The sequence below is a fragment of the Amborella trichopoda genome, chromosome 10 (genome assembly GCF_054954075.1).
Source record: "Amborella trichopoda isolate Santa Cruz 75 chromosome 10, AtrichopodaSantaCruz75HAP2 v2.0, whole genome shotgun sequence".
Classification (NCBI taxonomy): domain Eukaryota; kingdom Viridiplantae; phylum Streptophyta; class Magnoliopsida; order Amborellales; family Amborellaceae; genus Amborella; species Amborella trichopoda.
In genome coordinates this window covers 31,315,016-31,387,104 of record NC_142345.1, presented here as the reverse complement: position 1 = coordinate 31,387,104, position 72,089 = coordinate 31,315,016, and the positions used below count along the sequence as shown (strand labels likewise).

At 34.8% G+C, this 72,089-nt stretch overlaps 1 protein-coding gene across 1 annotated transcript; it reads right to left on the bottom strand.

Annotated features, from left to right (window-relative positions):
* Positions 1-36,229: 36,229 nt before the first annotated feature.
* LOC18429782 (putative multidrug resistance protein) lies at positions 36,230-41,891 on the bottom strand. The gene is made up of 5 exons (XM_006839065.4): positions 41,624-41,891; positions 41,460-41,514; positions 41,185-41,363; positions 40,378-40,835; positions 36,230-39,376 (listed from the first exon to the last, which is right to left on the bottom strand). The coding sequence occupies exons 1-5, from the start codon at positions 41,870-41,872 to the stop codon at positions 36,580-36,582; spliced, it is 3,738 nt and encodes a 1,245-aa protein (XP_006839128.3). The 5' UTR covers positions 41,873-41,891; the 3' UTR covers positions 36,230-36,579.
* Positions 41,892-72,089: the final 30,198 nt, after the last annotated feature.

Here is a 72,089-nt window from a genome sequence, read left to right as displayed (position 1 = left end):
AAAATTGACATAATGTATGTGGCCCTTGTCCTTCCAACCGTCTATCGTGATGGTTACTCCAGTGATTGGCCAGCAGATATTGAACTGCGCAATATGCTTACCTACTCATCAACAACATCTTTTAAATATGGCCCTTCAAGGTCTTTCGTTGTTAGAGCTTTGAAACCTGGTCATACATCATCGTTGTTGGGAGGCTTTGAAACTTGGCCCTCCATCATCTATAGCAGATACCATCTACGCTAAGTATTCCGAGTTTGCAAGATTTAATAGCATGAAATTAGTAAACTAAAACATGTCAATCATCTTTCGAGCTTTTCCCATGAATTTCCATGTTGATGGAAATTTTAATTTTTTTTCTTATGGTAATGTGGCTTGTGGGGGTCAAGTCGGGTATTGGAGACATATCTTTTGAGTTTTCATTTGTCTATAGTCCAGGTCTTAGAGGCTGTCGTTCCTAGCCTGTTCCATTTGTGCCTAGAACTCTCATTTTTTGTCCTTAACCTCATCTATGAGACCTTCGTACCATCTCCCTATCTCCCCCGCATCCTTTTGTCTCGGCACCTTTTTTCCTTTTCTATCCACAAGGGATTTTAACATTTGTTCTTTTACTGCCGCTGGCACATCGTTACAAAATGTGACATTACCACATACCCTTCATGGTGTTCTTTTAGGTGAAAAAATATCGCTATCAATTTCTTTGTTATAAAAATTACATCCAACTATTCCCTTGTCATTCACTTTTACGCCATATTGCCCTGCCACATCTCCCCTCCTTATCTTTTAGGTTTCATAAAAATTTTCCTTAAAATAAAATTTCATTAAAACTTAGTGAAAAATTGAATATCTTGAATTTTTTTTAGTATGATAAAATTATTACAATTACATAAAACATTAATTAATATTTTAACCATGATAAATGTTTATAAAAAATTTGAAGCTCATTGGGTGTTTCAAAAAAATAAAATTTAAAAAAATAAAAACAAGAAATTGGGATATGTTTTGTAATTTGGGATATATTTTTTTGAGAACTTTTCAGTGATTGTCTTTACAATTGTTGGGAAGTGTTTTGGCTATAAATATTAAGTATCACACTTTTTGGTTTTTGTGAAAATACCCCAATCACAAGTAGATTTTTTGAAAAGTAGATTTTGTTTACTAGTTTTTTAATTTTTCTGTCATCTATAACAAAGGAAGCATCTACAAAACGCTTATAGGTGAAGTTCTACAGTACTTCACCTACACCTCATCACCGTTCAAAGTTCATCACACGGTCATAGTTGTTTGATAGTATTTGAATTTTTATAATTATTTCACTAATCAGATTTATTTAAAATTTGGAGTGTGTGTACATATTAACAAGTTGCACCAAAATAAAATATTAAAAAAATAATAGTCATAAAATAAAATGATGAAATTTCTACTGAAACTTTATAGGGGTAGTTTGTGTAATTTTTATCATTCAAATTATTTGTTTTATATTTTATTCATATGCATCTCACTAAAGCGTACACATCTACAAAATTTCTGATCATTATGATTTATGAAAAAAAAAATTAAAATTCAAACATTTTCTTAACTATTTTAGACATTGAGATGCGTTTGCAAAAATGACCCCAAATGATGACTTTTTATCCCCACTTTATTGGCGCATTTGAAAATGTTACAATAAGATTTTAGTTCAAATGCTCTAGAAGTTAGAGTTGATTTGAAGGGTGTTCCAAAAGTTCATTGTGAGCTATGGTTTGAAGAGCTAGCCTACTCATATGAGGCTAAAATTTTGACGGGGGAAATATGAACATTTGGTGAACATGTGATTAGGGAAATACGAACATTTGGTGAACAAGTGATTATTATTATTATTGTTATTATTGTTATTATAATAATAATAATTATTATTATTATTATTATTGTTATTATAATAATAACAATAATAATAATAATAATAATTATTATTATTATTATTAGGGATGGCAATGGACTCGGACCCGATCCTGGACGTGCCAGATATACCTGACATATGGGTCCAGCATTTGGACCCGGCGGGTTGGGTCTGGGTCAAAAACCTTGACCCAAATATTATTCGGGTCTGGAATATTTGGGTCTGGGTCCAACTGGACCTGACCCATACCCGTAAAGCGTTGAAGATAAAATATTTTACTTTAAGCCCTATTCGTTTGGGTGTATTAAGGATCGTATACAATAAGAACTCGTAGTCATCATTTGCTATTAAACGACAAATCAAACAGCCTTGAAATTTCCTGGCTGGTGACTGTGACCTTGTTGCCAATAATATGGGTATATGATGGTAAAAAAAGGGCAAAAAAAGAAAGAAAAAGAAGCTCACAGTGAGTGGCTATGGACCCGACCCGAGACCAGATGGGTACGGGTATGGGTCCAATTTTGGGACCTGATGGGTTGGGTCTGGGTCCAAAAACTGAACTAGAATACTATTTTAGTCTGGGTCCTGGTCCAATCCAACCCGACCTATACTAGACCGGTTGCCACCCCTACATTAACTGCTGAAATGGAATGGACTGCGGGATAATAGGTTACCTTAATAGACTCCAATCGAAACAATTTTTTTTTGTGAAGATAGGGAAATGCCTTGGGAATCTATAGTGAAACTTTGATTTAATTTGCATATAAGGTACGAGGCTAAATAAATTCAAGAAAAAATATCTCCTTATCCCTTATTTTTAACTTTCATATCTCATGAGGCCCAAGAATTGAACATATTACTTGTAAGCAAAATGTCTCCATCTTTTCTATCTTACAATCCCCTGGACGCCTTTGTACATAAATTTTTTACCAAAACAAACACTAAAATGACACCCTATTCAAACTCCATCTCTCTCTCTAAAACTTCATCTCTTTCTTTTCGCTTCTCGGTGAGTTTACCAGCCAAGGGGTTTAGCTTGAACTTGAACACAAGCACACCTTCTTATGTGTGTGAGAGAGATGGAGTTTTAGAGAGAGAGAGATGGAATTTGGATTTTAGAGAGAGAGAGATGGTGTTTAATTTTAGGGAGAGAGATGAAGTTTTGAGAGAGAGACGATGATGTGAGAGAGAGAGATGGAGTTTGGGTTTTAAAGAGATATGGAGTTTTGAGAGAGAGAGACGATGACGTGAGAGAGAGATGGAGTTTTAGAGAGAAAGAGATAAAGTTATTTCATAAGTTGTTGAGGTCAATAATATATGGTCAAAAGTGTTTAGGGGGTTGGAAGATAGAAAAGATGGAGTCCTTTTACTTACAAGTAATATTTTCAATTCATGGGTTTGATAAGAGTTTGTCGTTAACTAAGAAAAGTTAACCAATATGAGGCTTTTTACTTTGATAGGAAAATCTGTTGTAGTATTCGAGGATTTTCTATTCTCATCTAAACCACCTATCTAAGAAAGAGATGCTATTACAAAAATAGAAGAAAACTTTAACTACAACTAAACGGGGAAAAATACAGGAAGATCAAAGATTAACAAATTATAGCATTCATCATGAAACCAAAAAAAAGAACTTGTTGGATTATATATATATATATATATATATATATATATATATATATATATATATATATATATATGCATTTAAGTCTAAATGTTATAAAAAAAAAAGAAAAAGAAAGGAGATAAAAAGTACCACAATATAAAAAAAATAATATAACATTAAAATAAAATAAAAAAATTTTAAAAAATTTATTTAAGTTTTTTACAATAAAAAAAGGAGATAATTTTTTTTAAAAAAAATGCATTCCCATATTCATCAAAAGACATAATTTATTTCAGAAAAATATTTTTGTTTACGAAAAATCAATTCTTCAAAACCCCCTAAAATCGAGCAACATTTTGAGCAAAAAACAACCCTCAATTTTTTCATAATCGAACACATTAATACACATGCATTGTAAAGGCTTGAATCATCTTTCAAATGCACCAAATTTTATAAAAAATGATTCCATATTGAATATTTAATTGAAAAATGGCGAAAATTTCATACCTATAGAATTTTCATCATATTGAGCAAGAAAAAACTCAGTCATAATTAAACTTACCTATTTTATTGGAGAGATGAATACTTGATGATAAAAAAAGTCACAACTCAATTTGATCCAAACTGATCAATAAATTGATTAAAAATCTTCAATTTTGGATTGAACTTAGGTTTTTTCGGTAGCAATATTTCGAGCGATGACTCACAATCTTCTATAGATTGAATAAATTGAAACACAAATCTGGTAAAGAGTTAGATTATCTATCAAATGCCCCAAATTTCATAAAGAATATTTTAGTAATAAAGATTTAATTGAAGAAACAACGGAAATTTCAAAAGCCACGAAAACATACCATTTTAATTGAACAAAACCATGTTTTTATGGATGTTTGATTCCAAAAACATTGTTTTATAGACACAATACAAGGATTTACATCAATAATATACTAAAAATGTCAAAATATGGCAGAAAAACATATCAAAAAGCAAAAAACAGTAATTCACGGGTTTTTGTTGCAATTAATGATCAACTGTTTTAAATAACGGTCATATGCTGCAAAACGACCATTATTGACATTAAACACCCGATTTATCAAAAACCAATCCAGTTAGCTGAATACCATTCGGTTCGTGTACTAACAAGCCGGGTTTGGTTCAGACATTTGAAAGGGGCTACCACTAGCACCCCAAAACCGGGATTAACTAGAACCGAGAGGGTCCGATTCCATTCTAATAGGCCAATTCCAGTAAGAACCGACCATTTTTTTTTCACTTACCAAAACCTTATACAAAAATCTCCAATAACAAGAACTTTGGAAATTGTCCTTTAGAACTCAAGGAGCACAAGCCATCTACTTCATGTGCCACTTAGGTTTAGCCCTTAAAGATCTTAAAAATAAATTTTCAAGCTCTTCAGTTCATGGTGATCTCGGAATCAATTTTAAATAAGAAAATGAGATGCGTCCTTGGGATGGAAATATATGAGACTTCCTCATTACTTATGTGGGAAAATATCACAAAATAAGGAACTAATATTGGAAAAGGATTCCAATAAATGGAGTGGACTGAAGATTGTTCGTATGGGTCAAAAGGCAACTATACACTAAGTAGAGAGCATGAGGCCAAAAAATAACGTGAGGTTGTATGGAGAAAAGCAATAAACCCGAGGGGGTAATTTATCAAAGGAAATTGTTTCATGAGTCGGCCAGCGCAAGAGCCGCTAATTTATAAACGTCCATCCTAAAGTTGGACATTATCTAAAGTGCATTGTCCATAAATAAGATACATGCAGTGCATAAAAAATATTTCAAATTTAAAATTTAAATTTAAAAGTTTATTTATCTTTTTATATTTATAATCATCTTGGCCTAGATGATGAATCTACAAAAAAACATTACAAAAAACCATCATCTAAAATGAATTTTAGTGGGAGGCTGCATATGTACATATGAGTCGGCCGACTCATAGAAACCCCTTCCTTCATCGAAAGGCTGCCACCTACCGATAAAGTTGCGACGTACCGATAAAGTGCAAAAAGAGTCACGCAATATGTGCAGAAAAGTTTATATAGAGCCTAGGCTCTAAACAATCAAATTAGAGCCTACTTCAAAACATTCAGGTTATTTTGATGCCCGAATATCATCAAATTGATCATCTTGACATCAAAATGAATGGACTTGAGAAAAAATGAATTTCAAGTTTTGGAAATAGTACTTTTGTAACGATTTTTTGACCATTAATTTTTAAAATTTTCAATTTTCATAGATCTGATCGATCTACACTAGTTTTTAAGATTTAAATTTTATAACTAAAGTTAAAAATATAATTTAAAGCTATCATAAAACTTTCCCTTATTGAAACCATACTTTTCAACACTATTTAGAGGTGGGCCCAAATTTGATTGTTTATAGCCGTGGCTCTATACAAACTGCACCCATTATGTAATGCCGGGATTGAATATCATAAGCATGTTCTTTTGTGTATGAGATTTAGAAAGCAATTATTTAGCATTTTAACACCAAATCCATAGCCAGTTTAAACATCTAAAGACTCGCAATGATTTAACTCTTGGGGCCCGTTTGGATAGGAGGAAATTAGAAATATATGATATTTAAAAGATAAACTACAAAATTTATAGATTCCTTCCAATCTCTTCTAAGTCCATTGTTTGGTAACAAAAATTGATAAAGTTTCTCTCTCTAAAATTTTTATATACTTTCTCTCTTTAAAGCTCAAAATTTGGGATAGTGTATCTATAAATATTTTAAGATAGTTTCTCTCTCTCTCTCTCTCTAAAATTTGATATAGTTTGTCTCTCTAAATTTAATATACTTTCAATCCAAAATTTAATCTAAAATTTAATATACTTTCAATCCAAAATTTAAAATTTGAAATTGTCTATCTAAAACTTTTAAGATAATTTCTCTCTCTAAAATTTTTAGATGTTTTACTCTCTTTAAAATTTAATAGAGTTTCTCTTTCTAAAATTTTAATATACTCTTTCTCTCTATGTAAAACTTAAAACTTGAGATAGTTCCCCTCTTCAGTAATTTTGAGATAGTTTCTCTCTTTAAATCTTTTTAAGTAATTTCTCTCTCTAAAATATATTATAGTTTTTCTGAAAGAAAGACTAATGTGATCATGGTGGGAATATATTTCTTTTATTTTCTTCTTTTCACCTATTTTCTTTTCTTTTGGCAAAGATCAATTACAAGTAGTCTTATTTTAATAATTCTTGCTTCAAAGAAAATAAAGCTAACAAATCCAAGATCTTAAAAACCTTGATGTCATTAAACAAATTTTCTTTAAACAAAAAAATATCCATAATTCTTATGTTTGGAAATATAAAACCAATATAATTAAATATAACAAGAAACAAAAAGAGAGTGTCGGAGATTACCTCAACCGGGCTTATTACACCCTACACCAAGTCACCACCATCCGATGGCGCGAAATCAACCTTCAATCTCAACCTGGAAAACAAGTTTAGGTCAAGCCACACCAATAGAATATGAACCTCTTTGATCACAAACTCAAACCCTTAGTGAATTCCCTTAGCAACTTAGTTTAAGAAAGATGGATTCTCTTTTTGCAATACCCTAAAACCCTTAACCATAAATCCATAGTTGAGAAATATGAGAGAGAAGAACCCCATAACCTAAATTCTTAGGTTCTTTTATAATGTGGGAGAAAACGATCAAAGATGAGAGAGTGGGGCGTACCCCCTTTTGGCTTTCATGAGAGAGAAAAACTTTATTAAGAGAGGGATAGAAAGATAAGGTGTAGAGATATTGGGTAGAGACAATCCTTTTTTTTATATACTTTAGCAATATTAGGGTTTTCCTTAGCTTGCATCTTTTTGTGAGATTGAATATGAACCATTGATCCTGGGTGACTTGTGGGGTGAGAGATTTGAGTCATTCATTATATAGATAGGTCATCAACATTATGGAAGATGCATAAACTATTATCCCCCTTTATTAAACTATTTTCCCATCCATAGAAACTAAAAAAAATTAAATCTAATCAAAATATTGGATATACCATAAAATAGCACAAGTTTACTCAATTTTTTCATAAAATCTTTCAAAGTTATATCAAGTCAATTTCTTCTAACGATATGGCTACATGTCATATCACTAAAAAATAAAAAAGAGAATTAAGGTTAGGGCGTGCCACCCAAGGGAGGCATTCATGGGCCCCATCTTTTAGAAATATAGTGGGTCCATGTACACAATGGGCATCCATGATATTTTTATATATTTAAAATTTAAAAAAAGATCTTAGAATATTATTTGAATATTGAAACCATTGTAAAATCAATATCTTTAATTTTATAAATTCAAAAATAAAATATCCAGTGGTTCATAAAAATTCAAATAATAATTCTAAAATAATTTACATCATAAAACAAATACAATTAAATTAATTTGATGAGACAATGATCCATATGGTTTAGGAATTGAATTAACAATCATGGGGCACTCTACCTTCAACTGTAGACTACAGACCACACTTGCTTTATCAGACCGACCCAGTATTTTTCATGACCCACAGTCCAAACAATGACTCATTAGCAGGTCACCAAAGTCTGGCCGATGAGCTAAGGGATCGCAATCCCTGTCTGTGGATTTCAGGTCTTCCCTTAGAGACGTGTCAACGTCACCTAAACCTGATGCGACCATAGCTGGTGCATAGGGTAGCTCTCGCACATGTATACGCTTCACCCTGAAAGGTGGTTTGCTTTCCCGAAACGGTCTATCAATATGCATGTCATGTGATGGTACAAAGATGATGCTTTGGCCCCCTTCTCTGCAGGCCACTATCACACACAAGGGTCATGCAGTTCATTTGCTTACTAATCCGGGTATATTTCGGCCTCATCAAGGGATGACCCATTAGAACCCTTATCGATTGATATTTATATTCTATGCCCAGGTAATATGGGTTTTTCCCAACCGATTGGTACAAACCGTCAAATACAATCCAGTATCAACAAATATTGTTTGCTTAGTATGATCCACGAGGGACTACACTCTCACTGACTTAATGTTCCACTATGTCATTTCATTTTACAAGCACTCATAAGGCATTCAAAAGGCCACACAAATCCAACATTTTCCCTCAAATTTTAAGATACTTTCTCTTTTCTAAAGCTAAAATTTGAGATAATTTATCTCTAAACATTTTGCGATAGTTTCTTTTTCTACATTTTTTTATATACTTTCTCTCTCTAATATTTGATATAGTTACTCTCTTAAATTTTAATATTCTTTGTCTCTATAAAACTTCAAGTTTGAGATAGTTTCTCTCTCTAAAATTTTGAAATAGCTTTTCTATTTAAAATTTGATATAGTGTCTCTCTAAACTTTGATATACTCTCTCTCTCTAAAGTTTAAAATTTGAGATACTTTCTCTCTCTAAAACTTAAATTTTGAGATAGTTTCTCGCTATAAAAATTTCATATACATTCACTATTTAAAATTTGATATAGTTTATCTCTCGAAAATTTTAATATACTTTTTCTCTCCAAAACATAAACTTTGCGATAGTTTCTCTCTCCAAAATTTTTGAGATAGTTTCTCTCTCTAAATTTTTAATGTAGTTTCTCTCTCTAACATTTAATATAATTTCTATTTCTAAAATTTTAATATATTTTCTCTTTCTAAAATTAAAAAATCGAGATAGTTTTTGTCTAAAACTCAAAATTCGAGATAGTTTATCTCTCTAAAAAATGAGATATTTCTCTTTCTAAATTTTTTTTGGCTCTCTTTCTAAAACTTAAGATTTGATATAGTTTCTCTCTCTAATTTTATTTTAGATTGTTTCTATTTCTAAAACTTTTTAGGTACTATCTCTAAAAGTTGATATAGCTTCTCTCTCTAAAAATTAAAACATGAGATTGTTTCTTTCTCTAAAAATTTTGAAATAGTTTTTATCTAAAAAATTGAGATAGTTTCTCTCTAAAACTTAAAATTTAAGATAGTTTCTCTCTCTAAAATTTGAGATAGTTTATCTCTCTAAATTTTTTTGGTACTTTATCTCTCTAAAATTTTAACATACTTTCTCTCTCTAAAAGTTAAAATTTCATATAGTTTATTTCTCTTAAATTTTGATATAGTTCATCTCTATAAAAAATTGGTACTTTCTCTCTCTAAAAATTTAACATACTTTCCTTTTCTAAAATTTTAACATGCTTTCTGTCTCTAAAAGTTAAAATTTGATATATTTTTTCTATCTAAAAATTTTGAGATAATTTCTATATTTATAAATGTAAGTACTTTCTCTCTCTAAAGTTTTCATACCTACCAAATGCTCCCTATGTTTCGAGTCGAGGGAGCCAATGAGCGAAATCCATGGGCCTTAGAAATGCTAAAAAACAGGTTATGTTGTGGAAATGAAATCATGGAAAACTAGGTCTTATTTCCATGATTTTGATTTTTCTGATTTTAAAGTATCCTAGTCGATAAACAATCCAAAAGGTAGATTTTATCCATGTCTTAAAATCCATTTACCCAGGCCCTAAGATAAATGTAACAAGAAGTTCATGAACAATGGATAAAGGATGATTATTACCACACCATCCACGGGATACTATTGGAGATGCAATAAAAAAATTAAACATTGCATCCCCAAATCAGAGATAATCCCCCCAAGATGAATGAACACAATTCCAAGTTGACTAAGTAGACCTTAAGTGACAATTATAATATCTACTTATCAACCAATGGATACATGGAGCAATTGTCTGACCAATTTGTTTGATACTCAATTTGATGCTAATGCTTGATATGATTACCCTTTTAAATGACCCATGCTTATATAACCTGGGTCAAGAATACAAAATATCATATTTGAGATTCTGGCAACAGGCAATATATTGTTGCATATGCTCGGACTCCTTCTGCTTAGTATTGAGGAGCTCAAATAGGAAGACATCTCTTTCAGTGCTATGGAAGAGTGCCAAGAATGCCTTTGTCTCCAGATAAGTACTGACCCTAGTGGCAAGCGTGAGTACCAAGTGAAAGCGGGTCCTGATAATGAGTAGATGAACTGCCGCATTAGCCGATATTTGTTGTTGGCAGCATCCACACAGACCGATATAAAATGTGCAAGTGCTGATGGGGTGACCCATGCCCATAAAATTTGGCGAATTTTGGTCTTTAGTATCCCACTAGGAATGGTATCTCACCAATATAAGCTGGGTATGGTAGGCGTCTGTTGATCGTATGCTAGGAATATGCAGGATAGCAAACTTTCCATTACCAAATTGTGCATCGTTTCAGCCCTCGTAGTTGTGCTAGGCAGCTGTGGGGGTCCTTGATGGGTGTACGGTTATTGGTTGGCCGGGTTCCCTGTGCTTGAGTTAGAGAATTATTGCTAAGAAACATCACTTGAGGTGATTGACATCCGGACTATTCTGCAGGACTCTAGTTTAGCATTCTTCGTTCAAATCTCTGCTTCCTTTTGAACCAGCATGGCTCTCAAGATCTTTGGGCCTTGGTCACACTCCAGGTGATATACTTATGGTCTATCTGAACTGGTGATGATTGTTGCCCCCTTTCTTCTTTGAGGATTTGGCAGGCAGAGGTGCTTCATTGGATGACAGGGACGAAATTTAAGGCAACCTTGACATCTTGGGGATTCTTATTCTTCTTGGATCTTGGCCTCTATTAGTGCCTCCCACGTTGCATGAGTGCACCTCAAACAGGTCGCCCTCGTAGGGGGCAGGTGGAAAATCTGCAAACATTTTTCTTTTGGTTACAAGGCATTGAATCTGTCGTGCTTTCTGTCATGCATCAAGATCTAATTTAGAAAAGATGGCGCTTAGCTCACTTTCAAAACTTCAGATAAACAAATCCAGCCCACATTTCAGCTGCGAGATTATAGTTTTGTTCCATGGCTTGCCACCCCTTGGAAGCAGGATGATTATGAAGGACCCAATGTGCTTTCCTGAGGGCAACTCTCATTTGTGACTTTCATGAGCGTGTGAGGGTTGGCCCACCAAAGTGCTTGGTTGCCGGCACGTCAATGAAAGAGCTTGATGTGGGGAACTGAATGCGGGATACTAACTCAAACAAGTAACACTCAACAAAAGGTCTCATAGTTGGCCTTTGGGCATGGGGAATAGATCAACGCAGGTTAGGTTCGACAGTATGCCTGATCGCCGGCCTTTAGGCATGAGTAGGTTAGGCATGACGTGAATGCTTGACTATTGGCCTGTGAGCATGGGGAATAGGTCTATGATGATTGACTACCGGCCTATGAGCCAGGGAAATAGGTCCAGGCAGGTTAGGCTGGCTGGACATGATGCCTGACTGATGACCTATGAGTATGGGAAATAGGTTCACGCAAGTTAGGCTTGACGTGGTGCTTGACCACCAGCCTATGAGTATGGGGAATAGGTCCAGGCAGGTTAGACTTGACAGGATGCCTAACCATAGGCCGATGAATATGATGATTAGGTCCATTCAGGTTAGGCTCAATATCATGCCCGACCGCCAACCTTTGGATGTGGGGAATAAGTAGTTCAGGCATGTTAGGCTCACCATGATGCTTGATCGCTGGCTTTTGAGTATGGGGAATAAGTCAAAGAAGGCTAGACATGACAGGATGCCTGACTGCCAGCTATGAATAAGGGGATGAGGTCCAGGAAGGTTAGGCTCAATATGATGCCTAGCCACCGGCCTTTGTGTATGAGGAATTGGTCCGGGCAGGTTAGACTCAACACAATGCTTCACCGCTAGCCTCTGAATATGGGGATTAGGCACAGGCAGGTTAGGCTCTATCGGAAATTGTGGCATTTCAGACTTTTTTATTCAAGATATCCAATTATTATAGGTATAAACATATTTAGTTAATAATATTATTGTATTGATATGAAAAAGTCACACAAAAATAAATATTAGTAGGTCTTTAGTGGCGTAATTAATCTTTATGGGAGTTTTAACAACTATGTGACAGTGATCTCAACTCATATAGGCTATTAATTATTATAATTAATTCTATGAGGTAGGGACTCTATACAATTGAGGGTTTCTTAAGGAATGAAAACCATAAAGAAATGAAGGGAGATGAAGAGACCATGGGGTTTGGCCTATAGGATTTAGATTAGCACCCCATACTCCTTGTACAGTTTGGGGACAGATCCATGTATCGGTAATCCAATCAATAAATTCTTGTTTGTTTTTTATTGTATTTGTTTTTGCAGGGTTCATCAAATGGTATCAGAGTGAGGTTATGCTATAATTGTTTTATGAAATGTTTGGGACAAAACTTATCTCTTCCATCTATATGTTGCGGAAATTTTTTTTGCGTTTTACCATAACCTAGGACACAATCGTCCATAGATGTTTGTTTCTCCAATCTGAAACTTTAGAGAAAGAAAATATGGAATAATTAATGTTTTCTTTCTTCGAGTTTTGGCTATGAGCGCAGCTGTTCATGGCTGCAACATCAAAAATAAAAGAAACTCTCTTGAGTTTCTTAGTAGACTTTCTTCTAACAGTGGCTAAGTCTTCATTTGTCAAAGTTTGGTCTTCTAAGGACCATGGCTAATATTATGGCCAATATTAAGTAGTGTTACAAAATAATTGGTAAGCTCCAATTTAATTTTTTTTAGTTAGTTTGAATATGGAAAGTATCCGGGGTAAATTTCAATTACAAAGATTTTATGGTAGGTTGTTTATTGTCTTAAATTCAAAATTTGTTGACATTTTATTTTATCTTAGTGGCATGAAATCAATACACTTAGTAGTATGGAAATTAATGCAAATCAATTTGGTCTTATTTCAAAACATAAGTCTCTCTCTCCTCAAAATTTAAGTACGTTCTTTCTCTCTACCCAAGGATTCATACGTATCTCTCTCCAATGAACACGTCAAGGAAGAATGCATTTATTAGCTTGTCATTTACACCATGGGCCATGAACCACATGTACACCATCTTAAGCTCCATACCCATCGACATCATGGAAAAGTTACCGGCTTAAGCTCCATGGGTATGCCATAGAGGATATTAGCCTAATATTCATTCATCTTACCATTTGTATAAAAACATATGGAGAGTAAAAGAGAGTTGCACTCTATCATTTGCCCATGTACCAATAGAGAGATTTGGTGTTCACTATTTACTGGTGTTGTAATTTAAAGATAAACAACACCCTTGGCTCGCCCACAACTAGTATCATTTGGTGAGAGAGAAAGCATTCACATGCTGTCTTTTACTAAAATGACGAACAACTTCAATGACGGCACACCAAGACAACGGCTTGGTGGGATCTAAACTTTTAATATTATAAATTGTTTATATATATATATATATATATATATATATATATATATATTCACACGGAATTAACACAGAATTCATTGCTGGAACCTTTTCATTCTTTAAGAAACCCTTTATTTTAGTAGATTCCCAACCTCATACAATTAATTATAACAATTAATGGCTTATAAGAATTGAGATCTAAATTATAACTCCTATCTTTATTTATCTTAAAAGGCATTATGAGTTTTGACAAGCTCTCACCTAACAGTTAATACCCCCATTAGGATTAATTAGGTCACTAAAGACCTACTAATATTTATGTCTATGTGTGACTCTTTCCATATCAATACTATGATATTATTAACTAAAGAAAAAAGTTTATATAAGGTTGCAATCTTAAAATGTATCCATCGGAAAATATTGTTTTAACGTTGAAAAACCCTCTAATTGTTCTTCTCGATATCGAAATGTATGAATATGGGGAAAAAAAAAGATTTTGAGTCCCAAAAAATAGTGCATCTTGCAATGCATTATCTAGTCCGTCTATTTTTAAGATTTTCATATATTTATAGATCTACTTGATTTTAACTATTTTTGGAGTTTAAAATTTTATAACTAAATATAAAAATAGATTTTATGATAATCCTAAGACGGTTTTACACCAACATTACATATTATGATAAAATTTGGAGGTGTGCCTTAATTGGATTATTTAAGGTTGCAACCTTATAGAAACTTGACCTTTAATTAAACATGTTTATGCTCATAATAATTGGATATCTTGAATAGAAGGACCACAATTTACAATATCTCCCGCTTGGTCTGAAGACCCTTTTATTGTTTCTTTTGCATACGTTATTGTCTTATGTTCTTCACATGGGATGTTAATATAGAGTAGTACGAATTAACAAATCATATGTTTTTGTGGCATTGTCTCATGCCCCTCATATTGAGTTTCACATAAATAAATAAAAAACACGAATATGTCATACATTGCATTATTCAATTTCCTTAGCATTTGTCTCATGCCCCGAGGATATTTCAAGAAAAGTACCCCATCAATTTTCATCATATGCATCAATGGGATTTCGTGGTCTAAATGATACTATCTGCGTGGGATTTTACACATACGCCCCACCAAAATGGTCAACAGCATACTTGGAAGGCCTTGTATATGGCATCACCTCATGCTGCTTGCATGAGATTCACATATGCCCTACCAAAGTGGTCGTACATCACACTTAGATTTTATGGTTCAATCGGCATTGTACATGGCATTGCCTCGTACTTTTTACATGATAATTCACATATATCCTGTCAATGTGGTCATACACTACACTTAGATTTCCTGGCCTCAAGGGCCTTATATAATGCATTGCCTCATGCTATTTGCATGGGATTTCACATACACCCTACCAATGTGATCATACACCATACTTAGATTTCCTGGCCTCAATAGCCTTGTATATGACATTGTATCATGCTACTTCCATGAAATTTCACATATACCTTGTCAATATGGTTTTTATACCATACTTAGATTTTCTAACCTCAACAACCTTACATATGACATTGCCTCATGCTACATGCATAGGATTTCACATATATCCCATTAATGTGGTCAAACACCATACTTGGGTTTTTTGGCATAAATTGTTTTGCATATGGCACTGTCTCATACTACTTACATAAGATTTCTCATATATATTATCAATTATTCACTAACACATTGGATTGTATTTACATCTATCTTTCAACCAAGAGAAAAAACCCCGTTGCTTTTGCCCGTTTCTTAAACATGCCATCCACCATTGGACTTTAAGTCCAAAGCTCATATCGTCAAAATAACAATAATAATAATTTGACAAATTTGTTGGAATTATTATATACATAAAGAAAGCTTTAAGCATAGTTAGCAAATCGATGTTTAAAACCCGATGTTTTTTTTTTTTTAAAGGCGTTTTTATGGAAAACATTTAAAATGGTGCCTTTTTTAGGAAGTTCAAAAGAAAAAAAAAAAATGCGTTTTTTGTTTTTTTTTTTCAGAAAAACATTTGAATCGTGATTTTAAGAAAAGCGAATTAAACTGGACCAAAAACTTGTATCCTTTTTTTTTACCTGTAAATGTTTTTTATGAAAGATAAAAAACTTTTTTTTGACTTGTATATTGTTATTTTCATTCTTTCTAAAAAAAAATTATTTAAAAAAAACTAAAATAGATGCAAATTTCTATGATTACTATGGAAATATTGTTTATGGCATAAAACCATCCAGATTATCATAAATTAGGGCTCAAACCATCCAGATTATTACAAATTAGGGCTCAAACCATCCAGATTATCACAAATTAGAATCAAATTCGAATAAACAAGCATGAAAACCATTGAATAAAAAATTCTCAAATTTTGGCTTGACAAAATTCCTCCAAAAATTCAATACAAATTAGGTTTCAAAGAGCCTGTAGAATTCTAGATTACAAAATCAATCCAAAAGCTTAAAAAAAAGGCTTTTTTTTTTTTTTTAAAAAGCTTTTTTGTAAAAAAAAAGAAAAAGATTAGGCGTTTTGTCATCCCCAAACATGTACATGTTGCAGCTTTCTTTGTGCGTGCTGCTTCTCTCTCTCTCACTCAATCCTCGAATGGGTTTTTTCATATCCCCAAACCCATAGTTCCTTTGTGCGTACTGCTTCACTCTCTCACTCACTCAATCTCCAAATGGGTCTTTTCATATCCCCAAACCCATAGTTCCTCTGTGCATGCTTCTTCACTCTCTCTCTCATTCAATCCCCAAATAGGTTTTTTCATTTTCCCAAACCCATATTTCCTCTGTGTGTGCTACTCTCTTTGTGCATGATGTTTCTCTCTCTATATGTGTGGCTTCTCCGGTTCTCCCTCTCTGTGTGCTGCTCCAATTGTGCTTTTATTCTTCTTGTTGCTATTTGAACTTTGAAGTAATGGGTCACCAACTCACCATACCCTAGTTATCATACCATACCATAGTTAACCAAACCGTTGTTATAATATGGTCTATCATATGGTGTATTTATCATGGTGTATCCATATGGTGTATTTATCATGGTGTATTTATATGATGTAATTTTTTTGGTATCTACTAAATAGGTGTATTTCAAAAAGTTTAATATTTTAAACTTAACCGATTTTTTTACTCCGATTTGTTGAGCCTAGTCCAATATATTTGCGATATTTTTACATGAAGTATTTTTGCCGATCTGTATTTTTACCTGATTTTTTCATCCGACAAAGATTTATTTTCAATTTTATGATGAGTGAATTATTGATAGTCCCCAACTTGCTAACTAGCGCTTTAAGTGGTCTCAACCTTAACTATAAAAAAAATGTAATATCATTTCCGGTTGACATGTTTAATAAGTTTCAAATTGATGATGATATCAAGCGATTCAATAATAACTCCCACTATTCTTAATATGTGATTGTCATCAAACTAACAAAAATTAGTCCAATATAGTCTAGCATGCTAGATCGGTAATTGCTCCCACTTTCTTAATGTACATTGATCATCATTGAGATAACAAATTCAATTCTAATTTAGAAAATGGTGATTTACTCCCACTATCTAATGAATAACTATCAACAATATGATAATTTAATCTAACATGATATATCATTGAATATTTAATGTTATGTAGACATATACAAAGCATTGTAAGGTGCCAATGATTACTACATCTCAATGAAAAATAATAGCTTAGCATCACATCCTCATAGGTACAAATTTAGTTTTCTAAATAAAAGAAAAAATACTAAACAAAATAAATAAAAATAAGTCACAACTGGTTTAAAAGTAATGAACAACATTATCAAACCAAACAAAATATTCTTATACAAAATTACCAATAAGCTTGTACTTTCCAAAGATGTTGTAATGCATAATCTTGTAGAAAGAGGGGAGGGGGAAATTATTCTCGCAAATGTACATATATTGTTAAACTTGGAATATTCATAAGCATTGATCACCATGAAATATTTTCAGTTAAGTATTTCTTTGCATAATAGTTGTTATGTCATAATATGTATAGTTGCTAGAGGGCCATATTGGAAATAAAACGAAATGTCTTCCACCCTTTTTTTATATATATATAGCCTCAAGGAATGCTCTCTTGTGGATAAGATAGTCTCATTATTGAGCAACATTGGCTCAAGGAACACTCTCTTGCGTAACTTTGTTTTATGTCTTCCAACCCTTTTTTAGCGTTCATCAAATAACCTTAAGGAACGCTCTCTTGTGTAACATTGCTTCATCTTCCTGCACTACCCATTGTTTTGTTGTATCTGTGACAAATATCGTATCTAAGTTTATCGGGCTAAAGCCTTGAAGCTTCTTTCTTATTTATCGCTTTCAGATGTTCAAGTTGTAATGAATGTTAACTAGCTCATAAAATGTCTATGAAGCGAGTTGATTCCTCTTAGTGGTGTGTAACCACTTGATTGTAGTCCAATTCACTCACACCCAGTAGCAGAGTTGTCACACCCCAAGAATTTACAATACTGATATTCCTGAGATGTGACAGTCAAAACATATATATATTTCTTGATAAGACAAATTTACAGTGGCAAATTCTTACAAGGTAACAAAAGAAAGTTAGCACAACAACAATATCTTCCAAAGTTGATCTTGACTAGTACTCAAAATGAATCCGCATTTATCCTGAAAAAAATGTTTACCATAATTTGATGAGTTTGGCTACTCAGTAAGTGATCATCATAATCCTAAAAATAATCATGATTGAAAGATATCAATATTTTCAAAAAGGAGATCTATTAACAAGAATGCATTAACAGTTTCACTTTAAAAAATGCATAATTAAGTATAATCCGAATAGATGAAATACATATCACATTTTAACATCAATGTATAATTAAAAAGATTTCACAAAATACCCTACTGGCGTCCCAAGTAGGTCACCTATATACCCCATCAGCGTCTTGATGAGTCCACTTAATCCCTATCGGCATCCCAGATAGGTACACTTAATCCTTGCAGGTCCACTTATACCTCATCGGCGTACCGGATGAGTCCACTTAATCCCTACCGGTGTCCCGGATAGGTCCACTTATACCTCACCGACGAACCGGATGAGTCCACTTGCATAATTAAAGTATTTCTAAATCTCTTTAAACATTCGAAAGCAGCAATATCATGTACTCAACATATCATTGAAATCGTTAATATGAATCTCACTGAAACCATTAATAACATTCACTTTCAATAACATTTCAAAAATAACCAGTCAAATATTTTGCGCTCAAATTTAGAAAGGTAGCAGTTCGTAAAGACATTCTAGCATAATTGCCAATTTAGTATGTATAGAAAAGCTCTTATAGAAATTCAAGAATACGAAATTATCACAATTTATGGGATATCAATTGACAAATGAACATTTCACAGACAATGCTATAATCAAATGCAAAAATATCAGTTTTCAAATAATAAGGCAGTCATTTGCACATGAAATTTACAATGTCTAAATATTCAAAAACAGTAGAAAGAATTCTCACAATTTTACTAACAGCAGAAATATCACATTTATTTTTAATAATTTTACAGTATCTAAAATTTTCTAACAATAGACAACAAAAATAAATAAATTTATTTTTCTAAGAATTTGCAGCATTTAAAATTTCTAACATAGATAAAATATCACATTTTTTATTAAAAAGATTATTTTTCAAGATAACGAAATCGCGCGCGCATAAAATTTAGCGCGCCTAAAATTCATGATAATAAGTAGAAATAATTATTTCATTTTATTTTTAAAAAGAATGAATTATTTTTCGAGACAATGAGGTCACTTACACACAAAGCTTATCAAATAAAGATCCTGAACGAAAATATCACTATTTATTAAAAACAGACTATTTTTCAGGAAGATGATGTCACTTACACACAAATATTTGAGAGGGAGCTTCCGATAAAAATTCGGCTCGAGAGAGGAGTTCACTGTATTTCGACTAGAGAGAGATCTCAAAATTTTCTATGGTGGGAGTCATCACCTCCCATATTTAAATTCTTATAACATATTATTATATTATTTTATTAGGCTCCACCTCATACCTGAGGTGTCGCGTTAAAAGTCTGTTTTTAACATATGAAAACCACGTCTACTAAAGGACGTGGCAAAGCAGCAAGCAACAGCTTAAACCAGGTAACAAAGTTTGAAAATAGTGATGGTCCTTAAGGACCATCATGCTCATACGAACCATCATCTATTTAAAAGTATCTTTTCTCTTTTTTTTTTTTTTTTTGAAATTTTAGGATTGTTACATTCTTCCCTCCTTAAAGAAATTTCGTCCTCTAAATTTGTGTACCTGATTACTGAAAAAGATAAAGGTATTTTTCTCTGATATCGTCTTCTCGTTCCCAAGTCGATTCCTCTCTTGAATGGTATTGCCATAATACACGGACCAAAAGAATCTCCTTCTTACCCTTCTATCCAGTATCAAATTGGCTGCTCAATGAAGGATAAGTCCTTCCTGATTAGTAAAGGATACGTCCTTCCTGATCGGTAAAGGTTCATATTTCAAGATATGGGATGGGTCGGGCTGATATTTTCGTAGTGAAGATACATGAAAGACATTATGGACGTTTGCCAATTCGGGTGGTAAGGCAAGTCTATAAGCGACACCTCCGATTCTTTCCAAGATTTCAAATGGTCCGATGTAACGTGGGCTTAACTTTCCTTTCTTGCCGAATTTCATAATGCCCTTTATTGATGAGATTTTTAGGAAAACTCTATCACTTTCCTCAAATTCAAGATCTCTCCTTCGGTTATCGGCATAACTCTTTTGCCGACATTGAGCTGTCCTGAGCCTTTCACGAATTAAATGTTATTTTATCTGTGGTTATTTGGACAATTTCGGGCCCCAAAAGCTTTCTTTCACCAACTTCGTCCCAACATATAGGTGACCTGCATTTCCTTCCATACAAGGCTTCATATGGTGCCATCTGAATGTTGGCTTGGAAGCTATTATCATAAGCAAACTCAATCAGGGGTAAATGGTCATCCCAGTTTTCTGTAAAGTCAATAACACAGGCCCTCAACATATCTTCCAAGGTTTGGATGGTCCTCTCCGATTGTCTATCATTTTGGGGGTGAAAGGCAGTACTAAAGGTGAGTCTCGTCCCCATGGCTGACTGTAGTCTAGCCCAAAATTTAGAAGTAAACCGAGTATCCCTGTCCGATACAATACTGATAGGAACTCCATACAACTGCATTATTTCCTTAATGTACAACTGGGCTAGTCGATCCAAAGTGTACGTCGTGCGAATCGGTAGAAAGTGGGCAGCTTTGGTCAACCGATCCACAATGACCCAAATGCTATCATGTCCTGAATTTGTTCTAGGCAAGCCAGAGACAAAATCCATAGAGATGTGGTCCCACTTCTATTCTGGCACGGGTAAAGGCTGCAACAACCCAGCGGGCCTTTGATGTTCATTCAGGACACAAACCCGACCTTTGAATCTTAGTAAAGCCTCACTACATATGGAGAATTCATCTCTCTTTCCTTGCTTCACCTCTTCTATAATTGTTATAAGCTGAGGTCTTTCTTTTGTGCCACTTGAATCTGTTGGATTAATTGGGGTTCCGCCTTAATGTTGGCAATCATACTTACCACACCATTAATGGACGGAGTTGGATGCCAATCCACTATTTCCTCTAACAATCTCATTTCTTGGATCATTAGATGAGTTAAGACTCCTGTAGATTTTCTACTTAGAGCGTCGGCCACAACGTTAGCTTTTCCTGAATGATAATAGATTGTACAATCATAATCTTTTAAGAAATCCATCCATCTTATCTACCGCATATTTAAATCCTTATGAGAGAAGAGGTATTTCAAACTCTTATGATCCGTGTATATTTCGAATTGCTTACCATATAAATAATGCCTCCATATTTTCAAAGCGAATACTATTGCTGCTAGCTCCAAGTCATGAATTGGATATTTTTTCTCATATATTTTTCAACTGTCTGGATGCATATGCCACTACCTTCCCATATTGCATTAATACACAACCCAAACCTTTATGTGAAGCATCACTATAAATCACAAATCCCCCACTCCCCTCAGGAATAGTTAAAATAGGTGCTGAAATTAATCGAACTTTTAGTTCTTGAAAACTCTCCTCACATTCACTTGTCCACTTAAATTTGATATTTTTCTGTGTCAATCGAGTCAATAGGGTTGCGATTCGAGAAAATCCTTCTACAAATTTTCTGTAATATCCTGCCAATCCCAAAAAGCTTCAAACTTCAGTCACATTACTTGGTTGTTTCCAATTAACAACGGCTTCAACCTTTGAAGGATTAACTGATAGGCCTTCCTTTGATATAACATGTCCTAAAAAGGTCACTTGTTCAAGCCAAAATTCACATTTACTAAGTTTGGCATACCATTTCTTTTCTCTTAATATTTGCAATACCATTCTTATATGCTGCTCATGTTCCTTCTGATTCTTGGAATAAATTAAAATATCATTGATGAATACCACAATAAATTTATCCAAAAAGGGCCTAAAGATCCGATTCATCAAATCCATAAATGCAGTCGGTGCATTGGTTAATCCAAAAGGCATGACTAAAAATTCATAATGGCCATACCTTGTTCTGAAAGCTGTCTTGGGAACATCTTCACTTTGAATCTTAAGCTGATGGTATATAGATCTACGATAAATTTTTGAAAACACTTGTGATTATTGTAATTGATCAAAGAAATCATCAATTTTAGGTAATGGATACTAATTTTTTACTGTCACTTGGTTCAACTGTCTATAATCAATACACAATCTCATAGTCCCATCTTTCTTTTTGATAAACAGTATTGGAGCACCCCAAGGTGACACACTGGGCCTGATAAAACCTTTATCTAATAAGTCTTTCAATTGTTGTTTCAGTTCTTTAAGTTTTGCAGGTGCCATTCTGTAATGTGCCTTAGAAATTGGTGCTACCCCTGGCAATAATTCAATGGAGAATTCAATTTCCCTGTCAGGCGGTAATCCTGACAATTCTTTTGAAAAAACATCGGGAAATTCTTGGATAACCGGAGTGGTATCCAAATTTATTTCTTCCTTCCTATCTTCTTTGATATAGGCAAGAAAGCCTTGACACCCTTTTCGAAGGAGGCGATTAGCTCGAACACAAGAGATTAAATATGATGGGGAGTCTTCTTTGACACCATTGAAGTAAAATACTGATTGATTCAGAATACTAAAGGTAACAATTTTCTTATAACAATCAATACTTGCATGGTGTACAGAAAGCCAATCCATGCCTAAGAAAACATCAAAATCTTGAATTTTCAAGAGTATTAAATCAACCAACAGTTCCTTTTCTTCTATCTTTATTATACATGATTTGTACACTATATTAGTGTTAATTGAATTTCCCATCGGTGTGGCTACCTTTAGAATGTATTCTAATTGTTCTAGTTCTACCTTTAAGTGGCATGCAAAGTGTTGTGACACAAATGAATGAGTAGATCCAGGATCAATCAAAACATGAGCTACTTTTTGGAAGATAGTAAGAGTACCTTGGATCACTGATTTTGAGACCTGAGCATCTTGCTCGGTAATCGCAAATACTCTTCCCTTCATCTGAGGCTTTGGAGCTATCTCTCCCTACTTTGGAAGCTGTTGTGTCTTTAAGCTAGGACATTGTCTAATCTGGTGTCCCAATTTTTCACATTTAAAACAGGCTCCGGTATTCCAATAACAAGGGCTTGATCCATGATTTTTCCCACATTTTCTACATGGTTCTATTGGGCTTTGAAATGGCGAGGGCCTTGGCTTCTTGTTTGGCCTTTCAAACTGTTGTCGATTAGATGATGTAGGTCTAACATGACTTTTCTGATTTTTCGTCTTTTGGTAATTTTCAAATTCGTTTTCGACAATTTGGGCTCGATCCACTATTTCAGCATAAGTTCTCAATTTCAAGACTGATATTCTGCTTCTAATAGCTGGCCTGAGACCCTTTCAAATTTCTTCACCTTTCTTGCCTCATTGTTAATCATATGTGGTGCAAACCTAGCCAATTCAGTAAACTTGGCCTCGTACTGTGCCACTGTCCTATTTCCTCGGATTACTTCTAGAAATTCCATTTTTTTTTGGTCTCGAATAAAATCTGGGAAATACTTTTCATTAAATGCCTCTAGAAATACTTCCCAAGTCAAGGGTTTATTTTCTTTGACCAATACTCCTTTTGCCATTCGCCACCAGTGTTGTGCCTCACCTTTTAACATAAAAACTGCCAAGGCCACCTTCCTATCATCCGGACATTCCATAACCTCGAATATTTTTTCCAATTTCATAATCCATCCCTCGGCTTCCGGTGGGTTTACAGCACCCTTAAAAGAAGGTGGGTTCAATTTCTTAAATTGTTCGAAATTACTCTCACCATTTCCTGTAACTGACTGTCTGGGTGGCTTGTTGTTTTCCATCTGATGTTGCATTAGAGTAACCATATTTTCCAAGGCTTTGTGAATTCCTTCCATATTAGCCTCAGCTATTCTGAATCTTGACTTTGTCCCTGTCTATACACACAATACATGTGATTTTAAGTACATTCTTTTTAAATTTCCATTCCTAAGAATCTTAAACCTATTGCTCTGATACCATAATTGTTATACCTCAAGAATTTACAATACTGATATTCTTGAGATGTGACAGTCAAAACATATATATATATTTCTTGATAAGACAAATTTACAGTGGGGAATTCTTACAAGGTAACAAAAGAAAGTTAGCACAACAACAATATCTTCCCAGGTTGATCTTGACTAGCACTCAAAATGAATCCGCATTTATCCTGAAAAAAATGTTTACCATGATTTGATGAGTTTGGCTACTCAGTAAGTGATCATCATAATCCTAAAAATAATCATGTTTGAAAGATATCTATTTTCAAAAAGGAGATCTATTAACAAGAATGCATTAACAGTTTCACTTTAAAAAATGCATAATTAAGTATAATCCGAATAATTAAAATACATATCACATTTTAACATCAATGTATAATTAAAAAGATTTCATAAAATACCCTACTCGCGTCCCAAGTAGGTCACCTATATACCTCATCAGCGTCCTGATGGGTCCACTTAATCCCTATCGGCGTCTCAGATAGGTCCACTTAATCCCTGCAGGTCCACTTTTACCTCACCGGCGTACCGGATGAGTCCACTTAATCCCTACCGGCGTCCCGGATAGGTCCACTTATACCTCACCGACGAACCGGATGAGTCCACTTGCATACTTAAAGTATTTCTAAATCTCTTTAAACATTCGAAAGCAACAATATCATGTACTCAACATATCACTGAAATTATTAATATGAATCTCACTGAAACCATTAATAACATTCACTTTCAATAACATTTCAAAAATAACCAGTCAAATATTTTGGGCTCAAATTTAGAAAGGTAGCAGTTCGTATAGACATTCTAGCATAAGTGCCAATTTAATATGTATAGAAAAACTCTTATAGAAATTCAAGAATACAGAATTATCACAATTTATGGGATATCAATTGACAAATGAACATTTCACAGACAATGCTATAATCAAATGCAAAAATATTAGTTTTCAAATAATAAGGCAGTCATTTATACATGAAATTTACAATGTCTAAATATTCAAAACCAGTAGAAAGAATTCTCACAATTTTACTCGCAGTAGAAATATCACATTTATTTTTAATAATTTTACAGTATCTAAAATTTTCTAACAATAGATAAGAAAAATAAATAAATTTATTTTTATAAGAATTTACAGCATTTAAAATTTCTAACATAGATAAAATATCACAATTTTTATTAAAAAGATTATTTTTCAAGATAATGAGGTCGCGTGCGCATAAAATTTATCGCGCCTAAAATTTATGATAATAAGTAGAAATAATTATTTCATTTTATTTTTAAAAAGAATGAACTATTTTTCAAGACAATTAGGTCACTTACACCCAAAGCTTATAAAATAAAGATCCTGGATGGAAATATCACTATTTATTAAAAACAGACTATTTTTCAGGAAGATGATGTCACTTACACACAAATATTTGAGAGGGAGCTTCCGATAAAAATTCAGCTCGAGAGGAGTTCACTGTGTTTCGACCAGAGAGAGAGATCTCAAAATTTTCTATGGTGGGAGTCCTCACCTCCCTTATTTAAATTCTTATAACATATTATTATATTATTTTATTAGGCTCCACCTCATACCTGAGGTGTCGCGTTAAAAGTCCGTTTTTAACATATGAAAACCATGTCCACTAAAGGACGTGGCAAAGCAGCAAGCAACAGCTTAAACCAAGTAAAAACTTTTGAAAATAGTGATGGTCCCTATGGACCATCATGCTCATACGAACCATCACCTATTTAAAAGTATCTTTTCTCTTTTTTTTTTTTTTGTTTGTTTTTTTTTTAAATTTTAGGATTGTTGCAAGAGCATATTTGGGAGAGCACCTTGATTGATATTCTTATTAGGTGAGGTACATCACTTCCATACATCTCCCACCATTCAGCTAGTTTGCATTGTAAGGGCAAAAATGTTTCATAAGATTAAAGATACAAAAAAGCAACAAATTAGTTAGGGTTTAACCTGGATCCATCTTAGTTCAAGAATTCTTGGCAAGCTTACTTTCGAAGGATCTTATCACATCCTTATACATAGAAAGGCTAAGAAAAATATTTTGTTTTAGTGCATTAGTTATTCCTCACAAATGTAACAAGTCAATGAAGTTATCACCCAAACATTAACTCTTACCTCATGTACTGTTGCTTCATGGTTTCGATGGCTTCTCTCTAGCCTAGCAATAATGTGTATGGCCCCTTCCATAATCGTGTTGGGATGTTCAGGTGTCAAATAGAAATCTAACGGGTTGAAGTAGAAACCAAGAAAATATATAAATGAAGAAAGGTCATTTATCGAAAGTCTTTCTTTTAGATATTTATTACCGACTGAAGGAGGTTCATACTCAATATCAAATTCTTGTCAAAGAAAGATGTTGGTCTAGTTTCATAATTCCTTTTTCTTCAGTCGATCGAGTATCTTCTTTCTTCTTTCTTCGGTCGTAGGGCTTCATCTTCTTTTCAGAGTCATCCCTTAAATTCACATTAAAAAATATTTTACAATTAAACAGTCTAAATATATAAATGAATATTTACCTGCATAGTGAATTGGGGGGCCCAATTAGCTGTCCCACCTTCTTTTGATTATCTTGACCACTTTTGCCGCAAAACTACACTTCTCATGAATAATTGCTTTGGCCGTTTCAATCCCTTTGTAAAGGATGCCCATGGTGGCTTTCTTATTAGCATCTATAATTCTTAACATTGTTATCAAAGGGGCAGTGGCCTCTATGACATTGGAACACCGAAACCAGAACCTCATATATGTGACTATGCCCTTCCCTTTTTACTCATTTTAGATTTTGAAAGATGGCCTTTTGACCACTCTTTGCTGGTGAACAACCTCTTCAATACAAATTGGGATTTTCGAGTGGAGTCCACAGTCAAGTAATCTATCACAAAAAAAGTATGGCAGACCTGATTATCTTCTTTTTATCAGATCATTGTCTGAACAAAAGTAGGATTTTATAGTGGTTATATATAAATTTTATTATGGTCCTTATTGAAAGTCTCCTTCACAATTTGGATCTTGCCTATCTCCTCTAATATAATATCAATGCAATGGGCAGCACACGAGGTCTTCCTCTTATCTATATTTGTTGATTTATTTGAGGCAGCACATGGGAATGACATCCAAACCCCCATGGGGACTCCCTTGTCCTTTATGTATTTGTGTACTTATGTGAGGGGCATTTAATTGTACTAGTTTGGGATATTTTATAAAATTGGAAAATTAATTTTTAGCATATGTTAAATGTGAAAAGAAAGTGGTTTATACCCATGTGTGAGCCTTCTAGAAGGGTCATAAGCTTTGATCTTTCAACTTAAACCCTAAGGGGCCGTTTGGATATCTAGAAATATATTGTATGTGAAATATATTACTGGCGTAATACATTATCTGCAAATGGGTTGTCACTGTTTGGGTAGTATTTTGATGCAACCTAGGAAGTACATTGCTACTGTTTGGCTATGTCTGGAAGAAATATAGGAATGCATTACCAACATTTATCAACAATTGCCTATATGTGACTGAAATTATTTTCATTATATGCATTGAACAAATAATAACAGAAAATCTGAGTATCTTATAACATATTGATCAATCTCCATACAAATCAGAGAAAAGAAATGAAGGAAAGGCATCATGGTACATAGCTCATGAGATTAAATAATCAACAAAAACCAAGAGAAAAACATCAACGTAGATAATAAAGTGCATTCAACATCCCAATAGATCAATGAAAAATAGAAAAACAGAAAAAAGATACCAAACATATCGATTCCTAAAAATCAAAATGTCAAAGAAAATCTCACGAAATGGATACCAAACAACTCGATTCATTAAAAAGAAGCAATTTCATCACAAATCCATTCACAGTTTCTTCATGTGTTAGTAATTGCAAGCAATATCTAAAACCCTGATAAAGGACATGGAGAGTCCAGAATGTCCGTAGAATGATACCCTAAAGAAGGCTGGGTAGAGAGAGAAGTATGAAGATTAACGAGAGCATACATGTGCTTCAAGGGCTTAAAAGGGATAGAGAGTGAGTGCAGGATTGGGTGGGAAGAACTTTGGGTTGCTGAGGAAGAGAGAAGAGTCAGCTTGGGTAGAGTAGAAAGAGAGAGAGAGAGGGGGAATGTGTTTCGTGAGTGAACTTGGGATTGTAGAGGAAGAGAGAGAAGAGGTGGCTTGGGTAGAGTAGAGAGAGACAGGAATGGGTTTTGTGAGTTTTGAGAGAGAGAGAGAAAGAGATGCGTGAAACATTTCTCACAAATTAGACGCACGCGAAATATTTCACAGATTACCCGTCAAGGCAGGTAATAGATTTTTCACCTCTCCCCATGCGTAATCGATTTCATGGGTTTTGGGGAAATCTTGTGTAATATCGCGTAATATATTTCTATTTCCTTACCATTCAAATGTACCCAATCAGTGGAAATGTCATATTTTCTTATAATCTATTTTTATGTAATAGATTTATTGGTATCCAGACGACCCCTAAGGGTATGTGGTTATTGTGCACTTAAGCAACCAGCTTATGTGGTATCATTTGATTAGCCTCACGTGCTCTTACAAAATGGAAAGAAAGTTTCAAATTTGATTTTTGCTGGAATTTTACTTAATTGCCTCAAGGCTATGCCTCCAACTTGATTTTAGGTTCTAATTACTTGAAAAGAGCGAGGGTATTTTCGCACAAGGGAAAATAGAGTGAATTATAGTTTTTAAGTAGGATGGTAATAGTATTTAAATCCATACCACACATTGATGGCATGATGGCGGATAGTGGACAATGATCAAGCATTTCTTTGTAACAATAGATTGATGATATGAAAGGTCTAGATTCATCAATCTAGAAGCATCTATACATTTGATGGCTAGAAGCCTATAAATACTCTTCTCTCCTTTTCATACTCTTGAGTTCTTATTTTCTCTTTCTAAGTGCACGCCAGTCTCATTCTCTCTTGTCCTTAGTGTGTGGCACACCCTAACCACTCTATTTTCTCTCTCTTTCTCCATGAAAAAACTTAAATTAAGTGAGGAGATGAATTCTAGTGAGAGAAAGCTCCATTGATGGCTCTATTTATGATCAATTCAAGCTCCACCAAAGCCATGGATGATCTAGCAACTAAAATGTCCTTCAATTTAGTAAGATCTAATATTTCCTCCATTGATTTTGAAGTTCTTTCTTGCTGTAAAAACTAAATTACAGTAAGGTTTCTTGATCAAGTCTTTGATTCATAATTCCTTGATCTAAGATTGCTCTAAAATGTTGAAAGGATCATCCATGCTCAATTGTTTTAGTTTTTATGAGATTTCGTTTTGTGAATTATGTAGTTCAATTGACTGATATTTTTCTAAGATTTTGACATTAAGATTAGTCAATTAATCTACAAAAATCTTAAGGAAAAACTCATAGAAACTAGATCGATAAGCATGGGTTTCTGGGGAGACGAACATAACTTTCTCTTTCCTATACACTCTTCCTCATTCCTTGGTAACTCAAAAAAAGGAGCGGAAAGAAATGTCTCTGCCATTTGGATAAGAGAATTTATTGAGGAAATCAGCTTTTAAATTTTTAGAAACCGCACAATTATATAGCCAAAGGGAATACGCAGTGTCTCAATTCAATGGCATGGCCGCCATATGCCGATTGAGATAGGGGGGGGCATATGTCTGAGCTGCTATTCCTTGTCTTTGATCCCGAATCTTTGTGTGGAATCTCCATGAGATATTTGATGTGGACTGTAGAGGCGGGCGCTAAATGGTGATTTTATAAGGAGAGATTATGGCGAAATTTCCTTTTGCTATACTGGGAAAATTTGAAATCGGTTTGGTCATCTAGCCTTTTTCTTCTCTTCCACGTGCCCATTATTTATTTGATCATTTTGATCTTTGAAATCATTCCATTCTTTTCAAGTGTATATCAGTATGTGCTTGGTTTCCCACCTTTAATAGATTGAATTTAGTTGGAATTTGAGATATGGCATCACATATCAGACTATGGCACAAAGCTAAAACCTAAGGCCTTAAATTGGGCACCCAAGAGCTTCAATTGGCTTCCCATAGTAATGTTGTATTATTTGCTTGAGCATATGGTGTTGTAATAGTAGCGATCACATTTTATTGAGCTTTATAAAGCCATTTAATGCATAATTTTTCATTGTCAATTTGCAGTGCAAAATTTTTAAGGTATTATCTATAAAAATACTATTTATCTTTTTGTACATGGAGGTCACAATCATTTCTACTTATTAGATATCAAATTTGATGCCTTGGGGTGAGTCACAAAGTCCAAATTTTTTTTTCGAAACTATGTCTATACAATGACACTCTTACAACCACGCATTTTGAAATTTAAAAGACAAGAATGATTGTAACCTCTATGTACAAAAGATAAATGGTCTCTTTGTAGATAATCCTAATTTTTAAAGGGACGGCTTTCTATGTGACCCCACCCGCATATATAATATATATGACCCCTAGTCTCAGTCATCAGATCTAACTAGATGGCTAAGATGGCTTGAGTCACAATGTCACAAATTAGCTCTTAACCATCAGATCTTGATCGGATGGCTCAGAGTTTTTTATTTTTAATTTGTATTATATAAATCATTTTAAAGCAAAATTTGGGACATGCATAGATTTGATAGGGGTGCACATGATGATAATAATAATAAATATTTTTGTGATGAAAAATTACCAAAATACCCCTGAAAATTAAAAGGGTATTTTGGTCATTCATTTTGATAGAAAATATTTATTTATTTTTTCTAGGTTTTATGATGGGATGCCTAAAATTTCATCCAAAACTATTTATTAAGAAATGAAATAAAAAATAAAACAGTATTTTGCATGACATTGAGGTATGAATAATCGTAGCCGTTTGATTCAGATCGAGGTACTGAGGGGGTCCCATATAACTTATATGTTGTTGGGGTCACATAGAAACATTTTTCATTTTTAAATACAATACATACATGTATAGTTTGTTGATATCCATGTATACTTTCGATTTGTCTTGGACAAGAGACCCTAATGGAGTTGTATCCTCTTTATTATGAGTGTATAAGAATTGTTTGTTGACTGTAATCTTAGTAATGTTGCTATCATTGAGGGTTGTAATGCCAATTTGAGTTATAACATATAAGATTTTTGAGTTGTATTATCAAAATTGTATACAAAGTCAAGTGTAAGCTTTTGTATTTTCGTTTTTATACACTCTGAATCAGTGGTTTAAAAAATGGATCGGTGGTTCGGATCGGGCACCTAAAAAACCCATCAGGATCGGTGCATCGGCGATTCGGATAGGGAATCGGCCAAATCGGTCAGATTAAGCTTTAAAAAAAAATCTAAAAAAATTATTAAAATTCATTATAAATGTTATTTTTTAGGAATCCAATAAGAAATCGAGGTACTACATTATTAATTTTCATTTTTTTCATCAATATGTGAATATTGAGATATTTTTTCTCTGTATGAACTTATTTTAACAATTAAAGATGAAGTATATAATCATACATGGACTACAATAAAGAATGATTTTTTATAAGAACCTTTTAGTTTTTTTTGACAAAAACCTTTTATTTTTTTACAAGAAATGTTTGCCGTATTACATTTTTTTTTTGTTTTTTAGAAAAAACCTTTTTTTTGACAAAAAATACTTGTTGTATTATTATTTTTTTATAAGAATTTTTTTTTTTACAATAGCTTTTTATTACTTTTCATTTTTTTGACAAAACCCTTTTATTTTTTGACAAAAAAAAGAAATTTGGCAAGAAAAATAATTGATAAGAACCTTTCATTTTTTTTTATAAGAAACTTTTTATTTTATTGATAAGATTTTTTTTTGACGAAAAAGCGAAATTGATAAAAAAAACCTTTCATTTTTTTTATAAGAAAAAAATTTGACAAAAAAAAAGGAAAAGAAACATTTCCTCTAGAGAGGGGGGATTCGAACCGACGTCTTCCACAAGAGGAAGATATGTGATAGCTGGTATGCCACATGCAATTTAGTAATATTAGAAAGGCAAACAAAGTAATATAATATATCAATGTTTCAAGTTAGTACCTTTTCACATTATCCCACATTGAAGAGGTAAAAGGAAATGTTAGTGAATAAATACTTCTTATAATGCGTGCAAAGCAATGAGAGCCACGTGGCGAGGTATGCAGACCTTAGGTTCTTGTGATTTTTAACTTATTTTACCCTGAAATTTACAAAAATGCCCATGACAATGTACACTGTTGAAGAATCGGGCGGGCCATGATGTCATGAATCAACGGGCCATGATGTCATGAATTGAAGAAGAGGGAGATTCATGACGTCATATGGCGATTTACAGCACGGCATCACCGATTCTTCTCTAAAACCGAGTGATTCCCGGTATTTCTGGGCGAGTCCAATTCGACTTGCCGACTTTTGAATCCTCGCTCTCAATAGTGATTGTATCCGTAGAAATATAGAAAGAAATGAGTAGAAGAATGTCAAATAATTAAAGAATGAATAATATATATGGGAACATAGTGGATATCTATAAGAAAAGAATTTAGATGTGTACATATCACCATCATCAACATCCAAGCCTTTAAAACCAATTATTTGAGGTCGGCTTTATTAATCTTGTTCTTTCATTGTTCTCTATCAAGGATCATACCCTCAGTTATACCAAAAGTCACCATATCTTTTCTCACTATTTCTATCCCAGTCCTTTGGGGCCTTCCCCTGACTCTTTTAGAATGTTTCACTTTTAACCAAGTTGCATCTAAGTTCCCTCAAATGTATTTATTCTGAATTCCATTGTTTCTTGCCTTGCCACTCATCCATCTTAACATCATTTTCTCAAGTACGCTCAACCTATAGATATGATGTTTCTTAACTGCTCAACGTTACATCCCATAAAGCATGATTGGTCTTACAACGGTCCTCTTCAACTTCCCCTTCATTCTCAATGGTATGTCGTGATCACATAAAACTCCACATGCACATCTCCAATTCACTCACACAACTCTAATTCTATAGACGACATCTTCCTCAATCTATCCATTCTCCTAGATTGTGAACCCTATATATTAGAAACAATCTCTTTTAGGTATTTCTTGACCATCAATATTAACCACTTCCTTGTTTCTGCTCTTATTATTATTAAACTTGCATTCCATATATTCTGTTTTAGTCCGGCTAATTTTAAAACATTCATAAGTTCTAATTTAAAAACCTTTAGAGTCAGTAAACTAAATTTTGATGGAATTTCGAATGGCAAACCAAAGATCGCATGGATGGGTCGCTTGCTTAGAGATCACAATGGGGAGATAAATATCACATATTCAAGGGCAATACGGATAGCTATTGTCATTAGGGTTAGCAATAGGTTGGGCTTGGGCTGGTCCATCCCTGACCCTAGCCTAGCACTAGACCCTAAGAAACGGCCCAGGCCAACCCTAGGCCTTAGCCCTAGCCCTATCATGGTTAGGTTGGGCCAAATAAAATGAAAAATATAGAAAAAAAAAAGCAAAGAAAAAGAGGGTATGGCCAGCCATAACCCAAGCCTGGGCCAACCCATGCTCGATTTGGCTCTACTCACGAGCCATAGTTGCCCGGCCCCTGGCCTAGCTCTCAGGCCACATTTTGTGGCTCAAACCCTAGTTTTTTAGGGCCTGGCTGACTGGGCCAAACCGGCCACCACCCGACCCATTGCCACCCCAAATTGCCATGAGGCTAATGTTCCAGTAGTTTTACATGGGTCAAAGCTATTGGATAAGTCATGTAGAAATGTTTATAGATAAAGATGATTCTTTGAATACAATCAAATGGTGCAAAGGAGATCAATGCATTCGGTGGAGGTTAACATAAGTGCTTAATGAAATTCTTGGCTTATGTAGAGGAGGAAATATTAATTTTGTTCAGGTGTTCAGAGAGACCAACCATGAAACAAACCTCTTGGCAAAAACGTATGCCAAATTTTGATTGTAAATAGAGTAAAATAATGTCGTTTGCTTTGTTTAAACTTTAAAGGGAGTGGAGATACTTTGTTCTGGTTGCTAACCGTTTACTTTGTACATTTTTATATTGTAATGAAATAGAATCTTGTTTATGGTCAGCAGATTATCTTGAATTTTATATTAGTCAGTTAAATTATATGGACAATGATTTCTAGGGACTATTCACTATTTAAATAGTCCATCCAATGCTGAATCTGCTCCAATTTTTCCAATACAAAACATTTATTTAGTTTAATAATGAGCATCTCAAATAATTAATTATAAGTGATATATTGTAAGTTTGCGGGTTGGGATAAAGCTCGGATGATAATAATATTACAATATTACCCTTGCAGGTAGGCAAGTCTTAAAAGTCAACCTAGTTCAACCGACAAGAAAAAACCAGAGGTCCATATATTCTAAAACTATATTTATTTATAGAGAAGAGGGAGAAGTTGAATATGGCCCGGTTCATTGATCCTCCACTTTGGGAGCACACGTTGTGGTCCGGCAGGACCAAATTGCTTATTTGGTACTGCAGTCAAGATCTTCAAAGGATTCCATGCATCCTTACATCAATTTTGAAAAAAAAAGAAATTTGATTTTGAGTTCAAGGTTCCCATCTTTATCATTAAAACAAAATAAATTTCAATTGGCAATTTTTTAATTCCAATCTAATTTTAGTTTCCTTAATGATCTTAATGTGGAATAAGAACATTTAGAGTTTTGAGTCCATCAAGTCGATGTTTGACCTGAGGTTGCAAATATTAATTATTTGTTTGGATATTCTTTTTTTATTTGGTACTAGAAGTTCAATTAGTTCTTCAATTTGTTGGCACTTACCTATCCATTAACCTTTTGATGTTCAATTGGTTACAATTCCATTATTTAATTTTAATGGATGGGTCAGGGGTGCATATGGGCCAGCCCAGTTTTAATGGATAAGGAATATGCAAAAGTTTGTTGATGCACAGCAATTAATCACAACAGAGACATCACGGTTAAGGTAAACTTATTCATTATTGTTATGGACCAAAAATGGCGACATTGAGTAGGATTGATGGTGTGGGCACTTTTGTTTAGCAAGAGAGAACATCTCACTCACATGCATCTATAAATTTTTTTTTATACAAATAATTCATAAAATATAAAATGATCAAAATACTCTTAAAATATTAGGAGAATTTTGGTTATTTTAATTTGTTGTCACTCACTTCTAATGGTTTATTATAGATGCACCCCATGAGGTGAATTTTATAAAATTGAAAGGAAAAAAAAAGAAATGTGGTTTGTATTTCTAATGGTTTATTATAGATGCACCCCATGAGGTGAATTTTATAAAATTGAAAGGTAAAAAAAAGAAATGTGGTTTGTATGAGGTTGCAACCTTAGTGAAAGTAAGATGCAACAACAAATTTTACAGTAAGACGTACTTTTGGTATTAACAATTCTTAGGATGCTTCAATTTTCATTTCTAATTATAAAATTTTGGATGCTAAAAATTTGTTCAAATCAAGTAAATCTATAGACACATGAAAATATTGTGTGTTTCAAAATAGACGATCTAGATATTGTGTTCCCAAATACACTATTTTTGAGACTTGAAGTCTTCTTTTCTCTTTTTTTCCCATATTCATCCATCTCGATGTCGAAATGATCAATTTTTGTAGGCTTCTTAGTTGTCAAACTAAGAACCGCCGCCGCACCAAAGTCTAGGCTTCTTGTACCAAACCCTTGAGTTGACAAACACAACCTCAGTGAACATGTTCTTCATGGGGCCCCAAAAACACTTTCACAATAAACAAACATGAAACCTTTCCTTATTGATAGTGATATGAGACAAGAGTGAAGCCTTTCATTATCGATAGTGATATGAGACACGAGTGAAACTCCAGCTCTCCAACAATGGGAGAAACCACTGCCTTCCATTTAGTGCATATACATCATGAGAAGCAAGAAATTTATAAAAAACAAAGAAAAAAAAGAAGAAAGAATCTACTGCACACTTAATTCTTTCCCCACAGTGCCCCAATTTCTTGTCTGGGCATAATTATAAAATTAAAAACCTTCCCCATAAGCCTCAACTCAACTCACCTACTCATTTATTTATCCACAGTGGTCATGAGCTCTGTTCATTGTTGGTGTGTGTTAGTATGCCGGTGAAAGTACTACATTGAGTTGTTTGTTAGTGGGCAGGGTTGGGGCGCTGAAGGCTGACTAGATTGTAGTAGGCACCATGCGGGCCCTTGGTGAACAGGGTGGCATGCGTGCCCTGTTCGACCACCGCGCCCTTGTCGAGCACTGCAATGTGATTGCATGCTTGAATGGTAGACAGGCGATGTGCCACCACCACGCATGTCCTGCCCACCATTACGCGGTCCAGTGCCTCCTGGACGACCTTCTCTGACTGTGTGTCAAGTGCGCTGGTCGCCTCGTCCAGGAGCAGTATTGCTGGGTTCTTGAGGATGGCTCGTGCAATCGCGATGCGCTGCTTCTGCCCCCCTGACAGTTGCATGCCCCTGTCCCCGCACATAGTGTTGTAGCCATCGTTGAGATTAGTGATGAAGCCATGGGCGTTGGCTGCGCGTGCTGCTGCCTCGATCTCGGCTAACGTCGCACCTGGCCTCCCATACGCAATGTTCTCGTGGATGGTGCCTGAAAAGAGTGTGGGCTCCTGCCCCACCATCCCAATGTGCATACGAAGTGAACGAAGGTGGTAGGTCCTGACGTCCCGCCCATCTATGTAGACAGAGCCTTTGGATGGGTCATAGAAGCGCTCGATGAGCCCAATGATGGTGGATTTTCCTGACCCACTTTGCCCTACGAGTGCTGTCGACAGGCCAGGCTCAATCTTGAGCGAGAAGTTTTGGAAAATTGGGATGTCGGGGCGCGCTGGGTATGAGAAGTAGACATTTTTGAGCTCAACATGACCCTCAAGTTTGTTAGGGTGAAAGCCGTCAGTGTCATCTGGGTCGATGAGTGTATAGCGGTCGAGCACCGCAAACACTGAGCCCACCGCATCTGAGCCCTTAGCTAGATCAGAGGTCATAGCGCCAGCATCTGCTATTACCCTGCCTGTGCTCACCAAGATCATGAAGGTCTCGAATAGCTCCTTTGCACTGATCAGACCCTGTGCCACGAGCTTACCACCATACCAGAAGTCAAGGGCCCAGGTGCAGGACATTAGGCTCTGTGATGTGCCCAAGCCCAGCCCTGCAAACCAAGACTGCCTCGCAGCCTCACGCTTCGGCCCCTCCTGTGCTTGTTCGAAGAGGCGCAGAATCCTTCCCTGTGAGGAAAAGGCCGTCACAGTGCGCAGGTTGGAAACGGCTTCAGCTGCAAGCTTGCTGCTCTCATCCTGTGCACGAATGGCCTTTTGCGACATGCTCTTAAGCAGCACCCTACGTGCATAGAAGCACACAATGATCAATGGCTGTACAGCTATCATGACCACCGCCAGCCGCCATGCTATGATCAACCCCATAGTGCATGCGATGACCACCGCCGATGTCGCTTGGACAAGCAGTGCCATGCGGTCTCCCACCAAGGACCGCACCACACTCGCATCTTTGTCAAGCCTCGAGCACAGTGCCCCTGTCCCATTCCCATCCTCATCAAACCAACCCACCTCAAATGTAAGCATCTTTGAGAGCATCCGCTCCCTCACTCTCTTTGTTAGGTACTCGCCCATGGCCGCAAAGTAGTAGTGCTGGCATATGTTGATGGCGAAGGAGAGGATGGCAAGCGCTACAAAGATAAATGCATAGAGGCGAACCTTCTGCTTGATCTCATCATGGTCAGGCAAGAAGTACACCGAGATCATGCTCCCCATGGTGAAGGCATAGGTGGGCTGAATTGCCCCAAAGATGACTGCACTCAAGCAGCCGACCAGGGCTTGCCGCCATTCTGGAAGATTCAGCATTAGCAATCGCCGAAAAGAAGGCACTGGAAGGTCTTGTGGTGGCACCCGGATGTCATAATCAGTTATTGAGGACCTGCCAGAGTTCATAGAGCTCGACCGGCTGATCCTCCCCCTTGTCCCACTGCCCATGCTACTCACCCGAGAAAGCCTACAGGTGCTCCCCTCAAGGGAGGCCTCATCGTCCTTGTCGTTAGCCTGTTGAAGCTTGACAAGAGACGAGTAGAACCCCTTCTCATCTTGTATCAGAGCGTCATGTGAGCCAATCTCAACCACCTCGCCCTGCTGCACTACTGCAATGGCATCCGCATTACGGATGGTTGAGAGGCGGTGTGCAATCACAATGGTGGTCCGCCCCACCCTCGCCAGGTCAAGCGCCTCTTGCACAATCCTCTCCGACTCTGAGTCAAGTGCACTGGTGGCTTCATCTAGTAGAAGGATCCTTGGGGCCTTAATCACCGCCCGTGCAATGGCAATACGCTGCTTCTGGCCCCCTGACATCTGCACACCCCGCTCACCCACCTGTGTGTCGTAGCCTTGCGGAAGCTGAGAAATGAAATTGTGTGCATTGGCAGCCTTGGCAGCAGCCACCACTTCGTCCATAGTGGCGTCTTCCTTCCCAAAAAGGATATTCTCTTTGATGGAGGTGGCAAAGAGTGCCGGCTCTTGACTCACCAGGCCCATCTGGGACCGGAGCCATTTGATTTGCAACTTTGAGATGCTAACACCATCAAGGAGCACATCGCCTCCAAGTGGGTCATAAAAGCGCTCAAGGAGCGCAATGGCAGTGGACTTTCCAGAGCCACTGCTGCCGACAAGAGCGACTGTCTGACCTGCAGGGACACGTAGAGAGAAATTGCGGAAGATCACGGTTTCAGGACGGGAAGGGTAGGCAAACTCAATATCACGGAACTCGACTTCGCCTGAAACAGTGTCCAGAATGAGGCCTTCCATGTTGTCGGAGTCGATGGCTGGAACTCTTCTGATCACCTGCCGGATTCGCTCCCCAGCTGCTGATGCCTCCGAGAAGTATTTCAGATTGGAGAGCCCCGCCCCCAACGCCCTGCATACCCATACCCAAACAGTGATTCATGAGAGACAGAAAAGGGGTGCCAAGCTACAATAAGCAAGCAATAGCAGATACCCAAACAATAATTCATGAGAGACTGACCAGGAGTTCCAAGATACAAACCAGTGACAGGGGAGGAGAAAAGAAAGTGATAGAAGAAGGCATTGTGCATGTATGTAGGCAAAAAGGCACTGGAAACAAACTTCATGCGTCCAGACTCAGGCCACCATCGCTGAGTCGGGGAGACAGTGTGTCACTCATGACACACCAACATCAACTCACCATCACTCATGACTGTAATGTTCTCAACCACCGCCACTACCATTAGAAAGATAGAGGCAGGGGAGGGGGGCCTGGTGTAATGCTAGTAGGATGGATGGCTCTATGGGCAACAAGAGAGGAGTAGTGCTAGTGTATTACACGTTAGCATAAATTGAGGAACATAATCAAGAAATTTGGAACATAAATCAATTTGAAGAGAAAGATTAGTAATGAGGGAGGGGGAGGAAGTGGGACTAGCAAGGAGAGAAAATCAAAACAGCCTCGGCCGCGAGTCCGACTGCACAACTCGCCCTTAACAAATCATACTTTATATTAAAAATCACTAATAACATGACTCAGAAATATGATTTTATATATTTTTATGTTTTTGATGATAATTTTGAGAAATTTTGTTATTACATGTTGCATTTTTTTTTTTCCTTTTTTTTTTTTTCTGAAATATACAATTTTTTTAACAATCCATATTTTATAGACCTTTCTCATCTTTTATAGGCAGGAAATGTGAATGACCTCATTTCTATTACTTATTTTATTTTTTGCTATTTTTGACAAAATTGAATGATCTCTTTATTTCTATTAGTTATTTTCATTTTTCTGTTTTTAGCAACATATATTTTCAGGCTTAGTAACTTGGCTCAGGTCAGTGCTAAATCCATGCTTCAAACAAAACAAATTAACAAAACAAATAAGCAGGGAGAGGCAGAAACACATACAGGCCACCGACGGTAATAGAGGCGCCCACAGCGAAGACGGTGCCGCCCCTTTCGGCATGATACATAACAAGCCTGCTGCCATACCATGACATAAAGGCCCAAATTGCAAAGGAAATACCATTGCTCCCAATGGCTAGGCCCTTGGCCAAACCCTGCTTCAGTCCCAGCCTCACCGTGCCATCAAGCGACTTCGAGAAGTCGGACATGACCTTGCTTTCCGCCACAAAGGAGTAAACTGTGCGAACCGATGAAATGGCCTGCTCCACCATGACCCCTGCCTTTGTGTACTCTTCTCTCATCTTCCGGGCGAGGCCCATGAGCATGCGGCCATACATGAGCCCAGGTATTATGAGGAGCATTACAAAAGGAAGCGCCACCAGTGCCAGCCTCCACAGCAACAAGAACGCCACTACGTAGCTCCCCAAAAAAGTCATGGTGTTCATTATGAAATTGGGCACCTGCAAATATTAAAAAACCAAAGACTCTCTTTTTTATTTTTTATTTTTTGACATAAACAAAAGAAAATAAATCACTCTCTCTCCTAATCCTTTATCTCGGCCTTTTCACTGTCTTTTTGCTAAGCAATAAAGCAGACTCTCTCTCTCTATAATCCTTTACAACTCTTTCTCCTCCCCTCTCGCATAAGACACCAAACTCTCCCTCACTCTCTCACGCAAGCTGTTCTCTCTGTCTCATTCACTCCTTCTCTATATGTCAACTCTGTAACTCCCTCTCTCCCTTATGTTATGGTCTCTCTCCCCTTCTTCTATAATGTCAAGGTCTAAAAATGGAGAAGAAAAACCTAACCTTTTCACTCAGGCAATCCTGTATAACCAGGCTATCACTAGAGACACCAGTTATCACATCCGCCGTGCTCGCGACTTGAAGGTCGAAGTACCCCACATCCTGCCTCAGGACCGCCTTCAAATACCTTTCTCGCATTCTCGACGCCTGCCTCTCCCCTGTCTTCGTCCAGCAATAACCCTCTAAAACACATCAACATGCAGAGATTCAGAGAAATAAAAAAACAAGGCCTAAGAAAAATCAAAATCAAAAGAAAAAACAAGGCCTAATAACCTCACCTAGAAAGGAGGCCACCCACAATCCACAGGCCATGTAAAGCAGATTTACAGAATTCTGAAAGTGATTAATAAAAACAGTAAGAGATTCCAAAAAAAAAAAACAAATTAAATTAATGGGAACAGAGAAAGATAATGCAGAATTCTTTAGCTTTTGAGAATCGAACCTGGTCGACATTACTAGTAAATTGTAAAGGACTCGCAGAGGGACCATTCCCCAGGTTATTCATGATCTTGCTAGTAATGAGAAGCATCACCGGAGTCGAAAAACCGTCACCTATCGCGCCAAACAAGCCCAGCACCATAAGCAACACATCCACCGAATCAGCATGCATGAATATACTCCAAAGAGAACCAGACGCCCCGCTCCGCTTGCCGGAAACCGCCGCTTTGTCTCCGGCCACCGCCTTCCCCATTGTCAGTCTCTTCTTGGTCGAGAAAGCAATGGAGGAGGCCTCTCCTATTTATAAGAGGCCTATCCTATTTATAAGAGAGAGAGAAAGAAAGAGAGAAGAGAGAGGAGTTGCAGTGAATTGACTTTATAATTTATGGGAGGCGGAGGGAGCGTCAGTAGTGACGCCGCAGAGGTGCATTAAGAAAAAGGGGTGGTGGCGAGGCTTGTAGCTTTCATGCCGTCTTTGCTCTCATCCTGGATCCGTGCGCATGCCGGTTTTCTCGTCACGTGGTGATCATGCCCTTTCTCTCTCTACACCTCTAATGCGCTTTCTCTCTCTACCTTGCACCTCTACTTTCTTTCTCAACCTCACCTCTATTTTTTTTTTTAACCTCTCTCTACTTGTATCTTTTGAATGTTCAACCTTTTCCTCTCTTCTCTCTCTACCTCTACGTCTCTATCTCCATTCTTTTCTCTCTCTACCTGTATTTTTTTTGAATCTTCATTTAACCTCTTCTCTCTTTATTTAATTTTTTTTTTTTTTTGATGTTTCTCTGTGTGTCAATGGCTCCCTTCAACCATCTCAATCAAGTTTTCATTTTTATGAGTGTCTCCCTCTGAGCTCTGTCTCTCCCGAGTGGTCTCTATCTTGTTCAACCCCATAAGTTTGTTCTCAATCTCTACATTATATCGAATCATCATCTCCTTGAAGGCAAAAGATTGTTATCCATCTTTACATTATATGATATCATCGTTATTATGAGATCCTTTTCGTAATTAATTAGGTCCAAATCTTGGTGTGCGATTATGAGATTTTTTTTAATTAATTAGATCGAGATCCGATCTTTTTGAAAATCTTGGCATGCAATTTTGTTATACTCTATCAAGGGCGGGTACCTTATAGCTACATTTGTAGGAATGGGAGTTATACCCCTTGATTATCCAAAAAAGACAGGACATACCATAGAGCCTCGCTTATAAGAATGGGAATACCTTAATATATGTATACAGTTCTGTTCTATCAAGAACCATACCCTTGAACTTTGCTTGTAGGAATACGAATGTCCATGCCCTAAAACCTCGCCTATAGGAATACGAATGCCTTAATATAAATAAATAACATAGATTCATTATATTTAAACCTTAACATAAATAGAGAAAGTGCCCAAACATAATTAGAGAGCGTGCAAGTTTGAATTCCTCACCTTATTTAGACCAACAACTTATAAAACAAACTCTAACAAAAAACGTACTAAAAAAACCTTATGTCTCTAGATTTAATAAATAGGAACGATCTACTTTTTGAAGAGCTAGATCAAAGTATCACAGAACTCAATATTCAAATTTTTTTAAAAAAACAATCATCCAGTAATTTTTATATAGTTCCCAAATTTTTATAATAATAAAAAATCATCTTAGGTGTTTTGATCGAGGGAACAAAGTCACAGTATATACTCCTGCAGGAACACAGTACATCGCTCCTTGTTGAATATGGTAGGCTCGGCTCCATGCCAGAGCTGACTTATCAAATAAATACATAAATTTAAGAAACTCTAACAAATCGATCTCTATCCCCTTCCTATTATTTCTCTTTTCTTTTTTTTCTCTCTAAAAAATGGTTGAATTCTTTGTCTTCCTCTTCTCGCTCTAAAAAATGATTGAATTTCTCTCTTCCTCTTCTCTCTCTAAAAAATGGTTGAATTCTCTTTCTTCCTCTTCTCACTTTCTAAAAAATGGTTGAATTATCTCTTCCTCTTCTCTCTCTAAAAAATGGTTGAATTCTCTTTTTTTCCTTTTCTCTCTCTAAAAATGGTTGATTTCTCTTTCTTACTCTTCTCGCTCTAAAACATAGTTGAATTTTCTGTCTTTCTTCTCTCCCACTAAACTGCCTCAACCTAGATTAAGAAGCAACCGTCACACATTTTTCATAGATGAGAACTTCATTATTTTCTCTCTCTTTCCTGTGGAAATATATGGTTTTGGATCCCCATCAATTTGGTTTTTATTTTGTCACCCCATGGACCACGTCAACTTTCTATGAGTCATTTCTGATTTTTGCCGCCGCACGTGGCAGTTGCAGAGCCTTTCTCGGCACTTTACTATCAAACACGTCTTTGCGATTATGTTGCTCCCCCTCTTTCCTCTTTTTTTCCCACGTTACTGTGTGAAGTGCGTTTCTTCTTTTTGCTCTCTTTATTTTTGATAAAACTTTTTCTCTTTTTTTTTATATTTTATTTCTCATATATCTCACTTACGACGTCAAATATGTTTTCTCTTGGCCCCACATGTCTCTCAATTTCTCTCGAGCTGCTTTTTCTCTTTTTTTAATCCCACTTTTACCATATCAAATATGTTTTCTCTTACCATATCAAATATGTTTTAAAAAAAAATATATTAGATTTTGAGTTTTTTTTTTAATACGAGATCTTACTCTCAAAAAATTTGGACACTAGAATAGGTTGGTTTGGATCGGGGACCAATCTACTCTCCCAAAGTATTAGGACGTGCCGATTTCCCTTGGAACTGGCCACTTTTATAACTGAAAACTGCCCCAATTTAATTTTTCAATATGTTTATATTGTTGGTGCATAATTTTTTTAATTTTTTATTCATTGATTTACTAGGGTAAATCGTTGATCCCGTCTATGTTTTTCAACCTTGTTCGTAACTATTTCAAGTACGGCGTGGTTTCAGCAACTTAAACAATTAGTGTGGTTTCCATAAGGTTCCAATCTCAAACGATCCATTTACGGCGCATTTTCAAAATTTATCATAACATATAATTTTGATGTAAAATATTTTTAAGATTATCTCAAAATCTATTTTCAAATCTAATTATAACTTTTTTTAATTCCAAAAATAATTAAAATCAAGTAGATTTATAAACATATGAAAATCTTGAAAAAGGATAGTCTACCTAATGTGTTGTAAGATGCACCATTTTTAGGACTCAAAATCTTTTTTATTTTTTCCATAGTCATACATCTCGATGCTGAGATGATCAATTAGAGTGTTTTCAACATTAAAATGACCTTTACCGATGGATTTTTTATGTACATTTGTGATTCTATACATTTTAAGTTGCAACCTTATATAAACTTTTTCCCTTTCAAGTAAAATGATTATGTATCATTCAAAATAAAAATAAAATAATGACAGTGTATTCTTTTATGAGAAAAGTTTATATAGAGCCGAAGCTCTAAACAATCAAATTAAAGCCGACCTCAAAAATTTCAGTAGAAGATGTTTTGATGCCCACATATCCTCAAATTGACCTTATCAACGTCAAGATACATAGGCATGAGAAAAAAATAAATTTCAAGTTTTGAAAATAGTGTATTTTGTAATACATTTTTTGGCTGTCAATTTTCAAGATTTTCAAAGTTTCATAGATTTGTCGATCTACACTGTTTTTGAAACTTTAAACTTTATAAATAACGGTGAAAATATATTTTAAGGATATGAAAAAGACTTCCAGTATTTAAACCATAGTTCTCTACACTATTTAGAGGTAGGTTCTATACAAACCGCACCCATTTTTTTATAGGTGGTTGGAAAATCTTCCCTTTTTTTTTCTCGTGCATTGCCATCAGGAATTTTCTTACTCGGACCAGTCAGGTTGTAAAGTGACTTATCCTCAAATTTTAGGGTCGTACAATTATTTTTAGAATAAGATTTATTTAAGGGAGTAAATGGACATTGATACTCCGATACCTTTTTGGCATTTCTCTCTCCCATGCAGCAAGCATATTCTGTCCCTTATTTTGACCTCCTATTTTACTATCTACATGATTGACATGTCATGGCACTTCAAAATATTTTACATATTTTAACCTCTCTTATGATGTAAGCACTAATTTTAAATACAGTGTTTTCCGATTTGGATCACCAATTTGGATGGGAATTGGTTAGGGTCAAACTGGTTCTCAGATAGTATGGTTTCAATTACCCTTCTTTATATCTTTTGTTTTCTTGGTGTCAAACTGGTTCTCGGATAGTATGGTGTCAATTACCTCTCTTTGTATCTTTTGTTTTCTTTTTTTAACTTGTCTAGTATTTTCTTAATGTCCCCTTATAATCCTACCTTGTAAACTCATAATTTAATTGTTTATTGTAATTTATTTATTTCAATTTTTTTTAAGATCACCAATTTAGACCACTCCATATTGTCAATCCAATGACCAATGAACGATTCGCTCCACTGGTCTGAATTTTGAAACATTGAATGTAAGCCACTTTTAAGGTTGAAAGTTCCTACATTGTGTGAGACGTTGATACATATGTCATCCGTTTGTAACTTAGATTCTCTACATTAGTCAAAACCGTCCCCGTTAACGATTATTAGAGATCATTTACAAAGAGACTATTTATTTTTGGACACGATTAGCGTGTGGGCCAAACCCACATGCGTAGAAATGTGGGTCCCTTAATAAATCTGTTATTGAGATATATTTTCTTGACTTAATTTTAAAAGATATGTAGTTCTAACATGGAGATCATGAATATGAAAAATAAATAAATTTTAAAAACTAGAAATAATAATTTCATTAAGAAAATATTTGGACCATTAGTTTCAATTATTTTTAGATAGACCAAATATTTGCATACATCTTTAAGTTGGATGTTTTATACTTCTAGGCCGCATATGTGAAAATACAGTCTAGCCCGCATGAAACAATTTTCTTTTATCTTTTGTATATGGAGGTGACAAACATTTTTGTCCTTTAAATTTTAAAATGGGTAGTTTAAGAGTCTCATTAAATAGACACACACTTTATAAAAAAATATTTGATTTTGTGATTCATCCCAAACTATCTAATTTAATATTTAATAAGTGAGAATGATTGTCACTTCTATATACAAACCGAGATGATATATTACCTGTACCCACCGTATATTGTTGAATGAGTTTTCCCCATGCTCTAATTTTCTTAAAACAATGTTCCCTCACATCAAACATTTGTTTTGGTTAGATTGAATAGTTCGAATATTTTTTTGAATCCAATTGAATGGACAGAATATTTAAAGCAAACAGATAGTTACTCATTCATGCCTTAAAATAATGTGGATGAAGGCATGGTCTCTGATACCAATTTATTTTGCTACAAAGGTCTTCTTCTCTCTTCATTATTTATTTATTTGCAGGAATCTCTCCTTGAAAAGTGTGAGATATTCTCTCCATCCCCGTTCCAACTCCTTGTCTTTGGTAAAAATTTCCAAATTTGGAAGGTTAAGAGCCATAACTCCCAGTTTTCATTGGTCAGTTGCTTTCCAAATTAGGAAACTGTGGGGCCATTAAACAAATCTAATTAAGGCACCATTAATACATTCCTCTTCAGTAGGTTAGGTTACCAATGCGGATTTAATGTGGCCATACAAACAGTACTTTAACCTCGGCTACTTAAAACCCTAATTTTTTGAATGGTGAGCCCTAAATGCCTGGTTTTGATAGACTGATGACAAATGAGAAGAAGAACTTTTTTATTCGACTTTGCAGCATAAACTAACTGCTTGTCCGCATTCTATGATTGCCAAAAGATATTATACTCCCTCGGGCGCATACTTTGCATTTAATGGCATGAATCACCGACTATGGATATGTAATTCCTTGGAATTTATTGGTAAGTAGTTGCGTTCCAAGAGCTTGTGGGTGTTCAAGAGGGAACATAAAATGTAGTCGTGTTAAAAAAAAAACTAGTGTTGTCGTTGAAAAAATACATTGGGTGGTGGTGGAACCCACAACCTAATCATCATGCTGTAGTTTTCATTTCTACTGATATCATCCAACTATCGTGCATTTGCTGTCATTCAAAATCATCCACGTAATTTCATTTCTACTTATATCATCCAACTATGGTGCATTTGCTATTATTCAAAATCATCCACGTAAAAAAACGCATATTAAGTGAGATTGAGATATTTTTATATTACATAAGATTGATATATTTCTTTATTATGTGAGATTGATATTGATAAGTTTTTTAAAGGAAATAGAAATTCAAAAAAATTAAAACTTTTGGATGGATACATCTTTTTGGTTATTGATATATTTGTAAGATCTCTAGAGTTTTCTATTTAGTGTGGATTTCCAATCTTATATATATAGGGTGAAAGTACAGAGAATTTGTGTTATCCTATTTGGGTCGCCATATAGAAATGGCAGTTCCTCTATAGAGAGAAAGTCAAATTCTCATTGCTTTCAGTGTGCCTTATTTGAGTCACTATATGGGAATAGTGGTTTCTCTATAGAGAAAGTCAATTTATCATTGCTCTCGCAGATCTTATCTGATGTTTTGGGTTACCATATGGAAAAGGTGGTTCTTTTATAAAAAAATAGTCAATTTCTCGTTGCTCTCGTATCTCTTATCTAATGTTGTAGGTAATGGTTGCCAGAAGTAAGAGAAGGAAGGGAGCTTGGTTTAAAAGAGTTTGCTCGATTGTGGTTTTGTCGGGTTTGTTCTAAAATCTTTAATGTAACTTTCATTGGTATAATAGATTTTTGTTTGTCCTGCCCGTGGATGTAGCCCTTTTGGGGTTAACCACGTAAATCTTTGTGTTATTGTTGTATGTGTTTCATGTTTTATATCTCATACTTTATTTGTAAAATATTAACCCATCGGGTTTAGAGCTTCTGCGCACAACAAGTGATATTAGAGCCCCGGTTTGGGGTTTTCAGTATGGCTGTAAATGTTTCGAATGTAAAATTGGAGGTGGAGAAATTTGATAGCAAATACTATTTTTCAGCAAGAATGATGAAAAAATTTATTTAGCAAAATATGAAGAATTTGTGACGCTATCCAATGGATGTTAGCATCGTGAGAAAGTGATTTTGATATCAAGGTGAAGTTTGTTGGGTTTGGTGCTATCCAAAATCACCCACATAAGGAAATCCTATATTATGTAGGATTCCTATATTACGTAGAATTGAGATATTTGTTTATTATGTGAGATTGATAAGTTTCTTAAAGGAAATAGAAATAAAAAAAGATTAGGATTCTTGGATTGATATATCTCTTGGTTCTTGATATATGCGTTAGATCTATAAGAACTTTCCTATTCAGTATAGACTTTTAATCTTATATATATATGGAAAACACTACGCAACGCCTATGGTTAAAAATGTACAGTGATTCTCCTACCCCCATCACCGTCCAAAGTTCATCGTGCGGTCACGATTGTCCGGTAGTGTTTTATTTTTCATTTTTTTTCTACAAATAAAAATGACCTGAAAATTGGAATATATATTCATCAAAAATAGGGGAATCTTTAAAAAATATAAAAAAAATATTTTATATGAACAAATTTGACCAAAATACCCTTAAAAATTTTCACGGGTATTTTGATCAATTTATTTTTGGTGGATAATTTTTTTATATATATTATTATTAGATGCGCCTCGATAAGATGTATATAATTTTCAAATTTCAAGTCATTCTGATTTGTATAAAAATAATGAAAAATTAGATACTACCAGACAATTATGACCGCGTGATGAAATTTGGACGGTGATGAGGATAGGCAAAATCACTATTCATTTTCACCTATAGGTGTTAAAAGACTTTTCCTATATATATATATATATATATATATATATATATATATATATATATATATATATATATATATATATATATATATATATAATTCTTCCTAACGCCTATAGGCGAAAATGAACAGTGATTTGGCATATCCTCATCATCATCCAAACTTCATTATACGATCACATTTGTCCGGTACTTTTGTAATTTTCATTTTGTTTCTACAAATCCAAATTACTTGAAATTTAGAGCGTGTGTACATCTTAGTAAGGTGCATCTAATAAAAATATGAAAAATATAATTCACAAAATATATATTTATCAAAATATCCCTAAAAATTTATGGGGGTATTTAATTAATTTATATTTTGTGAATTATTTTTTTCATATTTTTATTAAATGCACCTTACTAAGATGTACATATGCTTCAAATTTCAAATCATTCTGATTAGTAAAAAAAATGAAAAATAAAACACTACCAGACAATTGTGACCATGCGATGAAGTTTGGATGGTGATGGGAATGGTGGTTCCTCATTAAGGAGAGGTGGGCACGGCCTCTTGTGTATAATATGTAAGGTTTCCTCTTAGAGAGAAGAGAACTTTGATGTAACTTTTGTTGGTATAATCGATTTCTGTTTACCGTGCCCATGAATATAGCCTTTTTGGGGTGAACCACATAAATCTTTGTGTTCTTGTTGTATGTGTTTCATGTTTTATTTATCATACTTTATTTGTTAAATATTAATCCATCGGGTTTAAAACATCCGCGCACAACACACTCATACTAACACCTTAAAAAAAACTAACTCCTAAACTTAGGGGTGGCAACGAACCAGACCAAAATTTGGACCCATATCCAGACCTGTTGGGTCTTGGGTCTACCTGTCAGGTCCTGGTCGAATCTAGTGCTACCATATGACTATGAGTTTCTTTTTTTGTCAATAATATTATAAATGTTGCTAATATTGTGAAAATGTAAATACCCAATGTGCACCTGAAGACATGATTGCCATTGTATAATTTATTACTACAGGTACAGTTGGCTATGGGTCGGGTACAACCCGAGGTCGGGTCTACCCATTGGGTTCAGGTCCATTGCCACCGCTACCTAAACTATTTGAAAAAATGGGTAGGGGTCTCTCTTCCCGACTGAATCACTTCTCGAAAAAAAAAAAAAAAAAAAAAACGAAAAAGGAAAAGAAAAAGAAAAAAGAGAGGTAGACTGATGGACTGATGAGAGATGTTAGTGGTGGGGTCGTAGAGAGAGAGGGGGTAGAGTAGGGAAAAAGGAGGATGTAGTTCCCATGTGGTTCCCACTTTAAAACTGGCATTATGCTCGAAAGTTCAGGTTTGCAAGTCACAGATTGCCCGTGACTTAAAAAGGGTGATAGGGTGGGGAAGGGAAAACATAGGCTAGGGATTTTTATGCTAATATCTTTTATAATCGATGATATTCAAAAAATATTCCACATATCTTATGTCTTATGTTTATTTATTTTATTGTTTCTTTTTATTATTTTTTCTGAAAGCTCCCATTCAAAGTAGTCTGGAACTAATAGTTGTATATTGCTTGCCCTATGAGTTCTAGAATATGTTTTGATTCTTATAATGAGCGGTCCAAAACTAATTAGTTTCAAATGACTTTAGCGATACTTTTCAGAAGGAATCAAAACAATCCAGAACTCATTACTATGAGCACTTCAGCATTAATAGTTCCCGAGGACTTTTGATTACAGTTTTTACAACGACCAATTCGAGAATAATTTTTTCCAGACTGTTTCGATTCTTTACACCCTAAGTCATGATTTCTGATTGCTTTGAATCCATAAAAATCATTGATCCTTTTCAATGAGAGGTCTTGGAACGTATACTCCTAAATCACGGGTATTTTTGAAAAATAGAATACCACGAAGGAGACTTGCCCATGGGAGCCATTTTGTTTTTAGAAAAAAGTTTATACAAGGTTGTGACCTTATTTATAGAAGTAAAGTTGCAACAATCTACTTTGTCAATTTTATTTGGATCGTAAAAATCTGGCACTATCTTAAAAAATGTTGCAGTTGGCATACAGATGCATTCGTAGCTGTAGAGGTAACGTGCACCTTCAAATTTTATCATGGTATATAATTTTGATGTAAAATGTTATTGGGATTATCTCAAAATCTATTTTTATATCGAATTGTGAAATTTTAAATTTAAAAAATGGTTAAAATCAAGTAGATCTATAAACATATGAAAATCTTGCAAATTGACGGTGTAGATAATATGTTGTAAAATACACTATTTTTTAGACTTAAAATCTTTTTATTTTTCATAGTCATACATCTCGATGTCGAGATGATCAATCAAAGGGTTTTTTAACATTAAAACTACCTTTTCCGATGAATTTTTGAAGTGCATCCGTAGTTCTACATTATAAGGTTGCATCCTTATACAGACGCTTTCCCTAAAAAAAGTCATTTTTTGACATTGTTTTAAAATATATACCAAGTCTACATCGTCCAACTAAAATGGATGGTGTAGAACATTGCCGCCTTACTTCTATAAATAAGATTGCTACCTTATATCAATCTCACCCATTTTTTTAATGATGCGGCTTGTATAGAGCCAAGGCTCTAAACATTCAAAGTAAAGGCGCACCTTCAAATAGTATCGAGAAATGTGGTTTCAATACTGAAAATCTTTGTGATAGCCTTAAAATATATTTCCATATCTAATTACAAAATTTAAATCTTCAAAAATAGTGTAGATCGAGCATATCTCTGAAAACTTGAAAATTGGGTAGTCTAAAAATGCATTACAAGATACACTATTTCCGAATCTTGAAATGTATCTCATGTCCATGTATCTTGAGGTTGAGATGATCAATTTGAGGATATTTGGACATCAAAACAACGTCTTCCAGTAAAAGTTTTGAGATGCGCTCTAATTTGATTGTTAAAGCCTCGCACTTATATATACAATTTCCTCTTTTTTAATCCCACAAAAATTACGGGATGTTAGCATAATTTCTATAGATTACGATTGCCTAAAAAGTTCAAAAAGGGCATTATTTTTTTTCATGCTCCCTTCTTAAAACCATTTATGGCCCGATGGGTCCTCGAAAGTTGATTTCTAGGATATTGTTCCTTGGAAATGATACAATACCATTCACCCAAATTTGGGTGAGAAATCTGCCTATCAACCCACATGTCTACTTCTTTGATCTAAAATAAATTTTCCAACTAAATACGTAGAAACTTTATTATTTGAAAATGGACATCCTTTTCTCTCTCTCTCTCTCTCTCTCCTTTGTAAGTCTCCTTCATTGACTCAATGAAATGATCTTAATATTTTTTTAAAAAATACGATATTTATTATTTATAGGGACTTTTAAGATTTTTAAGTTTTCTAAGTTCTTATAGATATATCGATCTATACTATTTTTAAAGTTTTAAACTTTATAAATAAATATGAAAATATATTTTAAGGCCATCACAAAGATTTCCAATATTGACACCACATTTTTAATACTATTTGAAGGTAGGCTCTAATTTAATTGTTTAGAGCCTAAGCTCCATACAAACTGTACCCTTATTTAAATCAGAAACTAATAATTAAATTAATTGATAGCTCTTTCTATCTTCTCTTCGTTGGGCCCGCTTGCTTTACTAGTACTGGTAGAATTCACCTCTTCTTTCTTATCCGTGGTGCATTCCAATGGCCAAATAGGTGTGCAAAAAGGGACACCAACAGTATGCCCACAAGCTACAATTCACCACGTAAACTACTGAAATTTTCAAAGCCCTCTCATACATAATTTCATCTCCAATAATTATATAAAGGGTGTGGTTGGGATAAGGTTGCAACCTCAAACAATCCCGCACCTTCAAATTTTATCATGTAATTCTTAGGATGGTTTGAGAATCTATTTTTATCTCTAATTATAAAATTTTTAACTTTAAAAATGGTTTAAATCAAGTAGATCTATAGACACATGAAAATCTTAAAAATGGATGATCCAGATAATGTGTTGCAAGATACACTATTTCGTGGTCTTAAAATCTCCTTCTTTTTTATATATATTCATATATTATTGAGATGATCTATTAGAGAATTTTACAACACCCAAACAGCTTTTTATGAGGGATTTTGAGGTGCACCTTTAATTCTACGTTAAGGTTGCAACCTTATATAAACTTTTTCCTCATATAAAATACTTTTATCTCAAACACTTCACACTTCACTAAAATCTTTTTAATGTTATCGACATAGTAAAGCTACATGAGTTGATACCTTTAATTAAATGTCCAATTTACCATGCACCACCACATCTTAGGTGATCCCTCAGACATAGCCATTTGTGACCACAACTCTACCTCCAATTCCTCAGACCATTCCACACATGTGCCGATCAAACAATCACATAATATCATTATTTTGTTATAAAATAGATAAGTAATTTTTAATGTATTTTTTTTAAAGAAACCCATCTATTTATACATGAGTTTGGACTACGCGTTGTGCCCTACCAAGAGGAAATCAGCTGTTAAAAAAAGGAAGATTACAAGTTTATCCTATTTAACAAAATATTATTACTTATAGATAACCATTGACTACGACCTGTGCACCATTTAGTCACAGTCTTAGTGAACATGTCAACAATCTGATCCTCGGAAGGAACACGGGTCCCCGTTGCTTTGTACTCTCATTGATCAACACATTTAAATGGGAAAATGAGGCGGAGGTCGTAACTTCGCTGCTGAAATTTTTGCATATAAACAATAACATAGACAATTCACTATTTTGTTTTAATTGTAGATATGAAGTCTTTTGATTTAAAGTAGATTTCTTTAGATGACTAATAATATGGTTGGTAGCATGTATCTCCAATTTATTTTTTTTTGTATTCAATATTGGTTTTTTTTTTGTGTGGATAATTAGATGTTTGATAATATATGGAGTCATGGGGTAAGAATAGAAAAGCCTAAATAGTAGCTTGTATCCACATTCTTTTTTTGTTTAGATTTAAATTAATTAGAATAATTTTAACGGTGGCATAGTAAAACAAATTATGTTATTTTTTTTGTATGGTAGTTTGTTAAGAGGTATGCTTTCTATTTCTCTAAATGTTGTATATTATTATAGTCGATTATCTTATGTGATCTGTTTTTTATTTTAAGTTTTTTAATTATTTTACTACAACTCTTTGATAAGTTTATTGGTTTGACTTTCTACGTTCATACTTAGTGTTGAAATTGAGAGTGTATCGTGTGATGGGAACTAATAGGTGGCTTGTACATTTATATAAATCTTATGTATAGAAGGTGAGGTGTAGCATTTTATGTTGAATATTTAGTGAGGTGGCTTTGTCTTGTTTGTCCAAGATTTCGTATTGTATATAATGCTGAGAATTATCAATAAAAAGTGCACGAGGTTTTCAACCTATCTGAGTTTCTTAACATGGTATCAGGGCCAACTGATCAATTTTATCTATTATCCAAGTCTATTGGAATGTTTGTGACCATTTGCTGGTTCTGCTCCTTAGCATGCTTTTAGATCTCATCGACGCCGTCGTCATTGGCTGCTGCTGTTGTCCATCTCTAACAAATCAGCTACATTCAGCAAGTATATTTCCTATTAGATTGTTGTTGCCTTATGCTAGTCTCAATATAAATAATAATAATAATAATAACAATAATAATAATACCCAAAAAGATAATTTAAATAAAATGATATCCATGAGCAATTTACTCGGATCTGTCTTTAAATCACATGAGAGATTTAAGGTTTTATATAAAATCTTATAGACTAAGCCACCTAGTGATAGACAATCTTGAGACTTCCCTTTTGGTGAATCTCATTCACCCTTCATATATTTGTCATCCTTTTCTCTATATTTCTTGAGGGGTTAACCTATTTTATAGAGAATATATAATTTTGCAACTCTCACATTAATGGTCTATAGAAGTTAAGATCTAAGTGTAACTCCTACATTAATTCCATCAAGTGCAGCTAATTAGGATTAACAAGTTGTCACCAAATTGTTTGTACTATGTTATAAGCTAACTTATCATTACATAATAGGATGTCATCTAAGCATTCCTAAAATATGATAATAGATATTTAGAAATTAAATAATCTTTATACATCTATAACATACGAAAAGCAATTTCTATAAGGAATATGATGTAGGGGAATTTGAGGGAACAATAAAATCAGCAAGCAACAAAGCTAAACATTGTTGAGCTCACTCAATCGAGCCCTCTCGCTTGAATGTGGATATCCATTGTGAAGTCAAGATATATGAGACACAAAAAAAATGCCAAAGTCGATGTGTGTGTTTGAGTGGAAAAACAAACAATAAAGCAAATAAAGAAATAAATCTTACTAGTACCTGATTTACTTGGCTCACATTTTCAAGCTACGTCTATAGGAAAAAGAGATCAAATCCACTATTAACTTAACAGTTACAATGGTTTTCCAAGAAACAATTTTTATTTGGGCTCTCTACTTTTTTCTAGAGACTTTCTCTTTTTAATTTTCTTTATCTGAGGATATTCTCTCTCTCAGGCTTCTTTTCTTTCTAAATGCTTTCTCTCTCTAAAAAAGAAAATGATCTCTCTTTCTCTCTTATTCTTCTCTCTCTAAAAAGAAAAATGATATCTCTTTCTCTCTTATTCTTCTATCTTCAGGAGAAGGATGACTTTCTCTCTCTTCTTCTTCTTATCTACAAAAGAAGGCTCATTTATACCAAGAAACGACAACAACCACACAACCTTCTCCTACGTTTTTCCCTTTTGTAGATGGGTCAATGTGATAATCATCATATTTGAAAATGTATCATACAATTTTTTAAAAATTCGTCCCCCTCTATCTCTTCTTTTAGAAAGAGATAAGAAAAATATCTTCCCATATTAAAATCATACGTGAGATCCTGTTACTTGGTCAACAAGTCTCCCTTTTTAACATTCCCAAACTGTCTTTTTCACTAGGATGAACTACATTAGTACCCCTGTCATAATAACAATTTTTTGCTCTATCATTTCCTTTGGTTGGAGAAAACTCGTCCTTAAGTTTTGCAGCATGCTAAGAAGAAATTGGTGTTAATCCAACACCATTCTTCAACTCGGATATTGTAAACATGATCCTGGGACATGAGTTACTACACTGATTAAAACATGATGATTACGCATTGGAACTAAAAAAATCATCAGGAAATGGTCACTACATGTCGATAGAATATTTTTAATCATATAACTTATTGAATTTGCATCACTTAAGCCATGTAACCCTACTGAACTTGCCTAGACTCATCTCTAGAATACACCACGAGTGCATCTTAGAGATCATCGATTAAACCAACAACTTCATCCTCTTCCACGATAACTTCACCATCATCATGATCCTTATCATAAATCAGATCTTCTAAGAAATATCGTTGTTCATTTGAGTATATAACAGATATTAGTGGTGAATCACAATCTATACTTTGCTGACTTTCCATGCAATCTGTGTCAAAATAAAAAATCTCATCCTCAAAATAAAAAATCTTAGAGTGATATTCCCCACATCTAGGTCTTCTATCGATATCTTCATCACTCGACTCCACATACAGAGCACAAAAATGAAAAGGTTTGTACTAGAGATCCTCTTGGGTTGAACGTACCCATTATTGAGACTCACAAATTGTTGTGCCAGTTGTAGTACTTGCCTTTCAAGTTCCTCAATTCTGTCATCTATGAGATCTTGGAGTGGATCTACAAAGATCCCCTTCTACAGCCCCTTCTCGTTGTTATAGGTTTATCAAATTCACAAACCCTAGTCAAATAATAAAAAAAAATTGCTGAAACTAGCAAGATTTAGGTTGTTTTGGAAAAACTTCGACCAAAATTAGGAAACCTAGACCCCACTATAACTTCCCCTCTTTAAGTTGACATAGGGCACCAAAAAAATGTGGTGCTATAGTAGCTCCATAGGTGCTACAGTAACTTCCTTACGTGCTACAGTAACTTTCGTACCTGCTACAATAACTTCTGTGTAGATCGACTGTGATACGACTTGATGTAGGAGAATTTAAAGGAACTATAAAATCAACAAGAAACAAAACTAAACATAAGTAGAAATCGAAGAAACCTAAGCTTTTTTTTCCTTGCCCCAAGCTAGGGTTCCAAAAGCCTAAGCTTTTATCTCTTTCAATTTCTAAAAAATCATGTGTAATTCTCCTCTCTATTATATATTATGATTCTATGTTAAAAAATATTATATATCCAAAATGATTAAAATGACCTATACATCATAACTTTAACTTAAATTTTGTAATAACAAATTTACCCTTATGAATTTACTCCTATGAATTTACCCCTATGAATAGTACTCATTAAAGTTTTAAAAAAATAAAACAAATTTTCCCTCCATCGGAATTCAAACACAACATTTGGTTTTCCCTCAAATGATATTGGGTTTTCCCTCAAGTTCTATCTCGTATTAAATTTAAAGTATGTTAAAAAATTTAGAGATATTGGGTTTTCCCTCAAGTTCTACATCCTATTAAATCTAAAGTATGTTAAAAAATTTAGAGAGAAAGTATGTTAAAAATTTTGAGAGAGAAATTACAAATTTTTTTAGAGAGATGAACTATCCCAAAATTTTAGAGAGAGAAACTATCTCAAATTTTAACTTTAGAGAGAGAAAGTATGTTAAAATTATAGAGAGAAAGTATGTTAAACTTTAGAGAGAAAAAGCACCAAAACTTTTTAGAGAGATAACCTATCTCAAAATTTTAGAGAGAGAAACTATCTCAAATTTTAAGGTTTAGAAAGAAACTATCATATTTTAGAGAGAGAAAGTACATGCAAATTTTTAGAGAGAAAATATTTCAAAATTTTTAGAGAGAGAAACAATCTCATATTTAAATTTTTAGAGAGATGTACAATATCAAATTTTAGAGAGAGCACTTAAAACGTTTTAGAGATAGAAACTATCTCAAAAAATTTTGGAGAGAGAAACTACTTCAAGTTTTAAGTTATAGAGAGAAATTATTATTAAAATTGTAGAGAGAGAATGTATTTTTAAAATTTTAGAGAGAAACTATTATAAATTTTAGAAAGAGAAACTGCCAAAAAAAATTAGAGAGAGAAATATCTCGTGAGTGTTTTAAATTGAGAAACTAGCTCGAATTTTGAGTTTTAGAGAGAAACTATCACAAATTTTAAATTTTAGAGAGAGAAAATATATTAAAATTTTAGAGATAAAAATTATACCAAATTTTAGAGAGAGAAACTACCTAAAAGAATTTAGAGATAGAAACTATCTCAAAATTTTTGGAGAGAGAAATTATCGCAAATTTATGTTTTAGAAAAAGAAAGTTGAGAGATAAACTATATCAAATTTTAGATAGAGAAAGTACATGAAATTTTTAGAGAGAGAAACTATCTCAAACAAATTTAGAGAGAGAATCTATTTCAATATTTAAGTTTTAGAGAGAGAAAGTATCTCAATTTTTAAACTTTAGCGAGAGAAAGTATATCAAAATTTTGAGAGACACTATACTATTTCAAAATTTTAGATAAAAAAACTATCTCAAACTTGAAGTGCCAGAGAGAGAGAGAAAGCATCTAAAAATTTAAAAGAGTAACTATTTCAAATTTGAGAGAGAGAGTACATAAAATTTTTTAGAAAAAAAAACTATCGCTCCAGTTAGCCAACAACCCCTTAAGAGGTGCTTTGATACTTTTCTTGCCAAGCAGGGAACCTCGTTTAGTTGGTAAGATGTTCCAATTAGTGTTTGAATGATCGACTCGAGCCAAGTACTCGACCCATGCTTGAGCTGAGTACTTGGCCTGTGGGGCCAATCCAAAAAGTACTAAAAAAAATAAAAAATGCAAAAGATTAAAAAATAGAAAAGAATGTTTAAAGTAAAATTACAATCCAAAAAGTACTAAAAAAAATAAAAAATACAAAATATTTTAAAAATAGAAAAGTATGTTTAAAGTAAAATTAAACAGAACACATATAAGTGAGTTTAAAAAAGTGGTGAATAAAATTAGATTTTGAAAAAAATTATCTTAGAAATAATCCAAAAAGAACATAAAACATAAAAATAAATATTCACGGCCAAAATACTTTTCGATATTTGTCAAAATGCTAGAAAACAATAAAAAAATATTAGAAATGAATTTATTTTTTTAAAAAATTATTATTATTGTTATTGTTATTGTTATTGTTATTGTTATTGTTATTATTATTATTATTGACTCGCTTGAGTGATCAAACACTGGTTTGATTTATGTGATTTGACCTTGTGCTAGTTAAATTAAGAGCCCAAGAATATAAAAACTACATGGGCAATGGGCCAGGTGGCCCAGCCTGACCCTAAAAAACTAGGGCCTAGGCCATGAAATGTAGCCCAAGGACTAGGCCTTGGCCAAGGCAAGATAGCCGAGTTCGGCTTATTTCATCTTTTTTTGCATTGTTTTCCTTTAATTTTATCTGCCCGGCTTGAGCTGGAGGCTTCCCTCAAGGACATAGGGTACGGCTAGGGCCAAGGCTGGCCGGCCCCAAGGCAGCCCTTTGCCAGCTCAAATAAAAAGAAGCGTGTTTTACTTCTTCACTAAATTAAAACTACGGGGGACAATGGGCCAGGTGGCCCAGCTTCGCCCTAAAAAACTTGGGCAAGGGCCATGAAATGTAGCCTAAGGGCTAAGCTTTGGCCAAACCGAGATAAGCCTGGTCCGGTTCAGCTTTTTTCATCTATTTTGGCATTGTTTTTCTTTAATTTTACCTGTCTGGCCCGACCCGGAGGTTCGCCCTCAAGGAAATAGGGAAGGGCTAGGGCCCAGGATGGCCGGCCCCAGGGCCAGCCCTTTGCCGGCTCAAATAAAAAGAAGCGTGTTTTAATTCTTCACTGAGCAGTCCATCGGTTAGAGGTTAAAGTTTCCTTTGTAACTCTCCTTCATTGACTCAATGAAATGATCCTAATATTTTTTTTAAAATACGATATGAATTATTTAAATCAGGATATATTAATTAAATTAATTGATAACTCTTTCTATCTTCTCTTGTAGGGCCCGCTTGCGTTGCTAGTACATGTAGCATTATCCGTGGTGCATTCCAATGGTTAAATGGGTGTACAAAAAGGGACAACAACAATATGCCCACAAGCTACAATTCACTACGTAAACTAGTGAATTTTTCAAAGCCCTGTCATACATAATTTCATCTCGAACAATTACATAAAGGGTGTGGTTTGCATAAGGTTGCAACCTTCAACAATCCAATTAAGGCGAACCTTAAAATTTTATCATAACATGTAATTTTGGTGTAAAAATTTACTAGGATGGCTTGAAAATCTATTTTCATCTCTAATTATAAAATTTTTAAGTCTAAGAATGGTTCATAGACTTGTGGGGATAACTCAGATCTCTCACCCCACAAGTCACCCTTGATCGACGGTTAAAATTCAATCTTGTAAGGCAAACAATAGAAATCTAAACCCCATATTATATCTCTTTTTTCTCTCAAACTTTATCCTTTAAAGAAAAAAAAAAAAAGAAAAAAAAGGGAAGGAAGAATAGGGCTGACATCATCCTCTCTCTATCGTTTTTTTTGTTTGCATAACTCTCTCTCTCTCCTCCCTCTCATGAAAAAAAGAACTCACGTAACTCTCTCTCATCTCTCTCATGTCATCCTCACCCCACTCCTCTCTCTAATACTTTATCCTCACATGGGTTTGTCTCCTCTTCTCTCCACCAGGTTACTTTATCTCCTCTCTTATTAAAGAAAAAGGACAGGAGGGGGCACGCCCCATTCCCAGGCATACTTCCTCCCATGGTTTTGGGCTTTGAAAAATTTAAGAGGTTTGTTTTTTTGAAGTAATCTTTTGGGAAATTGATCCTGAAGAGTTTTAGGTGAGCATAAGGATCCCATTGAAGAGCTTGGTCGAAATCAGCTTTCTCGGTTGAGATTGAAAGAAGACCGTCGATCCGATGTCATTGGATGGTGGTGACTCAGTGTGGGGTGTAATAAGTCTGGTTGCGGTAATCTCCGGTACCCTCCACTTTTATTTTGGCAGATTCATCTTTTACATTCTCAAGCATAGTAAATTGTTATTTCATTGTAAGTAATCTCGATATAATTATTAATAAAAAAAAAAAATTTCACTGGCAAAAGATCACATTAGTTGCACTTTCATTGGTCTCAGAGCTAGGCTATTAGAGTCTTTTCTCTTTTATTGAGTCTAGTTTGTGCTTGAGAATATAAGATATGGTTGCACGTATCTTCATATCTGATATCCTTAAAACCGAGAGGTTCAATGGAACCAATTATGCTTCTTGAAGAAGAAAAATTCAATGCGTTCTTTATGAGGAATACTTGCACTAGATGCTTTATGAGCCTCGTCCTTATCGTCCAAGTGACGACTCATCTCAAGCAATCAAAGATGAGATGCAAGAATATGCTTTTATACACCATGACTAACTCGTATGCTTCAGAGTATGAGTCAATTTTTACTGCAAGAGAAATCTTTGATAAACTTGAGAGGGAGTATGATGAGCTCTCTCTAATAAAACAAGCCATGGCTATGAAGAAGTACAATGACTTAAAGATGGCAGGGGGTACCAAGTTCGTAGATCATGTGCATATCTTTTGTGCACTAGTCAGAGAATTGGAAGACACAAACATGAAATCGTCTGAACCCATGCAAGTGATTCATCTCATGAATTCACTTTCTAACTCATGGGAAACTTTTGTATCTTCCCTCTCAGTAAGAAAGAAAGCACCAAGGTTGGAGGAGCTCATCACGATGATCAAAGGAGAAGAAGAAAAGAGGAACTCAAGGCATGCGCTGACTGCAACTCTTAGAGAAGCCGTATATATGGTAAAATCTACTCCCACTTTTAAGCCTAAGAGAGCAAGGGGTAGAACTTATTTTGGAAAGAGATGAGACTTTAAAATGAGAGATTTTCGAAATAATGGAGAAAAGAGAGAGACCAAGACTTGCTTTATTTGCAAGAAAATAGGCCACATAGCCAAGAATTGTTGGTCCAACAAAATTGGTAAGACTAACAAAAACTGACTTGTCATCTTTGAAGCGTTGCTAGCCAACCCCAAGGGAACTTCTTGGTGTCATAACTCAGGAGCTACAACTCATGTTACAAACACCAAGCAAGGCTTTCACTCTTTTACTCCCATAGAGCTGGGAGAGCAACATATTTATATGGGAGAAAACCAGAAGACTGATGTACTTGGAGTCGGAGACTTTGAATTAAAATTGAAAAGTAGAAGCATCTTGATTCTAAAGCAAACATTTTATGCTTATGATATGAGGAAATGCTTCGATTCGGTTCCCAAGATGTTCATGGCTGGATTTATGATCACTTTTATGAGAGAGAACGTAGTAATAAAAAAAGGGAATGATGTTGTCATGACTGGACATCTTGTAAATGGCTTAGTTACTATTGAATTGAAAGAGAACGTTGCTTATGTCTCGTCCCTTAATGAGTTGGATGCCACTATTTGGCGTATGAGGTCAGGACACATTAATTTCAAAAGAATGGAAAGATTGAAAAAGGACAGCATTCTTTAAAATTATAAGGGTAATTTATTGAAGGTGTGTGAGTCTTGTGTGTAAGGAAAACTAATAAGAAAAAATACCACTGGGGCAAAAACAGCTACTAGCATTTTAGAAGTCATTCATAGTGACATATGTGGACTTATGAATGTGGCTACTAAAGTTGGTTATGCCTTTTATAGATGACCACTCACGATATGGTTATGTATATCTTATCCACACCAAGTCCAAAGCCTTAAATAAATTCAAAGTATACAAAGCCGAGATAGAAAATCAAACTAACCTGAATATCAAAGTCCTTAGAACCAATAGAAGAAGGAAATATTCATCAGAACTTTTTAAAGAACTCTGTGTTGAAAACGAAATTATACATCAATATACTATGCCCTATACTCCCAACAAAATGGTGTTGTCGAGAGATAGAATAGGACCTTGGTTGAAATGATAAGGAGTATGATGGGGCATGCTAGACTCTCCCTAGATTTTTGGGGAGAAGCCGTGTTGACGGCATGTTATATCCTTAATCGGACTCCTACAAAAGCTGCCCCGCTTACTCCTCACGAGATTTTCATAGGTTGTGCTCCCTCCCTTGATCATCTAAAAGTTTGGGGTTGTTCAACCCAAGTCCTTATCCATCACCAAAATAAGACCAAACTTCAACCCAAAATTATGAAAACCATTTTCATTGGCTGCCCAGACCATGCTAAAGGGTATCGATTCTACAACCTTGAAACATGGGCAGTCATTGAGAGTTGTGATGCTCACTTCTTCGAGGAAGAATTCCTTGAAGCAAGATTGAGTAAAAAATTAGCCGACTTCTTTGAGGAGGCAAGAAACAAGTCTGTGTTTCGATAACCCGAACTTTAAACTTCCAATAGACTTGAGCTTGAAACTGAACTATCAAAACAAAATGGACTTGAACTTGAACCTAGATGAAGCAACCAAATCAATAGACCTCCTCTATACCTAGAACACTTTGTCGACCTGGGGGAACATTTTGATTGGGTTGGGGAATATCCATATTTTGAACGTAAAACTTATCACGAACCTTATCCTGTCCTGAAAGGGAATACTGGGTAGAAGCCATGAAAGATGAATATGCTTCAATTAACCAAAACTATGTATGAGAATTAATACTTCTACCTCAGAAACGTAAGTTCATTGGTTATAAGTGGATTTTTAAGAAAAAGTTGTTCTCAGATCTCAGAAGGGGAAATAGAAAAATATAAAGCTAGACTGGTTGTAAAAGGCTTTACCTAAAAAGAATGGATAGATTATGAAGAAACGTTTTCTTCTGTTGCCAAATTCTCATCTATTGAATCCTAATAGCCATAGTAGCCCATTTTGACTTTGAGGTTCATCAGATGGATGTCAAAACAACTTTTCTGAATGGTGATTTAGAATAAGAAATTTACATGCCTCAACTTGAGGGATTTATGGAAAAATGAAAGGAGAACTTGGTGTGTAAGCCTAATAAATCCCTCTATGGCCTAAACCAAGTATCACGACAATGATACATAAATTTCAAGAGACCCTTGCTCTTGCAAGGTTCTTTACAAATAATGATGACTACTGTATCTATCAAAAGGTTAGTGAGAGTGATGTGGTTTTTATTTCCTTATATGTTGATGACATGCTAATTGTTAGTAGCTTAGTTGCTCTGGTAGTAGAGACAAAAAATTTCATTGCACAACACTTTGACGTGAAAGATCTTGGAGAAGCTTCTTATGTGTTGGGCATCAAGATAATAAAAAACAGAAAAGAGAAGACTATCCAACTTTCCCAGGTAACCTACTGCAAGAGGATACTGGAAAAGTTTGATATGAATAATTGTAAGCCTATGTCTACTCCAATAGACAAAAAGACAAAGCTCAGTAATAAAATGTGTCCTATCGAAGAAGTTGATAAAAGAGCCAAGGAGAGAATACCTTATAGGAGCGCAGTTGGGTCCCTTATATATGCCATGATGGGAACAAGGCCTGACTTGTCTTTCGTCATGAGCTTTGTTAGTCGATTCCAAAGTAATCCCGAAGAGGAACATTGGAAGGCGATTAAGAGAATCCTCAGGTATTTCAAAGGGATAATGAACTACGCGTTCACATATAAAGGTGGAATCGAAATAACAACATAAAGATATTCAGATGCCAGCTATCTCGCGGATCCAAATGATGCGAAGTCTACATCGGGATATTTGTTTATGTTTGGAGCAGGTGCGGTTTCTTGGAAGTCAAAGAAACATGATATAGTGGCGTTATCCAACATGGAAGCTGAATATGTGGCATGCTGTCTTGAGGCCAAGGAGGTTCATCCCGTGCATTGTGAGGCAGTGTGGATTTTCTGCGACAATACAACAACAATTTGCACATCTAAGGAGCCACGATTTCACAAGAACTCAAACCACATCAAACCGTATTTCTATCACCTGATGAATGAGGTAAGACTGAAAAAGATCGAGATTAGCTACATACACATTGATCTGATGATTGCAGATCCTCTGGCTAAGGGGGTTGCCCCTAATATTTTGTAAGAGAGATAGGGATGAGAGAAAGCAAAGAAGAGAGAATGTAAGGCCATCAAAGGGCAATTGGGAAATGTTGCGTTTATGTGGCCTTTAAAAGCCTTATGAGCGATTGTAGCAAAACATTTAATATAGTGGATCTTGAACTCAGTAGGAGAGGGGTCTCTCATGGACCATACTATGCAAAACGATGTTTACAGATACCAGACTGTGCTTGTCAGGTTAAGCCAGTCGGTTGGGAAAAACCCATGTTACCTAGGCATAGTAAATAAACCGATAAGGGTTCTAGTGGGTTATCCCCATATGACGTCGGAGTATATGCCTAGATGCATGAGCCGAGGGACTGTATGGTCCTTGTGTGTGATGGTGGCTTAAAAAGACGGGGGCCAAAGCTTCATCCATGTATCATCATACGACATGTATATTGATATGCCTTTTGGAAAAGCAAGCAAGCCACCTTTTAGGTGAAGTGTATGCATGCGCGAAAGATACCCTTATGCGCCATATAGCTGTGATCGCATAAGGTCTTGGTGACCTTGACTTGTCTCTAGGGGAGAACCTGAAATCTACAGACTGGGATTACGACCCCTTGGTTCATCGGCCAGACTTTGGTAACCCGTTAATGAGCCCCTACTTGGACTGTGGGTCATGGGCAACGCTGGGTCGACATGATAAAGCAATCGTGGTCTGTAGTCCACAGTTGAAGGTGGAGTACCCCATTATTGATTTTATTCCTTGACTATATGGATCATTTTTTCATCAAATTAATTTTAATTATGTTTCTTTTATGGTGCATATTATTTTATAATTATTATTTGAATTTTTATAAATCCTTGGATATTGTATTTATAAAATTTGGGTTTATAAAAATAAAGATATTGATTTTTTAATAATTTAAATATTTAAATAATATTTTAAAATTTATTTTATTGTTATTTTTAAATATATGAAATTTTATAGGGCCTATTGTGCACATGGGTCTACTATATTCTAGAAGGTGGGGCCCATAAGTCCCAATCATGGGTGGCAAGTCACCTCTTTATGGGATTTGTTTATATTTTATCTTAAATTGATTTGAGTTGATAAATTGTCTTATCCTTAAAGAGATTTGAGTAAAATATTTTAGAAAGCCTGATTAGGCTTATGGATGTATTTTAGAAAACCACAATATTTTAATTACTTAATTTTTATTTGATGGGATAATGGTTAAAGGAAATCGGGATAACGATTCAGCACATTCCAGATGTTGATGACCCATCTATGGAATAGATGGCTTAGATCTCTTACCCCACAAGTTATCTCTGATCGACGGTTAAAATTTAATCTTGTAAAACAAGCAATGAAAATCTAGACCCAATATTATATTTCTCTTGCATCTCTCAAACTTTATCTTTTAAAGAACAAAAAAATAAAAGGAAGAATAAGACACATGTCATCCTCTCTCTCTCTTTATTTATTTTTTATGTAACTCTCTCTCTCTCCTCCTCATGAAAAAATGAATTCACATAACTCTCTCTTTCTCATCCCTCTCACGTCATCCTCACGCAACTACTCTCTCTCATACTTTATCCTCACGTGGGTTTATCTCTTCCGATCTCTACCATGTTACTTTATCTCCTTTCTCATTAAAGATAAAGGAAAGGAGGGGGAGGGGGGGGGGGGGGGGGGGGGGAGGGGGAGGGGGGGGGGGGGGGGGGGGGGGGGCACGCGCCGGTATAAAAAAGAGGGGCCCCACCCCATTTCGAGACACACTTTCTCTCATGGTTTTGGGCTTTGAAAAATAAAAAAGGGTTTGTTTTAAAAAAAAAAAATAATTTTTTTGGGGATTAATCTTGAAGAGTTCTGAGTGAGCATAAGGGTCCCATTGACGAGCTTCCATTGTGCTTGGCCTAAATCAGCTTTTCTGATTGAGATTGAAAGAAGACCGCCGATCCCACGCCATCGGATGGTGGTGACTCGGTGTGGGGTATAATAAATCCGGTTGAAGTAATCTCCAACACTCTCCATTTTTTTTTTTGCAGATTCATCTTTTACATGCTCAAGCATAGCAAATTGTTTTGGCAAGAGATCACATTCGTCGTACTTTCAATAGTAAAACAAATTACCTTCTTTTTTTTTGTATGGCAGTTTGTTAAGAGGTATGCTTTCTTTTTTTCTAAATTTTGTATATTATTATTATCGATTATCTTATGTGATCTGTTTTTTATTTTAAGTTATTTAATTATTTTACTACAACTCTTTCATATGTTTATTGGTTTGACTTTCTACGTTCGTACTTAGTGTTGAAATAGAGATTGTATCATGTAATGGGAACTAATAGGTGGCTTGTACATTTATATAAATCTTATGTATAGAAGGTGAGGTGTAGCATTCTATGTTGAATATTTAGTGAGGTGGCTGTCTTGTTTGTCCAAGATTTCGTATTGTATATAGTGATGAGAATTATCAATAAAAAGTGCACGAGGTTTCTAGCCTATCTGAGGTTTTTAACGTGCTATCAGGGCCAACTGATCAATTTTGTCTATTATCCGAGTCTATTGGAGTGTTTGTGACCATTTGCTAGTTCTGTACCTTGGCATGCCATTTGATCTCATGGGCTGCTGCTGTTGTCCCATCTCTAACAAATCAGGTACATTCAGCAAGTATATTTCCTAGTAGATTGTTGTTGCCTTATGCTAGTCCCAATATAAATAATAATAATAATAATACCCAAGAAGATAATTTAAGTAAAATGATATTCGCGAGTAACTTACTCGGATCTGTCTTTATATCGCACGAGAGATTTAAGGTTCCATATAAAATCTTATAGACTAAGCCACCTAGTGATAGACAATCTTGAGAGTTCCCTTTTGGTGAATCACATTCACATATATTTGTCATCCTTTTCTCTATATTTCCTGAGGGGGGTTAAACTATTTTATAGAGAATATATAATTTTGCAACTCTTACATTAATGGTCTTTAGGAGTTAAAATCTAAGTGTAACTCCTACCTTAATTCCATCAAGTGCAACTAATTAGAACTAACAAGTTGTCACTAAATTGTTTATTCTATGTTATATGCTGAACTTATCATTAATCCACTAATGCCTCGCATAATAGGATGTCATCCAAGCATTCATAAAATATGATAAGAGATATTTAGAACTTAAATAATCTTTATATATCTATAACATAGGAAAAGCAGTTTCCTTAAGGAATTTGATGTACGGGAATTTGAGGGAACAATAAAATCAACAAGCAACAAAGCTAAGCAATGTTGAGCTCACTCAGTCGAACCCTCTCGTGCAAATGTGGATATCCACTATGAAACCAAGATATATGGGATACAAAAAATATGCCAAAGTCAATGTGTGTGTTTGAGTGGGAAAATAAGTAATAAACAAATAAAGAAATAAATCTTACTAGTACCGAATTTACGTGGTTCACATTTTCAAGCTACGTCCATAAGATAAATAGATCAAATTCACTATTAACTTAATGGTTACAATGGTCTTCCAAGAAACAACATTTATTTGGGCTCTCTACTTTCTTCTAGAGGCTTTCTCTCTGTTGGTCTTTTTTCCTCTGTGGATCGTCTCTCTCTCAGACTTCTTTTCTTTCTAGATGTTTTTTCTCTCTAAAAAGGAAAATGATAACTCTTTCTTTCTTATTCTTCTCTCTTTAGGAGAATGATGACTTTATCTCTCTTATTCTTCTTCTCTTCAAAAGAAGGCTCATTGTATTTTTCCCAATACACCAAGAAGAGACAACAACCACACAACCATAAAAGTTTCCCACGTTTTGTATATGGGTCAATGGAATAATCATCATATTTGAAAGTGTATCTCATAGCCTCTTAAAAGGTGGTCATCTCTATCTCTTCTTTTAGAAAGAGATAAGAGAAATATCTTCTCATACCAACCCATACTAAAACCATACGTGAGATCCTACTTTTGTATAGGATTGTGACTTGGTCAACAAGTCTCCCTTCTTGACATTCCCAAGCTGCCTTTTTCACTAGGATGAACTACATTGGTACCCTCCCACCATGGGGCGGGACACCCAACAAACACAAACATAAGTCGAAAAGCTTAGGGTTTCTTTTCCACACCCCAAGCTAGGATTTCAAAAGCTTAAGTTTTACTCTCTTTCAATTGTTAAAAATCATGTGCAATTCTTATCTCAAGAACCCACATATCTCTTATATATTATAATTCAATGTTCAAAGATATTACATGTCCACACAATGATTAAAATGATGTATACATTCTAACTTAAACTTAAATATGTAATGACAAATTTACCCTTATGAATAGTATCCTTAAATAGTACTCATGAATAATACTTGTGAATAGTTTCCATGAAATAAACAAAAAATTATAATAACCCTACAATCGCTTAAAAACTAAAAAAAGCTAAAAACAAGCCCTAAAAGCAAATTACAATATACTTCATTTGAAGTTGAATAAAAATAAATAACTTTTCGCTTTATCATTCCCCCTGGTTGGAGAAAACTTGCTCTCGAGTTTTGAAGCATGCTAAGGTGAAATTGGCGTTAATCCAGCAACATTCTTCAACTCGAATATTGTAAACATGATCCTGGGACATGAGTCACTGCACTAATCAAAACATGATGATTATGCATTAGAACTAAGAAAACCATGATTGCTATATGTCGATAAAATATCTTTATCGACATAAAATTGTTGAATTTGCATCACTTCAACCATGTAACCCTGCTGAACTTGCCCAGACTCAGCTCTAGAATACACCGCGAGTGCATTTTTGAGATCATCGATTAAACCAACAACTTCATCATCTTCCAAAATAACTTCACCATCATCATGATCCTTACCATAGATCAGAATTCCGAAGAAATATCGTTGTTCATTTGATTATATATCAACTATTGGTGGTGAATCACAATATACAATTTGCTAACTTTCCATGCAATGTGTGTCAAAATAAAAGTCTTATCCTCCAAATTGAAAGCCCTAGAGTGATATTCCCCACATCTAGGTATTCTATCGATATCATTATCACTCGACTCCACATACGGAGCACACAAATGAAAAGGCTTGCACTCGAGATCCTCTTGGGTTGAAAGTGCCCATTATTGAGACTCACAAACTGTTGTGCTAGTTGTTGTACTTGCCTTTCAAGTTCCTCAATTATATCATCTATGGGATCACGAAGTGGATCCATGAAGACCACCCTTCTACAACCCCTTCTTGTTGTCATGGGTTCACCAAAATCACAAACCCTAAATAATGAACAAAAATTGATGAAATAAACAACATCTAGGTTGTTTTGGCAAAACTTTGACTAAAATTAGGAAGCCCTAGACCCCACTATAACTTCCCCTCTTAATGTTGACATAGGGCACCAAAAATACATGGTGCTACAGTAATTCTGTAGGTTCTACAGTAACTTCGTACTTGCACAGTCACTTCTGTATAGATCGCGGGTTGTGATACCACTTGATGTAGGGGAATTTAAGAGAACTGTAAAATCAACAAGAAATAACGCTAAACATAAGCATAAATCGAAGAAACCTAATATTTTTTGATCCATGCCCCAAGCTAGGGTTTCAAAAGCCTAAGCTTTTCTCTCTTTCAATTTCTAAAAAATTATGTGTAATTCCCCTCTCTATTATATATTATGATTCTATGTTCAAAGACATTATATATCCATAATGATTAAAATGACCTATACATCATAACTTAAACTTAATTTTTGTAATAACAAATTTACCCCTATGAATAGTACTCATGAATAGTACATGTGAATAGTTTTTTTTAAATAAATAAATATATAAAAACCCTAGAATCCCAAAAAAATTAAAAACTCTATAAATAAACTCTAAAAGAAAAAAATAACATATATCTTTTAAAGTTGTATAAAAATAAAAAATAATAAGAATTTTTCCCTCCCTCGGAATTCAAACACAACACTTGGTTTTCCCTCCAGTTCTACATCCTATTAAATCTAAAAAATGGATCTAAGTATATGGTATTGCTTCATACTAACCACATGGGATTTTATATAAACTATAATATGGCTTTTATATCATTATTGAAAATTCTCTGAGAAAAATGGGGTGATATGCCATATTTTCCAGCATCTCCCACTTGCCCTGAAGGTCCTTCGGGATCATATATATGGCATTGCCTCATGCCATTCACATGAGATTTCCATATACCCACCAATATTGTTTGATGCAAGATTAAAAAAAACAAATCGGCGACCCAGATCGTCTACCCCCAAAAATCATGTCAAATTGGTGGATCTGTGTGTCAGTCATAGAATCAGTCGAATCAACAAGTTTCTTCCCAATTTTTTTTTTTTTTAACTTAAATCTCTAAAAGTAGAGTTCTTTTAGTTTCTAAAAGAAATTAGGAGTGATGCATTATGTACTTTCATTACTTTGTAAAAATAGGAGAATACTAGGACCCTTTTTTTTGTATGGATGTGTGTAATTATCAACATAATATAGTATTATAATATTTCATCAAAATAATTCAAAAAATATTATAAAATACTTTCATATTATAATATTAACAAAATAATTTCTCATATAAAGTGAAATTAGTATCGAATCAAAGTATCAAATATTGATTAATTCGATTTACTCATCCAAAATTATCACAACA

Coding starts and splice junctions, on each gene's coding strand:
- LOC18429782 (XM_006839065.4), bottom strand. CDS start 41,872: ATGGGGAAGGCGGTGGCCGGAGACAAAGCGGCGGTTTCCGGCAAGCGG. Junction 41,364..41,459: donor GTGGGTGGCCTCCTTTCTAG/GTGAGGTTATTA, acceptor GATGTGTTTTAG/AGGGTTATTGCTGGACGAAG. Junction 39,377..40,377: donor TCTATTACCGTCGGTGGCCT/GTATGTGTTTCT, acceptor ATGGGTATGCAG/GGCGTTGGGGGCGGGGCTCT.